Source organism: Sphaerodactylus townsendi, linkage group LG05 (assembly GCF_021028975.2).
Source record: "Sphaerodactylus townsendi isolate TG3544 linkage group LG05, MPM_Stown_v2.3, whole genome shotgun sequence".
Lineage (NCBI taxonomy): Eukaryota > Metazoa > Chordata > Lepidosauria > Squamata > Sphaerodactylidae > Sphaerodactylus > Sphaerodactylus townsendi.
Genome location: NC_059429.1, coordinates 118,309,949 through 118,382,037, shown reverse-complemented (window position 1 = coordinate 118,382,037; position 72,089 = coordinate 118,309,949). Strand labels below are relative to the sequence as shown.

Here is a 72,089-nt window from a genome sequence, read left to right as displayed (position 1 = left end):
GTGGGATGCCATCTACTGTGTTTATGTGCTTTTATAACCAGAACACTGTGTTTTAATGGGGTTAGTTTTAATGTGTACAGAGCCATAATCTATTTATTTCCAGTCGTTTGTTGGTTTAAATTGTGCTCTGCCTATAGTGTTCACCGCCCTGAGCCCTTCGGGGGTAGGGCAGTATACAAATAATAATAATAATAATAATAATAATAATAATAATAATAATAACAACAACAACAACAACAACAACAACAACAACAACAACAACAACAACAACAACAACAACAACAACAACAACCACCACCACCACCACCACCACCACCACCACAACCACCACCACAACCACCACCACAACAACCACAACAACCACAACAACCACAACAACCACAACAACCACAATCACAATCATAATCATAATCATAATTTAAACCTGGGTCTCCTAAACCCTACTTTTATGCTCTGACCACTAGACTACACTGACTCTATGTTTTGTTCCTTTTTGAATATAAGAGAGCATTCCATTTTGAATCTGAAATTTGTACAATCCAGGCCCAGGTTTACCATATCTATGAAAAGTAGCACTGTGGCAATTTAAAGCCTAACAAATCTATTTCAAATCTGTAGTTATGCATTAATAATTTTAAAAAGTCAAACATGGCTCATGTCATGATTATATTTAAGATACTATACAGTTAAATTGCGTGTTGCTATGTTCAACTCAAGCCCACTGAAATAAAAAAAAATATAGAAAGGAGTAAATTTGCACAGGATTACCTAGATAGCCTAGCACATTATATTTTATATGCTGTACAAATCACAGGGAGATTACCATGGAATCTTATCTGTGTTTTAGTCAAAAGTAACTTGCAGTGAGCTCAATGGGACTTACAGATAGATATGCTTAGTCCTGAAGCTTTAAAGCCTGCAGTCATCAGAGCTGGGCAAAAGGTAACAACACAAGCAGACCCCTGTCCACATACTGTCCTCTGAAGGACTCAAAGGTAAAGGTAAATGTGCAAGCACCAAGTCATTACTCACCTATGAGGTGATGTCACATCACCGCGTTTGCTACGCAGACTGTGTTTATGGGGTGGTTGGTTTGCCATTGCCTTCCCTAGTCGTCAAAACTTTACCCCCACCAAACTCTCCAGTCTTTTCTGCCTGTCAGGACCTCTCTTGTTTTACTTTATAGAAGACTCAACCCTGTCACTATTTACTCCCCCACTCAGTAGGAACACCACAGAGAACTGTGGTGGTTGGTCATGAAAGCCTCTCCCATCCCAGCTTTCTTCAGTTGAACCAGTAGGACTTTTCCTTGAACGATTTGCCTGGCTGCTGAGGGGGGTGGGTGGGGGGGATCTGATTATTTTCAAACCATGCTGGCTGTGCTGGAGGACAAGTAGATGGGGGAAAGGGAGGGCCACTTTATCAGGCCACAATGCAAAAAGAGAATGTTATGTGCGGAGCTTGGCCACAGTAGTTGCCAGCTAATTAAATAATTAAATAACTAGAAATATAGATTTTAAATGTCTGATATTTTTTCAGTTAATTTACGGGATGGAAAGGGGAAACACTGGATGGCCCAGTTCAAAACTGGACACCTGGCAGCCCTATCCCAGAGATCGAAATGTGACAAAGATGGACGATGACCGTGGTGGCGAGCCTTGGGCGCTCCAGATGTTATGGACCACAATTCCCATCGGCCCCTGCCAGCATGGCCAATTGTAGTCCATAACATCTGGAGTGCCAAAGGCTCGCCACCACTGGACTATGATCACCGGTAGGAAAAGTAACATGTTTTCCCCAACCAGGCAAGTCGACCACAGAAGTAACTCAGAGCTATATGGAAAGCATGGCCCAGTCATGTTAGAAGGCAATAGACTTTGAGGAGACAGGACTTTATTATGAAGGTAGACACAATCACAAATTGCCCCATGCTTAATATTCTCCACACTAATAATACTGTGTGAGGGAATAAATTATTGCAAACATTAAAATGTCAAAAGAAAGCTAATAATAAAGGTCATGGACAGAAACCATTTACTGTGTCTTCATGGTTACAGTCGAAATCAAGTACATTTTGTACTGACAGGAATGTGTCTTTGGAGAGGGCTCGTTCTTCACTCATCCTTCAAGATTTTTATAAAAATGGAAGGAAAATGCAATTTATTAATGTCACATCCATTGTTGTATATAGTGTGTCTCATTTAAATCAAGTTACTAATGTGTCTGGCTGCCATGGAAACACTAAATGGTGGGTTTTTGTGTTTGCAATACTGGTTTTAGTTTCTGGATGTTTTAGGTCCTGACAACGCAGATAGTCTCGAACTATAAAGGTCACAATGTTCTTTATGGGGAAGGTAGGAAGGGAGGGACATAATATATCATTACAAAATAGGCTTGGGAGATAACCCTTTTTGGTGGTACCTCATTAAGAGGTTTGGGGCGGAGCAAGCCACAAGGCAGGACGCCCGTGCGGGGACTACCGAGGCTTGCGCCCCTCTGCAGTAAAATGGTGCTTTAGCAAGAGGCCTTCAGCCCAGCTGGTTTCCACTATGACTGTGCTGCACAAAACAGATCTCCAGCATGTGGCCTTCAGCCCAGCTCAGTTCCACGATTGCTGAGCAAGGTTAACGGTTTCCTCCAACAGGTAGGTGCCTCATGCTTCTTTCCATCCTTTGTCAATAACAACAGTTTGGCTGTGGCCAAAATTTTTACCCCACAGACATGAGTGTTGTGTTGTCTTTGTGGTTTGGGGACTCGGAGCGGTCCCAGTCCCACCTTTGGGTGGCAAAATGGAAGGAATGGTGGAGGGGAAGATGTTATTTGTCCCAATTCTTATTTGCATGTCATATCCTCTTTCTCCTTTACTTGACTGGCATCAAGTGAAAGCAATAGGCAGAAAATTGCATGAAATTTATTCAATTACTTCATTTATACTTGCCTTTTTTATTCTGAGGGTCAGGGTTGATTACAGCTAAAAACAATGCTGTAAGAACAGAATAATATATACAACCAACAACACCAGAGAACAACACATTCAAAACACAGTTTAGTTCAGACAAAAAGCTGATTTACAAGATTTTTTAAAAAGACAAAACAGAACACACACACACACCCAAAAAAGCAAGCATACAATTCATTATCAAGACTAACTTCAGCTCCACAGATATTAACACAAACATTGATCACTATTTTGTGGATGTTTTCTCTTTTATGGGGAATTAGCAGGGCACCTGTGCTTCGCTATGCATACTTCATCACAGACTCTCTATGAATTTTGGGTGACATTCAACATACTTCTTTACAGCCTATTGTGAACTTTGGGGTGACATAGTTCCTCACAGCCTGTCTGTGGACTGATGGGTTTGTTTTCACATATTTTGCAGCAGCTTCCTGTAGTTGTCTTTTTCTAATGCAATGTGTTATTGCTCTCTTTCACCTGGTGGGCTCCAAAAGACGTCATGTGGAAGCAGCCGTTGTATTTTCGGGATGCAGAAAGGATGTATTCTGCCATTGGATGCTGATGAGTGAGAAGGCTGTGAAGAGGGTCAGGGTAGGGTTGAAGGGCAGGGAGCTGGACTGTACCACCACTGCAGCACATTCCTGGGGACTCATCCCGCCACTTCAGAGCACGACACCAAGCACAGGGTGATCGGAGGCCAAGAGCAGTAAACTTGTCTGCACAGTAACCAATCTGATGTCCATATGCAAAACCCAACAAATGTTTAGTAGTCCAAGGTGATAGTGTGGTTTGTAATTTTTTTTATGATTGTATTTGGCTGTAGCGGTGTTGTTAACGTGAGGATGGGTGGAGGAGTACTGTTTCACAGCCTGTCTGTTAACTTTGGGGTGACATTCAGCATGCTTTTTTGCAGCCTGTTTGTTGAAGCTGGTGGTGTTTAACTGTCACCCTTAGAATGTTTGTGCAGCATGTCTGTGGACTGAGGGGCTGGTTTGCCCTTAGAATGTTCACACAGATAGCCAGAGATGAGCAGTGAAAACAGTAAATGTGTAATAACTCGAGTAAAACTGAATATTTTCAAAAGTCCTTTCTTAGTAAGCACCTAAACCACATAATGAACCGGTGTGCCCAATTTCGACATTGTAGGTTCGGTGGTTTTTGAGTTTTGGGCATGAGTCAGTCAGTGAGTGGTATTTCGCATTTATATATATAGATTTACTTCCAGAGCTTGAGAAGCCATGGGAGGAAAATAGAAGGAGGGGAAAAAGTGCCCAGTCTTATTCAACTCAGCATCTGTTTGTTTGTTGTTGTTTGTTTGCAGTCTTCTCAACATTAGTTAACCAGAGTTTTTCTCAGATGCTCCATTTGCGAAAGAATTGCGGTTCACACCTTTCCACTTATTGCCATTACCCAGCTATTTGTCTTAGCAGTTTCCTACCATGTAGCTGCTGGAGTGAAACACTATTGCTGCCACTGATGAGGTTGTGGTTTTATATTTGCAAAAAAATTGTTTAATCAATATTACAATGTGCAGATGAAATTCAAGTGCCCTGTATTGCAAGAAACCATTTCAACAGTTATACTAAAATAGGTCCAGCCACGTTTGTCTGCAGTAGAACAGCTAGATTTGAGACTAGTAGATTTTTGAGCCAGAAGGTTTTGAGAGTCAAAGAGCTTTTTATCAGATACCACCAAGCAGACCTCTACACTCATACTGTAGTCATAATTTGGGAACAAAGAACCATTTGTACATTTTTCTAAATCACAAATGCTGCCCTCTCCCAAACCATTTTTCTAAATCACAAAAGCTCCCCAAACCATACCTTGTGAAGAAGGAGAGTTTGGATTTATATCCCGCCTTTCACTTCTGCAAGCAGTCTCAAGGCAGTTTACACACTCCTTTTCTCTCCCCCTCCCCACAACAGACACCTTGTGAGGTAGATGGGGCTGAGAGAGTTCTGAGAGAATTGTGACCAGCCTAAGGTCACCCAGCAGGCTTCATGTGCAGGAGCAGGGAAACAAATTTGGTTCACCATTCATGTGGAGGACTGGGGAATCAAACCCAGTTCTTTAGATTACAGTCCACCTGCTCTGAAGCACTATACCATACTGGCCAAGAGCTCTTAGCTCTTGTACCTTTTATAAGCTCAAAACCCATTCAGTGTTCATAGGCCAGTCTAACTTATGCAAGCTGATGAGTGTAGAATCAATGTGGACATGTCAATAATATGACATCAGAAGCAGAACTTTCATATTACCTCCAAGTGAAAAAGAACAGTTAGTTTTTATACCTTGCTTTTTCTCTACCTTTAAGGAATCTCAAAATGGCTTCCCTTTCCTTCCCAACATAGGCACCGAATGAGGCAGGTTGGGCTGAGAGAGTTCTGAACTGTGACTAGCCCAAGGTCACCCAGCAGGCTTCTTGTGGAGGATTGAGGAAAGAAACCTGGCTCTCCAGATTGGAGTCTGTTGCTAAGTTCAGGTGTCAGTCATAATGTACAAGAGCAAATATAAAGAGCTAGAGACGGAGACTGGGGGATCTCTTTGCCAAAAGAATGAGATGTGGTCTGCCCTTCTGTTCCTCTGGGCACAGTCAGGGCACTTTCGGACATGCAGAATAATGCACTTTCAATCCACTTTCAATCCACTTTGCAGCTGGATTTTACGGTGCGAAATAGAAAAATCCACTTGCAAACAATTGTGAAAGTGCATTATTCTGCATTTGTGAAAGTGCCCCCAGAGACATTCACCTTTAGCATGGGTTGAAGAAGTCTTATCCCATGGCCTACGGTCCTGAGTGAGCTAGACCAGCAGATCCCAGCATGTGATGTTTTGTATTATTTTCTGATTGAACTTTTGTATGTTATACGCTTCTTTAGGTCCCCACTGGGGAGAAAAGTGATATGAAAAACACTTTTAAAAGACCCTTTGTGAACCAGACTTGAAAAAAAGGCAAAACCAGTTTTGGTGAGGTTTTCAAACTGAGGCCCTTTTCGCACAGGCCATTTACAACTGCCCAGGGACAGCAAAAACGCCGTCCCTGGGCAGCTGCCATCCTGTGCGGCCCCGAGCAGCATGAAGGTGCCGCTTTCCACCTCCATTCCCGAGGGAGGTTTTTGGAAAGCGCCACCTTCCCATCCCCCCCACTCACCTCGTCCTCCAGCATCCTCCTCTGGAGGGTTGCAGGGACCCGTCCACGCTGCCCTCTGATGCTGGGAGGTCGGAGGGCAGCATGGGCGGGTCCCTGCAGCCCTCCAGACCAATGCTGGAGGATGAGGTGGGGGGGGGATGCCTCTTCTGTGCTGGCCTCTGCGGAGGCCGCTCACACACTCCCGTGTGAACGGCCCCCTTTCCTCCACCGGCATAATTTCTGCCGGTGGAGAGGCGCCCAGAAAGGGCCTGAGTGACATTCAGAGGTGGTTTGCCATTGCCTGCCTCCATGTCATGGCCCTGGTATTCCTTAGAGGTCAACTCTTCTAATATTACCCAGTTGAGAGTGTTTGACTGGCTCAAAATCACCCAGCAAGCTTCCATAGCACGAATGAGAATTTGAACAACGTTTCCCAGGGTTTCCCAGGTCCTAGTCCAACATTTTAATTACTACACCATGCTGGCTCTCACAATTTATGCAGTTTATGCAATTATCAAACGTAATATGCTGATTAGTTTCACAAATCCATTAACATAAACTGTATCACATGAACTACAGTTCTGTGTTCCCACAAAAGGAATTTTCTGTTTCTTTCCTTTGGCTCCGTGAAACCACATGAAATGTTCTCCCTGGATGACACTTTTAAACCACAGCTTTTGGAAAATTAAAGAGATATTTTTAGGCATATTCAGAATTCTAGCATAGGATCTCCTGCACTCACATATTCATACACATCAGAGACCAGAAATATATCGCATTTACGATGATTTATTTGAAACCAATCATATTTCTTTGGAAGAAAACTACGTAACCGGTGCTTATTTATCTTCTTGCAGGAGATTGTGAAACAGAATGGGAAAAATCACACCATGTCAGCAATCTATGCTGTCCCTCAATTTTGCAGATGATCAAATAATTTTGGGACAATTAATTAAACCTGTGACTCAGTGGAATGTGGATTGTCAGTGTTATTTACAGGAAGAGGCTTATAAAAAATAAATCCATAGACAGCAGCATCAAATAATTCAGAACTTACGTGCGCACAACTTTGCTTTGCTTCTGCCTTTAGAATAACAGCCCAATCCATACCGGGGGAGAGGGGGCAAATCAGCTCTAGGAGCCGGTGTGGGTGTGCTTGCCCACACTGCTGGAATTTACACCAGCAGGGAGGGCAAACTGGGAGGCGAGTGGAGCTCTGGGGCACCCAATGTGGAAGTGTCTGTCCCCGCAGAGACATGCTAACCGAAAACTATAGCTGGCATGGCTGGGGGCATTGCTGGGAGTGGAGCCTGGGAGTGGAGTCAACTTCCATTGGGCCTTTGCACCAAGAACGTCCTTAGTGCAGCCTTCAGATTCACACCATAAATGCAGTGGCATAAGTCTGTTTCCTGTATGGGTGGCAGGAGAGATTTTGAATTTCCCTCCTGCCTACGCCACCCAGAGCCCTTTTGGAAGTGGCACTGCGTCACCTTTGCTGCACTGTGTCTGGACACAGAACAGCTCCCCACTCGCCATCTGGATTGCACTATAAGGGTTCCCAACCTTCTTAAGCCTGTTGGTACCTTGGAAATCTGTGAATAAATAATGGGGACCACCAAAAATGGCTGCCATGGGGGGTGGACTATCACAAAATATCAAGAAATTACAAGTCTCCTTTGGTGAAGACAGATATTTCCTGCAGACCCAAAGATAATGCTTTGTAGAGTCTTCTGAAGACCTTCCTCCTACAGTGAGCTAGAGGGAAGTCTAAAGTGTTCCTTTGCTTAAGAGTTTTTGTCCAGGCAGCCAGTCTTTTATCTGCTCCATATGGAAATGGCAACCATCAAGATGGAAATCAGGTGCAAGAGCTCATTCCGCCAAGTGTATTCAGCCAGCATGAACCCACCACAATGGATTCTGAGGTAAAATCTTAGCAGTTTGACCTAACACCAGAATAAGGGCAATCTACCATATGATCATTCCTTCTTCACATGGATTATGATTTTCTCTTCTGTCTGTTACCCAGCTTAACAGTATAAGAATTTATTTTCAAATAGCAATGGGGAATTACTCAGCTTGGCAGTGTGAGAGGTAGGCTGGGTGGGATCTTTTAGACAACAATACCAGAATTGGCTTTTGAAACGTTCTACAGAGAAGGCAAAAAAAAGCCCAAATTGTAGTTTTAAAAAACTTTATATTAGTTTTGATTTCCAGAAACAATCACACAGTGAGACATTAAGGCTCATACACACAGTTCCTAAGTATATAAACAGGGAGGAAGAGATAGGTTTTGGATGATAGAGTAGGAGGGGAAGTGGGGACCATAAATTACCTAAATTCAGAAGATCTAGAAGAAGGCAAGTATTTCTATGCCAGCACAGAAACCCAATGCGAAGGACAATATCGCATCTCAAACCAACGTGACCAAGAGAGATTCAGGCTAGTATTGAGCACTGAGGCTCGGGTGTGCAGTATTTTTATACCCCCTTGTGCAGGTAAGGCGGGAAATTCAAACTTAAGTTTCGTTTCTCTGCAACTGCTTGGGGTTTGCTTGCTGGACTTGCTGGTTTGAGCTAATTTGCAGCTCTATCTATTGTCTCTACTTCCCGGGACTATGGGGCCAATTGGTTTTTGATTATATCAGTGAAACCTTGAATGGTTTATGCAGAGGTACTTCCTAAAGTCTCTGCCTAGAGTATTCAAATTTGGCTGAGGCTTGAGTGAATCAGGAAGGGATTGATTGTTAGGGAGATCATATCTAGAGGTAGAGGAAATGCAGGGAAGGAGCAATTGTTGAGGAAATGGTTTCTCAAAAGCACATTAAATATAACGTCTAGTATCAGGGAGTTCTCAGGGATCCATTGTGTCACAACAGCTTTAGCAGGTTGTGGTAATCAAGATATGTCCATGGTCAATGAGGCTTCCAGATTCTATTGCCTGGAGTAACTCATGCACTGATTTAATCTTGCAAAACAGCCCTTCTGCCTTTGGCCTGTTTTTAGATGGACACTCTGCTACCTACACATGCAAACATGGAAACTGGCATTTTATAGCACACAGTGTAAGAAATAATATGAAAATCCAATGTTTCATAAGACAGGGGATGAAGGCCATGCTAACATGTCCCTCAGAAGAGTCCCAGCCCTGTTTGGGTCCTGACTGAATTAGAAGCCTTACTGTCTCTTCCCTTCAGCATATCTTTCCCAAAGATAACCAGTATCACTGTGTGTGTCTGTGTTGAACTGCTATCAGAGAACACAGATGAAAAGATGAATAGGTTTTGGCTTTTTTTGGATTTTCCAGCTGCCTTCATGGTTAGGATCACCAATCTCCTCCAGACAACCCTTCCTCCCTGCTTGTGATGCCAGTTCCAACTTCACAGGTGGGGAGGGAGAGCCACAAATCTGAATGTAGGGGTCAGCACAGCTGATCCTTGCATTCAACTGTGCAGGGCTTGTATTTTTTTGTGTTCAACTTAAAAAACCCAAAAGTTTTCAGGAAAAGTGGAAAAGCCGATATAAGGTATTGACTTTTTTTTTCTTTTTTGCTTTCCTGAAAATTTTCAGGTCTTTTAAAACCAATCCCGAAAATTTACCCCCACCCCACCCCCAAAACAGTTGTCCTCCCCTACAAATTATGTAAGCTGCTTTAGGTTCCTATTGAGGAGAAAGGTAAGAAAATATAAATGGAGTAAAATAAACTAAAATAAATATCTTCGCATGAATTGCTGCAGGGGTTCATCACTGCTGGCTGGATTGGTGTTTACAGGAATACCGGTGTAGTGGAGGTTAAAACAAGCCCCTACTGTGTATAAATTAATGCATTCTCTATACAAGGTTTTTGTACAAGAAAGTTTTGCTTTCTTTCATCCACAAACGATGGCTATATTGTATTGTCGAAGGCTTTCACAGCTGGATTCAACTGGTTGTTGAGGGTTTTCCGGGCTGTGTGGCCATGGTCTGGTATGAACTTGGTCTATATTGTTCATGGCTATATTGTTGCCATGGGCACAGCATTTCCCCAACGAACCCTCCCCCCACCAAAGTTTCAATTTACACATTAAAATGAAAACAAGCGTATATAAAACTGCCTTGATGAAAATTTAATTGTACAGTGTACAATTATGTTAAATGTAGTCTTGTATGCGTGTGGCCTTGATGTTTTTGCTACTGTTTTACATGCACTTCAACATTTGAACCTTGCCTGGGGAAAAAATTGTTAAAGCACAACCACACACAGTATACATAGTAATATCTTGCTCAGCGTGCTCACATTAATCTTCTCTTAGTAGTGAGAATATGAAACAAAGCACTTTTGATCTCCTCTGTGCTCTAAACTATACAATAAAATAAAAACATTCTCCCTTTCAATATCAAGAGGAATTATTGAGTCAGGAAACAATGTTAAATAACAGTCAGCAGCAATCAATTTAAATATGTTGCTAACTGCTATTAATTGGATTGCCATTTGCCAGAGGCAGATTTAATGAACTTTTACACATCTGATGGCGAATTTTATAGATTGTTCAGTATTGGCATACTGTAGGGCATAGAATATGTTGCAACAACCACTGCTGAACAAGCCAAACATTTACAGGGAGTCTATCAGTGAATTCAAGACGGAATTTGTATTAATGTAACTGTGGATGTGGAAGTATACTGGTAAATGTATTTATACTCCTAGAGAATGCTGAAGGCGGAGTAGGGGAGTCAATTTGGAATTGTGAAATTGGGTGGATGGTAAAGCATTAATATCTGTTTCTCTTCCTTCCATAGTCTACAGGTAAATTGTTGCACATGTCTACAGTTTTGTTGTTTAAGGATGGACCAAAAAGTGTGATCTTTTTCCAAGGAACTGAAAGACCATGAGGACTTATAGCTTCTAATGTGCAGTACATCCCAAGAAAGATTATGCCTGTCCAAATTGTTTTGAGCCCATTTTTAACCTATTCTGGCTGCAACCCCACTAATAGCCATTGTGGTATCACTGTGTAACCACCATGCTCAGAATGGGTTGACCCAGTAAGGGGTGGAGACTCAAAGCAGCAAGAAGGCTGCAGAGCTCATGTAGTTGGAGGAGACAAGGCTACCAGACTCGGACCTTGGTTGTATAAGCCCTTAACACCTTGGCTCATTCCGCACATGCAGAATAATGCACTTTCAAACTGCTTTCAGTGCTCTTTGAAGCTGTGTGGAATGGCAAATTCCATTTGCAAACAGTTGTGAAAGTGGTTTGAAAATGCATTATTTTATGTGTGCGGAAGGGGCCCTTGTTAAGGTAACTGCAATGTTGTTGGGAACTAGTGGGAAGGTAGTTGTTTATTTTTTCTATGTTGTAAATGTTGGAGTTTATTGTTTCAGGGTTTTTTATGTTTGTAATGGGTGAGAGTTCTCCTGGAAACCTTCATCATGTTGAATTCTGTTCACCAAGCCCTTGGAGTCTTCAGGAGCCAATCCACTTGCAGGAAGAATTGGACTTGGCAATATTAGAAGGCTGTAAATATAAGGACTTAAAGATGCAACCTGAACAGGACCTTGAAGTGTGCTGTTAAATGTTGATGTTATATGTTATATGTTAAGAAAATAAACCATTTTGTTTTTAAAATTTGTTGTTGCAAACTCATTCCAAGTTCTGCCCCACAGAACCCACAGATAGAGGTTACAACTGCACTATAATGATCATTTGGAACTAGGCTGTCTTGTCCACTTATGAACTTCCAGTTGTTAATCACAGAATCATAGAGTTGGAAGAGATCATACAGGTCATCTAATCCAACTTCCTGCTCAATTCAGGATCAACCCAAAGCATCCCTGACAAGTGTTTGTCCAGCCACTGCTTAAAGACTGCCACCTCCCAAGGTGGCTGATTCCATTGTTGCACAACTCATACTGTAAAATTTTTTTCCTAATATCCAGCTGGAATCTTTCTGCCTGTAGTTTAAAACCATTATTGTGAGTCCTATCCTTTGCTGCCAACAGGAACAGTTTCATGCCTTTCTCTATGTGACAGCCCTGTAAATACATAATCCAACAACAGCCCAACAATGTAGCCAATGCCTCCATGGACAAATTGAAATAATTTGGATGGCAACTGACCTGCTGCTAAGACAAGGATTCGCCCAAATTTCATATCCACTGAAACTGGGCAAACAATTCCCCACACTGGCACAGGCAAAAGTAAAGCACAATTTCCCCCCAATGAGTTAGATGTTGCCAAAGGGATCGTCACATTAATCTTTTGTAATAAAATAAAACAAAAGTCCAGTGGCACCTTAAAGACTTTGTGAGTCAGAGTTCACTCCTTCAGACACTATGAAGAAGAAATCAGATTCCATATTTTATATTGTTATATTCCAAACAGGTAGATTCTGGACACAGGGAAAAAAGACTTGGTCTGCAGTGGGAAGAATGGGGAGCACTAAAGCTATCTCGTTCTGTTGTCTAAATGCCTGATCAATTATATCACCAGTTTCGTGACAGATCCGATCCTGCACACTTCTGGCAGCTGAATCAGGAAGAAAGTGTGCATCCATTTGCATACAAAGTTCATAATTTACATCGGGATTCCTATCTAGAAATCTGCTTCCATCAGCATATGCCATCTAGCCGAATTGGGACCAAGAACAAAAACACATCCCAGGCAGAAAATGAGCGTCTCTGTGGTGCTTTGCAATTATTCATAGCCTTTCCTACGTTGTGGAAAGAAGGAAATATTTCCAGATATACCATTTTAACCAGGTTAGCAGAATTTAGATTGTATCTTTATTCATCCGTTGAGACACGCACGTAATTGCAGCAAAGAGCACCCCCCATCAGAAAAAAGAGCCTGAAAGGCCAGTTAAAACCAGGAATGATTTCGAGATAATTTTTTAGAAAAGAATGCGAAGAAGGGGAAAGGACAACGCACCTTATCATTTGCCAACAAATGTAGAAACCAGACCTGCCAAGGTTATGGTTCACGAGGAAGGTGACATTAATACAAAAATAAAATAAAATAACAACCCAAGCATGTTTTCTCTGGAAATAGAGATGACAGACCTGAGAGGTCATAAATAAAGCTTCAGGGTTGTACGTTTTGTATTTTGGTGTATCCTAGGTGTGATTAATGTTGTGGTACTGACTTCCCGTGACATATTTATATTTTTTTGCAATTGATGGCGGCTAGATGACTTTGGTTTGAACTGTGAAGGACAGGAGGATGACAAGCTCTTAAAACAGCAGAAAAAACTACAATAAAAGAAGAAATTTGGGAAATGAATGCAGACAGATCAGCTATCAATGAAAGGCGAACTCGGAAGACTGGAACGTTCAGCATTGGTTGTTGCGCCTCTAAAACTTTATGTGGGAAAGGGTGGCTGGATTACTTAGAAATATGGGTATTGCAGTAGCACAGGAACAAAGTAGAACAACTATCTTGGTTATGGCCCATTTTAACATTTTAGATAGAGAAATCAGTGCATGAGTGGGTTGGTCAAGTGCAAACATGTTCTGCAAAATAAATTAAAAATCCACTTCTAACCAATCCTTTGTGTGCTGAGTTATTTTTTTTAAGATAACTTCGGCACGCGAAGGGCCAGAAGGATTTTATCATAGCTGAAGACTACAGTTGTCCTCTTCTGCAGCATTATGTATGATAAACACGAGGAACCCTTTAAAACTAAATGCGCACAAATTTGCTCAGAGGACCCCCTTGAAAAGCATTGGGACCATGGAGGACAGGTCTACCTCTCATTGAGAATCATGCAATTTACTTGTGAAGCATGCAAAGACCTGTCCTCATGCAAAGACCTGTCCTCCATGGTCCCAATGAGAATCCAAAGGAAAACTAAATATTAGAACATAAGAACATAAGAACTAGCCTGCTGGATCAGACCAGAGTCCATCTAGTCCAGCACTCTGCTACTCGCAGTGGCCCACCAGGTCCCTTGGGGAGCTCACATGCAGGATGTGAAAGCAATGGCCTTCTGCTGCTGCTGCTGCTCCTGAGCACCTGGTCTGCTAAGGCATTTGCAATCTGAGATCAAGGAGGATCAAGATTGGTAGCCATAGATTGACTTCTCCTCCATAAATCTGTCCAAGCCCTTTTTAAAGCTATCCAGGTTAGTGGCCATCACCACCTCCTGTGGCAGCATATTCCAAACACCAATCACACGTTGCGTGAAGAAGTGGAATATTGGTGGAATCGACAGGGCCAGCTGAGTACAACGATGTACTTTTGGAGCTGAAAAGGCACCCAGGATCACAGCCTGCAGAGCAAACGTCCTGGGGCAACCTTCAGCAAATTGAAGCAGGGAGAATCCCTTCAGCTGCATACAAAATGTTGGGCATAAGCTGAGGGAGAAACTAACCAGCCAGCAAAACGGTCGGGTGGGAAAAATACGATGCTTCCTGAGCTCTGCGTTCCACACAGTCAGGCAGGAGACATCTTGCAGGCAGCTTAGAGGGAAAAGGTGCACTTTGAAGTGTTCTTCAAAAAGACACCTTGAGCTAAAATAAGATGTCATGAGGACATCTTGGGAAGAAAGCTGTGCTGGGTGCCTTTCTAGGAACTCTTTTTAAACATCCATAGGATGTTTTATTTAGGCTGTGTGGAATGGACCTACATTTCTGAGATAATGAGTGAAGATTTTTTTTCTTATTGCTGAACAATTATTTTGGCTCTCTTTTAGGAATCCCATCCATCACCACTCACTTCAGTTTGAGTACTATGTTTTCAGTGCTTAAAAACAGACTTCAGGGGAAACTGCTTTTATAGTTCAAGCTCAGGACTTACTCCTCGTTTAAAACAAAAATCTGTCAAAAGGCACATCAGATCAAGGTCTCATTCATTCACTTTTTTTTCTGAGAGCTCAGGGAACTCTCAAAAGAGAGATGTGAGATACAGAAAATGGTTCTCAGAGACACCTGCCTGTCTCAAACTGTCTTCAAGAATGATGAGTTTCTAGACTCTGTATCATGAAGTGACTACTGAAATATACCACAGTTACAAAGCAAATGCTGAGACATCAGCAAAGGATGTCATGCCTTTGTTGAATTTATCCACCATAGCCTATGGAGCATCAGTGTCCTAAATAAGCTTCACATACTATAAACTCAGAAGCAGAAGAGTTTCCAGTAGACTTCCCAGTAACCTTCACTGCCTAGTCTTGTGGAGTGAGCCATTCCTTCCCTTGATTGGTCAACCAATCTCAATAACAGCCAAAGTGAAATTTCCACAGTGACCATATTAATCATGTAAGGACTGGGTATTTTTTTTTCACATTAATAATCTGAAAAGTATTTGTTTATACATATTTATACAAACAGAGAGAAGGAGGGAGGGAGGGAGGGAGGGAGGAACATCACACTTTTGTTTGTAAAGGGTGAGGGTGATGCAGAAGCTTCAAATAATTTGCCTAATCTTAATTTTTCTAAATAGCAAATCTGAATTGGTTTAATATGCCTCTCTGGTTATATTACTATACTGGGAAAGTATTTTTACATCATTAGTCACAATCCTATGTTTTTTGGGATGTTTGATCCATGTACATTCAGTGCAATTATTTGATCAATGAAAAATATATCAAGCATAAATAATTATCATTATCATAAATTACATTTTAAAAAATCAAAATGTACGCACGAGACATAATATTTGGACAGAAGTTGAAAGTAGAAACCTCCATGGCCATTACATTCTGATTTCTCAGGGGCATTTCTTTATTCCATAATCAATTGTGATTGATTCCCAAAGAACTGGCAGGTGCTTCTCATACTGTCTATTTTCCAGTGCAGCATAAAAATTCTGTCCAGGAATAAAGATGTATAGAACAGCTTAGCCAATCTATCCTGCAATAATTATTTGATAGCCCACCTGTACAATCACCTGAAATGAAGATATGATACACTATATTGCTTTATTGATGGATAATCTATATTGGTAAAATACAGTCTTAACTGTTGAGTGTGGCCAGATACAGATACCTTTACTGACATACATAAAATAGATTAAGATCACAACTCATTAAAATCAGTATGTTAAAAAGAAAAAAATCCTTAATAGTTCAGACAGTTTCTAATTTTAACAGGCCTTCCTTTTTAGCACCTGTAGCTAAAACCCGCGTGGTCAGCTTAAGAACTTGGAAACGAAGACGAGCGGAGATAACATCTGGTGGAAGTCGCCAGCAGCTGGAGACCGAGGTCCGTGGTTCCTAAGCGAATCTCCCGGTCTGCCGGGTTCCTGGCACCTTTTATTATTACTCTGCTCCGTAGTGGCAGGACCGGGGAGGACGGATTCCGGGAGAGGCGGAAGGTCGGGAGATCACCATGTGATGCATGATCTCATCTCTGGCCTACGTCGAGGAGAAGGGCGTAAAGCGTCACAGCTGCCTGAGCCTAATCCTCACCTGGGGGCAAGACCATTATCCCTGCGCCCGGTGATTAGGCCAGGCAGTCTCATGACCCGTGACTCATGGGGGGGGATGAGGTAGAGGGGAGTCGCGATTAAGAGCAGCAAGATGCGTAGGTCCGTTAAGCGTCCCAGCGCTTCTGCTCACGGCACTGCTGAATTACGGCAGTGCTGCCTACTACATCTCCTCCTTTTTTACATTTTAGAAAAAAGGGGAACCGAAATGCTGAAGCGATTACTAAAGGGGCAGCTTTGTCTCCTCCGGCCATCTGGTCAAGCTGACCGAAAGCTGCTTTTGTGTAACATTAGAGCTTGGCTGCTGGGCAAGGGAAATTCGAGGGCTTTGCTAATAACCGCGTTACAGGCAATGTGGATTACACGCATTAGAATCCAGAGAGCAAGATCCGATAACGAGGCACTGAAGATTAAACCAATGCAGAGCTGTACAATAGCACTCCAACCATCTCTCCGGCAGCCAGCTCCAGAGGGCTGACCACCAATGGAGCAAAACATCATACTTCCAGATTAGATACAACTAGCTTTGCAGCTCACGACTGCTCATATGAATCAACTTTAAAGAGATTATCAGAAAAGATTAAAACAACACATATTATGTACATTCTCAGCCAACCTTGGTGATGCGAATATGCTTTCAAGTAATCAATAGCCGCACGATTGTCTAGGGTGCGGCTTGACGAAGTTCCTGCTGCTTTCGGAGGGCCAGAACTGCATCCAGAGCCCGGTGGAGAGTAGAGTTGATGGACTTCGCCAGGGGCACAGAGCCAGCCCGGTAATAGTCTTAGCATTGTAAGAAGCGAGTCGGGGACTCCCACTTTAAGACCGCGAGAGCGAACTCCACGCTTCGAGAAGGCGACAGCATTAACTCCGACAGGAAGAGTCAGTAAGAGCAGATGGAGCGGGCGGCGGCGTCAGCGTCCGGGCAGAGGTGGAGCCTGGGAGTAGGGGACAATGGTGAAGCTTAACTGAGGCAACAAAGAGTTCCGGCAAAGTAGGCAAGGGAATAATTGGTCGCGTTCTCCCCGCGAGTAACCGGGACCAGCCCCTAGGGGCAGGATGTTTCCGATTACAGGGGAATATCGCGTCGTCGTGCAGTTCCAATTGGCGAACCCACGTGACATCGGGGTCCGGGTGGGTTTGCATTTGGCTGGCGCGCGGTGATGCGAAGCGCCAAAGGTATTGGAGGTCGTGGGTTAGCTTACAGTCTTGGTGACAAGGGGAAAGCCACGAGCCGGAGGGTTTGGGCGACAGGTCCCCAGTCGGCGCTCGCCAGAGTACCTGATGGATGAGGCATTCCATGAGGGAGGCTTTAGCCCAGAACTCCGCTAGGAAGTCTCCGGGCGCTTTTGCAGGCCAGGGGAGCAGTGGCAGGCTTCAGCTTAGACTCCCGACTCCTAGGTACTCGGCCCAGGCAGAGAAGGATGAAGGCGTTGGCAGCGGCAGCAACCGAGCCTCCCAGATGTTGGTCTGGTGAAAGCTGATCAGGGTGGCCGATGTCCTTGCCATCTGGCAGGAGGCAACAGAGCAGGCAAAGGATGAGTAGCGCCCGAGTTGGCAGTGATGATATAAGCGAGAGCGGCACAGAGGTTCTGGGTGTCTGGGGTGGTGCTTGCATGGCGCAGCGACTCTAGAGCTTAGCTGGTGTTAATTACGCCTTGGACGTCTCCCCAGGTCATTGAGTCTTTGAAGCGTTGGCGAAGCCAGCGTTCCTATTGAGAACCGCTAAGGGATCATGCTAGAGAGATGTGTCTCCATCTCCGGGATGGGGTTGGTTTTCTCTGTTACATTTGTTTCCATGGGTTAGCCCTGTCACCCAGACGAATCAAAGTCCCCACAGGGACCTGTAGGAAGAAGAGGGACTGAAGCACACCCCCCCTTTCCCAGATTCTGCGGAGGCCCGAGGTCCACGCCAGGCTCAGTTCTAGAAGCGGATGATGCGGGAGAATCGGGATCCCGGAGTTCAAAGTGTTTAGATTTCAATATAGGAAGGGAAGAAAGGCTTTGTTTTGCAGCCTGTGAAGGGATTTGCTTTTAATACAACCTCTCCCTGGGGCAGCCTACTCCTCTTTCTTTAGAAAGTTGTGCGACAGGGAGGGCAGGAGGTAAAGACCCTGGGTGGGAGTTCGGGCTACGTGAGCCGCCATCAGGAGTGCGTCAGGCGAGGGTCCGAGCCTCTGGAGAGGAGGGAACAGAAGAAGGCGGGTCCTAGAAGGGGATTGTGGGTATGCATGCCCATCAGCAACACAAAGGGGCTGCGGAAACTGCTTTGCAGGACCGATTTTTTTGCATCGAGGGAATGAAGCAATCAGGCAAGTGGAGGCAAATTCCCTCAAGACGCTTTTACGAAAAAAGGAAGGGGGGGGGGTTTCCTTTGCAAGGGAGTTGCACTTACACGTGACCTTAGTGGCTAATGCAGAGGAAGCTGGATAGTGCTAAATTGCTGTGATGGGGTATTAGAGAATTGCATAAAGGACCGCCCTTAAAGGGGGCGGCCCGACCCGAGCGCGTGTAAACACCTCACTCCACCCAAATCATGAGAGGATCTGTGTTTGCAGCAACCCTTGGCGTTATTAGGGGCATAATGGCGGCAGCCCCTTTTTAAACTGGGGCCTGTCACAACCCAGTGCTCTTGATATCAGGGCCGGAGCTAGATTTTTACAATCCCAGGGAGGGCAGTCAGCCAATTGGCCCTCCCGCCTTTACTGGTAGAAAAACAGAAGGAGAAGAGGAGGAGAGAGGAAACAGTTTTCCTCTTGGAAGTGAAAATAATTTTGAGGAGGGCAAGATTAGGATCAACGATCTGTGGCCATCGCTCTACCCGGTCCCAGACCAGGAGTCGCTTTTGACCTGACTCATGAGGTCCCTTCCCAGGGATTGGCATGGAGTGTACAAAAGCGATGGGCGGGCTGGCAGGAAGAGCTGCCGCTCGGGTCCTGGGCTGTTGAGCCGTGAGTAGGCGGATGCTCCGTCTCCTCGTGGTTTGTCTCCCCCACCCCCCCAGATGTCGCGGGCAAGCCTCGGTGCGGCCACTGAGTCGGGCCACTTTCGCTGCTCTTGATAGCCCAGTAACATCAAGCGCCGGTGGCCACCAGGCTCCAGCAGACTTACATCCTTCTATGGCGAGAGCTCAGGCCATGGGCAGGAGAGCTCCCGATAGAAGCGTCTCCACCGGCTCACGGCATTTCCGTGAGTGAAGGCTGCCATGCTTGGCTGCTGGGGCTGTGAGCTCTTGCTTGTGGAGTGCAGCAAGCGGGCAGCGCATGGGGGGCAAGAGGAATCCAACTGGCGCCAGCTGGCTCCGGGCAACTCCACACACCTGTAGGATGGCTATCCCGAACCTGGGGGAGATGGATAGGTCCTTGAGTGCGTGGAGTCGCATCACTGCTCCGGGGCGATAGACAGTCCCTGTTCAGCCCGGTGAGGAGGCACTTGGCAGCACCTCAGCCCAATAGTCCCGGTAGGGATGGGCCTCGTCTATGCTGGGTTGGAAAAAGGCGACGAACCTGCGTGGGGCAACTTGAAGGAGATGGGCTGGAGTGCATGCTGGTACGGTGATGCCACGCAGAGGGGTGGTTTTGGCAGGGGGCCTTGGCGTTTAGGTCTGCTCTCCCAGTACTCTCCTCCCCTTGGTCCTGGGCTGGGGGAGATGCCCGGGCGGGGAGTTTCCCCGACAGGCAGTCGTTTCTCCAATGGAAGCACCTTGCTTGTTGGGCACCGGGTTTTGCGTGGCAGTCGTTTCTCCAATGGGAAACCTTTCACTGGTAGCGTGGGCACCGGTTTTGTGGTGGCCTTCTCCTCCTGGGAGAGACCCTCCCCTCCACTCGGGGTGTGCCAGGCCCCCACCCGGGCTGCCTACACACTCCCGCCAGTGTCCCGAGTCCTGCACCTTGAGGAGTTAAAAGCAGGTCATCCTGAGACTGTCTCCCGCCCGAGAGTGAGAGTGCTGCTGGCCGGGGAGAGAGGAGGCTAGCTTGGTGGCCGGAGGACCCGATGTCCTAACAAGCCTTAAGCATGTCGCGGCCAGTTCAGGATTTTTACCCAGGCCCGTGATTGCCCTGGCGGCACTCCATTGAAGCCACGTTCTCTTTTGCAGGAGCATGAGGGAGCTTTCGTTTAGGAGCCCTCCTGCTATCTACCTGCCTCTTGGCGCCTTCCTGGAGCCCTGTTCACAGGAGTCAGCATAGGGCTCTTGGGTTTTTTGCAGGATGGGAGGAGAAACTCTAGGTTGGCTGGCCCGGCATTGGGGACTTGGCTCACGTGCCGCGAGGCGCACTCTTCAGAAGCTGCACCGTAAAGTGAGCCTCAAACAGGGCATAATCAATCGTTAGGATTAGCCGAAAACATCGAAGCGTGAAATGTCATGATGGCCCGGTGTAGAGCGCCGCCAGAGGCTGGCATAACTCTGTTGAAGCGCTGCTGGCGGAACTCACTCTTCCCAGACCACAAATGGGGTGTGCAGGGCTCCGGGGCATCACGAAGGTGGTCTTCAGTCATCATCTCGGGAGACCATTAGGTGGTTCCTTGCGTGATGGCCTCCAGCGTGCCTCTCCGCGTAGGGGCTAGTGGCTCCCTCGTCCCGCATTCAACTTCTTGGCAGAGCTCAGTAAGGATGTTGTAGGCAGAGTGATTTTCGACAAGCCCACCCGGATGACGCCACCCTCCCCTCAGTATCTGTGAAGTGGGCGGGGCGCAATGCAGAATCTTGGCATCGTCTTCCGTCAGGGAACCTTTCTTCTTCTGCAGGTCGTGGCTAATACACACGGTTCTCGCAGAGGTTTGAAACCAGCGCCATTAAATGGCCAGCTGACGAGGTGCAGTGATGGCCGAAAAATGAAGAGCGGAGCAAAGGGGAGGAGCGGCTGAGCCGCTGGAGTTGGAAATGTCGTTGAAGGCCCGAGGGGCAGAAGGAGGACAGGCGGTCCAATTTAGTGGTGGATAGGAGAAATTCAGGAACGGTGAAATTGGAAGGTGAAAGATCCGAAGGAGGGCGACCTGCAACCAAGGGAGCCATAGGTCTGCCAGGCTGATGAAACGGCCAACATTATCTCTCCACGTGCATTAGCAGCGACATCGTGCGCTGAGGCTCTGTCGAAAATTAAGAGGCGCCCGATGTTTTCCCCAGTCAGCAAAGTTCAATGTCCCCCCTCTGGGTACTCATGGACACTGAGCTTCCAATGCTTATCGCTAACCAATTTAAGCTCCGCTTCTCTTCTGGAGACTCCTGCCGCATTAGATTCGCTAACGCTTTCAGTTCGCCAAGGTCAGCATTAGCATCATAAGCCCTACTTTTTGCAAGTGCTCCATACTCACCGGTGTTCTGTCCGGTTGAGAGTGTCCTAGGACGCCGTGTCTCTGGATCGCTGATCCAGAGGACAGGCGTCCTACGAAGCAGTGGTCCCTGGATGCATGATCCAGCTGGACTCTCGTATCGCTGCGCTTCCCCAGGCGACAGTGAGCAGGGGTGGAGGTCTAGAGGATCTCCGGGTTTGGCACCAGCATGTAGTATTCGACCCACGTGGTCAGCCGCAAGAGCGTAGGCGAGACGTGCGGAGATGTAACATCTGAGTGAGATCGCCAGCAGCAGCAGGAGACCGGAGAGTCCGTGTTGCCTAAGCGAATCCTCTCCCGTCACCGCAGTTCCTGGCACAGCACATTATTACTCTATAGGCGCTGTAGGAGGGAGGACGAGGGGAGTTCGGGGAGGCGGGAAGTCGGGAGATCGGGCTCATGTGATGCATGATCTCATCTGGCTCGTCGCGGAGAGAGAGGCGTAAAGCGTCCTGAGCCTAATCCTCACCTGCAAGAGCCAGACCATTTGTCCCTGCGCATACGTGATTAATTAAGGTAAAACGTTCATGACCCTCGTGACTCATGGGGGGATGAGGAGTAGAAGTGCGCGTGAAACCAACAAGACCGTGAGTCCGTTAAGGCGTCCCAACGTTCTACTACGGCACTGCTGGGTCGGCAGTGCACTACTACAAGCACCAGCAAAAGAAATTTGGCAACAGAGCTGGTAAGCATTGAGTCTTTATCTGACTAAAGAAAGGAGAGTTGTTTCTTTTTGCTCAAAGTTGTGCTGGCCTGTATTGCTGGAATGATCAACTTCTCTTGAAGATCACTGTAAAGCTGATAGTTGAGAAGTAGATAGGAAATTGAGTCAGGATTTTCCCATCCACAGGGACACAGTTGTTCAGAGCATAGAACACTCACACTCACTCACTAACTCACACACACACACAAATGCCTTCCAGAGAGAACAGATGATGGGAAAGTGTCTAGTTTGTCATCATCTGTTCTTTCTGGAATTTTTTTTTAAGCACATCTATGAGAAGGATAGTTGAGGGCAGATAAATAAGATAGATTAGAGTTATGATTAACCTGAATACCTAGAAACTGAAGAGTACATATTTTTGGATCAAATTAAAATAGAGTTGCTGTTTTATGACCTTGAGTTCTTTGTATTATGGTTCTCAAGTTGCTAGACTGGTCAGACTGCATTAGAAGTTCAAGGTCGATACCAAAGGATCAAATCATACAAGGAATTTTTCTATACCAATTAGATTGATGAGTAGAGCAGTGGTAGGATCCAAAAATTTTAGTAACAGGTTCCGCCATACGGTCGGAGTTCCAGAGAACTTCTTGAAATGCTGTGAAGGCCAATGGGGCTGGTGCGTAAGAGACACGACGGGGGCATGGCCGGGCATTCTGGGGGCGGGGCATTCCTGGGCAGGGCTGTGGCAAGGACGCAACCACTGCGCCAGTCCTTGGGCAGGAAACGAATGCACGCAGGCACAGGCTGCCAAACACGCCGGTGCACCTCCTGCTAGACTGCTTCAAGTTCTGCACGCTACTGCTGAGAGGAGGGACATAACTTTAAGGCAAAAATCACGTGGCAAAATCACCAATTAATAACCCCCTCTCGGCACACACAAATAATTAGTAACCTACTCTCGGGAACCTGTGAGAACCTGCTGGATCCCACCTCTGGAGTAGACACACCAAATTTGCCACTCAGCTGCTGGTGACTCTTTCCACAGGAACCAACCAATTTTGTTGAAATTTGGGAGGGGGAGATCCAAATTCTATGGGCACCAAGTCTGCCTTCACTTTGGGGGCCCATACGACTGGACTCCTCCCCAACCAGGCTTCAACAAACTTGAGTCACCAGCAGCTATGCAGCAAACTTGGTGCCTCTACTTCGATATGCAGCAAATTTGGTGCCTCTACCTGGAACAACACCCCCACCACCAGAGCCCCCAAATAAAATCTCCAGCACAGTGCAATTGAAGCAGAAGAGCCCTGAAATCAGCCTCCATCCCTGAAGACTGGAAGATGGCCAATGTGACACCAGTCTTTAAGAAAGGATCTAGGTGGGGGACGACCCATGAGAACATCTCAATTGGCACCAGGAGGAGTACTGGTATTGCACCTGTTTCAGCACCCAAGGGTCAATAGCTGTGCAATTCCCTGGTGCTGGCATATGTGACCATGCACCGATGTAGATGCCACGTTTGCCAGCATGAAGTGGCATCCATACCAGCACAGGGTCATGCCAATTCCAGAGCTTTTTTGCCTCCCATCTTAATTGCACTGTAAGTCATATAACTGAATTTTTGTAGAGCACATCTCCAACAAATGAAACCTATCTGAAACCTGATAGAAGAATAAAACTCAAATTTAGTATATACCTCCTAGTTACTTTTTAACTGAAAACATTCCCCTTCCCTTTATCCAAAACAAATCTGAGATCAGAGGAGTTAATTTGACAGGAGAGGATAATCACAGCAATTAAGACGTATTACTGAGACCCTTGTGCAGTTTGGTGTTAATTATTCTTGAAATTAAAAAAAACCCCACCTTTTTCTAAGCAACTTGCTTGGGGAGCTTTGATCAAAGACTCACAGACTGTCCATAAAATGAAACTCTCAGGGTTTATTTCATTATAGCAATTTAATTAGTATAATAGATTTGCTGAACAAAAAACAATAAAGTTTACTGACCCTTAAATACTCTATGGACCTATGCAAGTACAGACTACAAGACAGGAATTAGAAATCAGTAGGCAAATATAGATGCGTCTTAAAATTTCTGTTGCATATCCAGTTTGGGGACTTGGGTGTTCCTTCACTTTCTCAAAATAACTGTGCCCTATTTATTTTATTTATTTATATTTATTCTTTAGATTTTTATACCACCCTATCCCCGAGGGGCTCCGGGCGGTGCACAACATACAGTCACAATACAGTCATAAAATAACTAAAACCTTTAAAAACAGCGGTAGGTGCCCGGAAACAGCTACAACCCACTGTTCCCTTTGTAGGAGTTTTAATAGCGGGACGCCATCTTTATTTTAAATGATACAGAAACTGGATGCTGCTTTTAAATTGTTTTAATATTTATTGTTTTATCACTGTTGTAAACCGGCCTGAGCCCCTCGGGGGAGGGCGGTATAAAAGTAGATTAATTAATTGATTGATTGATTGATTGATTGATTGATTGATTGATTGATTGATTGATTGATTGATTGATTGATTGATTGATTGATTGATTGATTGATTGATTGATTGAGTGATTGATTGATTGATTGATTGAGTGATTGATTGATTGATTGATTAATTGATTGATTGATTGATTGATTGCTTAATTAATAAAAGACTAAGTGTAATAAGTATGATAAATATAATAAGTGGCGTCCGATAACCCCATTTTAAAAAATCCTCTCCCTAGAGGGAGGAACAGCAAGTGCCATTAGATGACAGAAGGCCCAGATGTAAGGAGCCAAAAAAAGGGTGGCACCATCAGCGGCCAGACCCTCCAAAGGCCCGGCGGAACAACTCCGTCCTACAGGCCCTTCGGAACTCACCAAGATCCCGCAGGGCCCGGGACAGCTGGAGGGAGAGCGTTCCACCAGTCCAGGGCCAGAGCCGTAAAGGCCCTGGCCCACATGGAGGCCAGCGCATCATTGAGGGGCCAGGGACCACCAGTAAATTGGCCTCAACTGAGCGAAGAGGCCGTACAGGGACATATGGGGTGATGCGGTCTCGAAGATACGAGGGTCCCAGGCCGCGTAAGGTCAACACCAACACCTTGAAGATGATATTAAAAGAATGATATTAAATTAAAACACCTATGATATTAAAAGAATGCTAGAATAATTATTGTAAAGAAATTAAGCAACTATCTGACGTTTCCAGATGTTATCACTGTGATCATCATCAAATTTTACTGTCCATCCACTGAAATCTGTTGTCCAACCTTTCTGCTTCTTTGTGATCATTTGTGTGTGTAGAATCCATACTACATAGTGTCTCCTGGCACTCTTCCTCTTGCCTGGGAGATGGCTTGAAGAATGCGAAGGTTAATAAACATTTTACGTGTCTAAACAGAAGATGGAAGTATGTCAGTGTTGGTCTGTGGTAACTTTTGCTCATTGCAGGAAAGAGAGGAAGAATGACGGGTGTGTGAAGATGATTTCTTCCTCTGTATGGAAAGCATCAAGCTACCCAGTGCAATAAGGCCACATTGCTTGTCATGACATGAACAGTGGTTTGGCTAAAGGACTGAAGTAGCATACTGATTTTGGAGAACTGGAAAGAGACAGGCAACTTTGCTACATGAGATGAGGAGCATGGTTGCATCAGTGATTCTATATCAAGACCTGTACTTCAGGAGTTTAAGTCCAGACTCCCTATCTATTCTATGCCTGGGGACAGGGAGAGAGCTTTTACTTAACCTTAGTCTAATAGTCAATGAACACTTTTCAACCCCGTTCACCACAACTGGTGACTCCTTCATAGTCAGTCTGTATCGTGCAAAAATGAAGCAAGCTTTGAACAGGGCAGGATTCCTAGAGAAAGGAACATGGTGCTAATCTGAAGAAAGAACTGACTTCATCTTTCAAAACTTCAGGGAAATGCTTGAAGGGTATTTGGACTATTTGATGTCCAAATGGTTTTACTCTTCCTTTCTTAATTCTGTTAGTCACCCAGCTGTGATTGCGCAGAGGATGATATGGACTAGACTGACGTGGAGGTCAATTGAACTGAACTACCTTTTTTGTCCTGCTGAGAGAGTCCTGTGCAGTAGTCCAATTGTCTGCTGTTATGAAAATACCCCATGTCAAAATGAAAAATGCCTGCTTAATTAGTTTTCCTCATAGCTATTTTCCAGCCAAGCTTCTCATGAGTTCAGGCTTGTTTGGCAAGCATCTGCTATTTGTAAGTTTGATACAAGTTTTGTAATCTTCTGGATACCATGATCAGACTGGCAGTGGGAGTGGGCACTCTGGGCATGGTTGAGGCAGCTGCTTCAGAGTTGGAAGAGGTCAGGACACCTGCCCCCCCCCCCCCCAGGAGGGCAGGAGACAAATAAGCTGCTCCACAGGAAGGCAGCCTTGCATGGCTCAGTGTTAGGTCTCGGAACCTAAAGCCAATAAATGGACTCTGGAGTAGTAATCAGCAGCATTTATTGATGAGGTATTCAAGCATAATACTTGGCAAAGCCAGTTCTAATGAAGCTGGCATCTACAGTTCCATATATCCCTCCAAGAATCCCCCCTCCCAACTTCCCAGAGGCAGCCACTGGAACCAAGATTGCCCAAGGTCAGCAACAGATAACAAAGGAGCAACCTGGTGTCTTGCTGACAGCAGGATAACAGTTGTAACACTTTCCTCATGAGACAGGTGGTACAGGGGAGACCTAGTTTACTACAAAGCATGCAAAGTCATAAAGCATAGGTCAAGGAAAGAATGCACAGATGGCAGTGGTAACATAGCAGGCTGGTTACATATATCAAAAGAGGCATTGACTAGTTATACATGGCAGATTACAAGAATTCAAGAATGTACTCTATTCACTTATATAAGTGAATCCTGACACTCCGTTGGATGTCCTCCTTCTCACCACTGGTCTGGCCCAAGGCCAGGATGGTGATTGGGTGGGGAGGCCATCAGCTCACTGTGTCCATAATGGCCAAATGTTCCCTGATCTGACAAACTCTAAGGACCAGTGGCATATCTGCCCAGGAGCCACTCTTCTGGTCACGTGGGGGGGGTGCAAAATCGCCCCCCACGTGACCAGGAAGTCCTGCTGTCTCATCCTTTTCACGTGCCTCGACCCGTCCAAGGCACGCAAAAACGATGAGGCAGCAGGACTTCCTGCTGCTTCCAAGCACCCTCAACCCCACCCTGGACTTCCCCCTCCCTTCCTTCCCCTCTGCCAGCTGGGCTCCCAGCTGGCATCCTGCAGTCTCTTCTGACCTCCCCTCTGGGCAGGCCAGAAGAGACTGCAGTCCCAGCCTCGGAGTCCTTCTTTTATGAGCACTGAGGCCATGGGTGGGGCTTAGGGAGCAGGAAGTCCCACCCCCTGGCCTCAGTGCTTATAAAAGAAGGTCTCCAAGGCCGGGACTGGAGTCTTTTCTGGCCTGCCTGGAGGGCAGGTCAGAAGAGACTGCAGGGTGCCAGCTGGGAGCCTAGCAGGCAGGGGGAGTCGGGGGGGAGGTGAGCACCCTAGACCTTGCCCATGTCCATGGTGACATGGGTGGGGTCAAGGGCAGTGTGGGGGTGGAGCTGGGGGGCAGAGCCTGGGGGTGTCTGGGAGACAATTTGTCTCCGGGTGCCATTTACCCCTGGTACACCTCTGCTAAGAACTGTATGCCAATGGGGCGAAAAGTTAAATCCATTCAAATCAATGCAACTAGCTACTGGATGGATTTTCCAATATGATCAGCTTTAACTCTGATATGAATGAATCTAAGTCAAGTTTTTAAAACAGGGCCCCCACCAACCTTTTTGTTTGCTTATACTGACAATATGAGGATAATAATATCAATCTTCCTTACAGAGTTCTAGAGACAAATAACATCATATAAGTGCTATATCTTCTTGTTCCTTTGCCATATGGCAGACAGCCATCCTTCCTTCCAATATTGTTCACTTTGTTTGGCGCATCTTACATCCTTGTGTGGTTAGGAATACCAGAAGATAGAAGGAGAATTTCCTGGAGCCTTACAGCATTATTGTTATTCTAGCACTAAAGTCCATCTTACTGTACAATAAAACTCTAGTAAGGATGGGGAGGGCCAGTACAGGGGCACCCTATCCCCCCCTCCACCCCAGCCAGGTGCACACCCTCACACCGGCCTCCACTGCAGACCAAGCTGGACTCATCTTAGGGTGTCATTGTTGCAAGTGGGTGTGGGAGCTTGTAGATGAGGGGATTCAGGGCTGTGGGAAGGGCAGCTTGGCACATTGGTGTGTTGGGGGGAATGGAGTTGTTTGGGAGGGGAGGGGAGGGGAGGGGAGGGGAGGGGCTGTGTTTTTTGTTTGTGTCCATTGTTGTGGAGGGTGGGAAGAAGGGGTTGCATGGAGTAAGAGGAAATGTGAGAGGGCTGTTGTCCAAGCAGTGGGAAGGATGCTTTGGTGGGAGGACTCTGAGGCAGTGGTGGCTTTCTGCTCATGGGCCTGGAGCCTGGGGTGCTGTTTGAGGCTGGTGAGAGATTGGGGCATCTTGGGCCAGGCTCCAGAGCATCTGCGGCAGTTTCATGCTTCCTGCCCCAGAGCCTGGCATGCTATTTGTGGAGGGGGAGTCAAAGCAGCTTGTGCCAGATTCTGTGGCAGTGGTGGTTTCATTTGGAATAGTCAGGCCCAGCACAGGATAATGGGCATGCAGGATGTACAGAGCTTGCCTGGGTATGCTTCGGGACCGCGTTACCCCATATGTCCCCACTAGACCTCTGCGTTCGGCAGAGGCCAATTCACTGGTAGTCCCTGGCCCCTCAATGATGCAGCTGGCCTCCACTCAGGCCAGGACCTTTACAGCCCTGGCCCCCTGCCTGGTGGAACACTCTTCCTCTAGCTGTCCAGGCCCTGAGGGATCTTGGTGATTTCAGCAGGGCCTGTAAGACGGAGTTGTTCCGCCGGGCCTTTGGAGTGTCCAGCCGCTGAAAGTGCCCCCTCCCCACCTTTTTCATCCCCACAGAACTTTGGGTCCATTATCATCTACAGGACCCACTCTCTCTTCTCTCCGCTCGGGAGGGTTTAAGAAGGATTTTAGCAGGCATTGTTATGTATTAATTGCTGCATTTTAACTTATATTATTGAAAGATTCTTGTATTTGATTTTATGTCAATTTGTATTTGAACTTTATGTTGTTCACTGCCCAGAGCCCTTCGGGGGTTGGGCGGTATATAAGTTTGAAAAATAAATAAATAAATAAATAAATAAATAAATAAATAAATAAATAAATAAATAAATAAATAAATAAATAAATAAATAAATAATATGCTTCCTGCACGGTTATTGGCAAAAGGTTCATTTTTGGATGATTCAAATCCTTAGCTAATTATAGGTTAAGATTTATGTATAAATATCTGCACTGAACATGAAGCTGCAAAAAAAATGCTCATGTTTGAAGCACTGAGTGACACATCTCCTTTAGATCACTTTAAGAACTTGAACCAGACTTTTCATATTGATAGGCAGAAACTGAAAACCCTGAAGCTGTAGATACTTGAGGTTGGGCACATGCAACAATATGGTCTAGGAACCTCATAGCCAACAGCAAAACTCAGACTTTTGATCTCCTTGCTGGCTATATTCCAGTGGTTTTTCTCTAGTCGCGCTCAGGCAATATCAACGCTCACTTGATCCCCCAAAAGGTAAGTATATCAACACCGGTAGCCACCAGCTACAGAAAGTCAGTGATCCTTGTGTGAGAACTCAGCAGGGATGAAGAAGATGGGTCTCTCTTTACTTGACAGAACAAAGTTTATTGTCTGAAAAGAGCTATCTGAATGTTGGCTCCGCAGACAACTGGCAGAACAAGCCTAAAGTGAAGATGGTTTCTTTCTCTGGCTCATTCCGCACATGCAGAATTATGCACTTTCAAACTGCTTTCAATGCTCTTTGAAGCTGTGTGGAATGGCAAAATCCACTTGCAAACAGTTGTGAAAGTTGTTTGAAAATGCATTATTTTGCGTATGTGGAAGGGGCCTCTGTTAAATGTATTTGTAACTTACATGGTCCTCCCCCCACCCAAAACAAATACTTAAAGAAAGCCATAGTTTCTCAGAAACCATGTGCCTTTTTCTGTTAAAGAAAGTACAGGAAGTAAAATGGATTGCAGTGTTCAGTATAAAACTTTCATTAACAGTTCTGTGGGGGGAAAAGCTTGCAAAATTCATGCATTTATAACTTTATGTTCTCCTTTGAGGCCTTTAGTGCAGGTGAAGGAATTCTCTCCCCAGTGCTTGTAAAAGACTGGGCAATCTGCTTCTTTTGTCAGTTAAGGACAAGGTCATCCAAACCTACCTTGTTTAAAAGCACATAAATCTAGATTTCCTTCCCAGATGCCTATCAGCTGACAAGTAGAAGTGACAGACTTTGTCATTCTCCACTCAATTCATATTTCATGAATGCATTTCATCTAAATATTAACAATCGGTGCAACGGAGGAAAACTCTTTATTTTGTAGTGAACAGTTTACTGTGGTTTGGTAAATCTGGGCAGATGAGTGAGCATGTACAACAATTCTGGGATACTCTTGAGGCTGTTTCATAGTTTTAATTGTCAGGCAGTTGCCACATTACTGTTACCTTTAAAAAAACCCATTTTAAACTAATGCTGAAATGCTTTTTTCAGATATTCCCACAGTGTATAAAGAATTACGTGGGCGAGGGAGGAGCAGGATTAGTTATGCTCAGATTAATTCAAATAGTTCACTTCTCGCTACTTAGTCGTAACAAGGCTATCACTTACCAAAGTGTTTGGATGTCCCAAAAAGTACATTTTTGAATATTTATATTTTTAGATTACATCCTTACATTAGACTGTTTACTTGCATCTCCCCCTTCTTGTCTACCATTACCTTTAATTGTTGATTTTTTTTTAATTTCAGGCTTACCACTTTGATGTCTCTAAGTACCTACAGTATCTGTCCACTGATGACCTAGTTAAACTGGTATTTTAGTTAAATTTTACTATTTTTAGGTAAAGAATGTTTCCAACTGTGGAGGTGTAAAGAGGGGACAAATTTGTATTCCTGAATATATAGCATATATAGCCAGGGTTTACCTTGCTTAGCTTCCAAGATCTGACAAGATCGGGCTAGCCTACGTTATCCAGGTCAGATCCAATTGGCTATTACTCAAGCACAAAGATCCTCAGTACAACATTTGTGTCAAACTTCAAACAACAACATCGAGGTGGTCCATCAAAGGTTTTCACCTCATGCATAAATAAGTTTGTTCATGTTACTGGAGACTACCCTGGAATCAAAGTTCTCATCATTCCTATTTCTCACACAATTAGATAAAGATGATTCTACACATGTACACACATAGGCTCTCTGTGTTCCAATGAGCGTGTGGTGGTCTGCCCACCATTATTTTGTTTGTTTGTTTGGGTTTTTACATGCCCCTCCTCCTTCGGGGTTGGGACAGTTTCCAACCATGGACTTTAACAAGTGAAACCAACACAATAAATACCATAAAATTAACAATTAAAACTATAGAAATTCTAAACAAATCATTACAGACTTTCTAGTTCCACCTTGCATTCACTGTATGCCCTTGAAAAGGACTATAGACCCGAGCTTATTGCCAACTGTAGGAGGTCCAGAAAGTCAAGGTCATTCAGTATGTTGTATTTCTACTAGGGAAAAATATGATCTATTTATTTTCTGTTAAATCTCTCTTAAAATGCTATTATAGGACAATTAAAACAGATGGATTTTAACTACTTTTATAACTACTTTAATGATCACCCTGTAGCATTCTTTAGCTTTTTTTCAGTGTAACCTAATACATATATTCTAGGTTTGCAGTTATTTCCACTGCTTTCACAGTGTAATGATTATTTGTACTTGACTTAGACAGTATGATTGAATAAAGTAAACTGTGGAAGAGGGACTTCTAATGATGAATTAGATTTTAAGTATCAAAGAAATCGAGCTGCAATTCTTATCCATTTCATATGCCTGGTTTATTATAGTCAGAGAGACAAATGCATTTAACAAACCGACAGATTTGATCGTCTTGCAGCTTTATTACACAAATTCCTTCTTTCAAAGGAAAACGTCAAGTGTTCTAGCTGCTTCATGATGAACATGGCTTTTGAGCGACCTTTGAGATGTTGGTGAGCAAACTTACGGGCTCCTGACCTGTTATCATTCTTTTTGCTCCATCAACAGATGAGCAACTGGGGATACACGAGAAAGGAAACAACATCCTTCATCCTGTATGACAAAAGCTTCATTTTGACACATCAGTAGTTCTAAAGCCTCTCTCAACATAGCATCACCTTACCATATGTAGATGGCTACTTGAAACCTTGGTGTAGAGTTGCCATGTCTCAAGATCTCCCAAATTTACAACTGATTTCCAGCTGCAGGAAACAGTTCCCCCAGAGAAAATGGCTGCCGTGGAAGTTGGGAATTATACCCTACTAAAATCTCTCCCATCCCTAAGCCCCGCCCTCCCTAGACTCCACCCCCAAATCTCTAGGAATTTCCCAACCCACAGCAGTTGACCCCACATATTTCCCATCACACAGATAAATATTAGAAGATAATATTGTATTTAGATATACATCTCCACATGTGCCACTGAAGCCACGCTGAAGATCCGAGCCCGTATTTTTGAGAGCGAAGGCCAACTCAAGACATTGGAAATTATCCACATCAAGTCCTTTGTTGCATTCTCTCTCTGTTATATTAATAGAAGTTGATCTGTTAGGCAGTTGGAAAAAATGATATTAATAGTGCTACTAATAACTGGAGTCAAAGCAGTTGTGAAAGCGATGAGGAACAGGTGAGCGTTTCAGAAGGAAATTGCACTAAAAAAAAACCCAGGTTGCACTTACATATCAGTCTTCATAAAAATCACACAAATTGCTCATAAAAAATGGCTTTTAGAGAAAGAAAGAATGATTGAAAGGATCCCCACAAAAATGTAACTAAAAATACAGTCATTTTTTCAAGTGCCGCTTGTTACTTTTAACAGATTAATGCTAGCTGTTATGCCAAACAAATCATAGCCCTTAATGGATCTTGGCAAAAGGTTGAGTGGCTTCAAAGGCTATATATAAATTGTCATTCCTTTTTGGACAGGAGAACATAATAATGTACTTTGTGGAATGAGCATTGATGCTCCATCAAAAGCTAACGCTCCATCAAAATTAAAGTTAATTTTTTATTTCCAATTGGGTTTTTTTGGGGGGGGGGAGACGACAAAAAAGTACCAGTACTCATACATAAGGTTGCACTAATTTCCAACAGAACCTCTTTCAGGACTTGGGAAAGCCCTGAAAAAGCACTCTGTTAGTACTGATAAGTAGCATCACGCAAAGTCCTGTTCATTTGCAAGGACACATGGTCAAAATCAGGATCTTCACTGTCACTTCATTGCTTTATTTCATGAATCTACCATGATAGTTTGGAGTGACATTTCTACCAATGTAGAGCCATTTATAATGCTAGTTCCTCTCTTTTTACATCTGCTCTCCATTGTTGTTGTCATTGTACTGAACCGTGAAACATAGACTGTCTAAAACGGGGTATACTAATAGAAAGAGATAAAGCCTGCAGAAAAGATTGACAGCCACAGGTATAATCAGTATAGCAAGGTGGAGTTAATGTATGTCTTCAATTATGTAACTGCCCTGACCCGGATAGCCCAGACAAGGCTGCTCTTATCAAAACTCAGAAGCTAAGCAGGATTGGCCTTGTTTAGCATTTGGATGGGAGACCACCAAGAAAGCCCAGGGTTGCTACACAGAGGCAGGCAATGATAAACCACCTCTGGGGTGCTTTGTGGTTTCCGGGCTGAATGGCCATGTTCTAGCAGCATTCTCTCCTGACGTTTCGCCTGCATCTGTGGCTGGCATCTTCAGAGGATCATCTGAATGCCAGCCACAGATGCAGGCGAAACATCAGGAGAGAATGCTGCTAGAACACGGCCATACAGCCCGGAAATTACACAGCACCCCAGTGATTCCGGCTGTGAAAGCCTTCGACAATACAAACCACCTCTGTTCATCCCTTGCCTTGAAAGTCTTACCAGGTTGCCATAAGTTTGCCATAAGTGACTTGACCCCGGTTGCTATAGTGACTTGACAGCCCTTTCCATTACCAATTACATAACTGGCAAATTCATCAGCTAAGGTAATTCAGAGCATAGGTATTTTGAAATCTTTGGGCTGTAGCTCTGCTCCTTGGAAAACTGACATCTGTTTTGGGCTTAGGTGGCTTGTATGGGAATTCTCCCTTGCTCAACCTTTCTTCACAGAAACTGGTTCTGGTATTTCCTTCCCCTTACATTCACTGAAATGAGGCAGGAGTGAGACTTCTTCCCCATGATATTACAGAGAAGGGACTAGACTAGTTTCAGGATTTTGCCGTAGACGTTTGGTTATATAGATTTATGAAATCTTAGCATCGAAACGTCATGTCTGCTTCTCCTCTGAAACTGCCTAATTGCATACATAATCCAAATGTGAATTCCCCAGCTAAGGTGGGGCAAGATCAGTCTGAGAAAATACATCTTTAGCATGCATTGACAGTTGCTGAATGCAGGCACCAGTTCACGCATCTGCCCCCACCTTTCCTCTTCTGAAACAGTACAGGCAGATTTGGTGCTGTGCACTGAATTGAAAAACAGATTCTCAAGTTAGCACAAAGTTACAGAAGATCTCAATTAGTGGTGGGTAGAATTTTTTTTACAGACTACTATGTCTAAGCCCCCATACTTTATTAATTCTTCGCAACATATAGTATTCTCTTGACATCCAATTTTGCCTTAAGCCTTTTTTCCCTGTAAAGGTGCTTGCTTTGGTTTAATAATAAAAACCTTCAGAGTGCCACATAGCCCAAGTACATGCATCTTTAAGCATGTTAATAGACCTACTAATTTCTGGGTGGCATGTCACAGGACAGAAGTCCAAAAGCTTCATTGGTGCTGGCACAAACACCTCATCTGCCATGCAGACAGGTTGAATAACCACCTGGATATCCCCAGCTAAATGAGAAACAGGTGTATAAGCAAGATTGCACGTATGTAGGGACAAACTGGATATTAAGGCCACTGGGAAAAGTTCTGGTATGCCAATCCGTGAAAGGCTGCCCCCTGCTGGGTTCATCCCTTTGCCAGATCCACTCCAGGGTGCCCCAGCATGAAGTGCAGCCACCACCAACAACAACTGGTGGTACCTGCCTCATGTCCATTTGCAGGCAGCCCTCGCCTCCCTTGGAGCCAGTGGTCACAGCCACTAGGGATGGTGCAGTGATAATGGAAGATCTTCCAGATATCCCATGCTGCCCAGTGGCACCTCAAAGACCAGAGAGAGAAAAAATAAGGGGGAAGAGGGGGATGCACCATTGTTGAACTGACATATGACCTCACTTTCAGTGAAAACAGGAAGTGGCATTGTGAAATTTGGAACAATGCTGTAGGATTTACCAGGACATAGTGAATCCTAGAGTATTACCCCTGCTGTTGTATTATATTCAGTTTTCCCCCAGAAGTGACATCACAGGCCCATGTGACATCAGCATGCCTCTCCCTGCCTCCAAATGCTCCTGCGTATCTCTAACCCCCCTCCCTCCCCTTCCTTGCATGCCACCCCTCCTTCCCTCCCCTCCCCTCCCTCCCTTCCCTTCCCTTGCATGGCCCCTCTCCCTCCCCTCTCTCCGTGGGTGGGCCCCTCATTCCCTCCCCTCCCTCCCTCCCCTTCCCTTGCATGCCTCCCTTCCCCCTCCCTTCTACTCCCCAGATAGGGGAGTAGAATTTGACACCCAGTAGCTAAAGGCTCAACTGGGGGCCAAGCCATTGCCTCCCTGGTTGGGGTCTTCCTGGGTGCATTCGCCCACTAGTTTCACTGCTGCCTAAGGCACAAGTGCACAGGTGCTATTGCAAGTCACCAGCCCATGTGAGATGTACAGGAGCTGCCCTTGTGAACCCCACCCCCAAATGAGCTGTCTGGATACAAGCCAGATGGGAGCTGTAGTGAGTCTGTTCCTTCTTTTCCTTCTTCCCCTGACGGGGTTCCTGATCTTTGCAGGCAGCCCTGCTGGCCTTGATTGTGAAGTCAGAACCCTGAATGATCAGCCCTTTCCAGAACTACAGTGCTTTCTTTCCCATTTAATTGGATTTAACTACTCCTTTTACCAAGCCACTGTCTAGATCAGGGGTAGGGAACCTGCAGCTCTCCAGATGTTCAGGAACTACAATTCCCATCAGCCTCTGTCAGCATGGCCAATTGGCCATGCTGGTAGGGAACTGATGGGAAACTCTTGGAGTCCCTAATTTTATCGAGAGCCGCAAATTCCCTACCCCTGGTCTAGATCAGTCAGCTCACAGACACTGCAATGGGGTTGGTCAGAATACCAGCCAGATTAAGTTCCAATTAGGATTATTTAAATTTGGATCAATGGGTTCAGATTGGCCGAATTCCGAACCATACAGATCCGGACTGGAGCCGAATCTGTCAAGAAAATCTGGGAATTTTAGGTGTTTTATTTTGGGAGGTGTTTTTCCACGTTCCGGCCCTGCAGGGGGCACATTGTTTGACATATTGGCACCTAAATTTCAGGGTATTATCAGAAGACTGTCCTTATGCTAACCACCAAGTTTGGTGAATTTTGGATCAGGGGGCCCAAAGTTATGGACCTTCAAAGGGGGGTGCCCCTATCCCCATTGTTTCCAATGGGAACTAAAGGAGATTGGGAGCTACCTCCTTTCTGAAGGTCCATGCAACTTTGGCCCCACCTGATCCAAACTTCACCAAACTTGGGGGGGTAGCTATAAGGACAGTCTCCTTGATGATACCCCTGGAAATGTTGTGCCAATAATGTCAATAACAATACGCCTTTCGAAGGCACACCCCCTGAAATTTGTCCAAAATTCTTTGTTCTACATTTACACACAATCCATTGCTGTCAGTATGGGAAATTTCTGGGGGGGTGCCTGCAGGGGTGCATTCTTAAGCAGGCTAGCAGCACCAAACCTTCAGGAGGTATCATCCACTCTGAGAGACACTTGCTCTGATGGCACCCCAAGAAGTTTGGTGAAGTTTGGATCAGGGGGGACCTCAAAGTTATGGACCCACTCAAAGGGGTGCCCCATCCCCCATTGTTTCCAATGGAGAGCTAATGGGAGATGTGGTGACACATTTTGAAGGTCCATAACTTTGTCCCCCCCCCCCGATCCAAACTTGCCCAAACCTGGGTAGTATCATCAGGAGAGTCTCCAAGATGATACCCCTCAAAGTTTGGTGATGCTAGCTTTAGAAATTCTTAGTTTGGTGTTTTTTCATCACTCCTCCAGCTTGGCAGGCTTCATTGTGGAGTGAGGGGTAGAAAAACACAAACTAAATTTTAAACTTAACAACATAACCTTCAGGGAACACCATTTGGAGACTGTCCTGATGATATCCCCCAAGTTTGGTGCCAGTTTACGTTTAGTTCAGGAGGGGCCAAAGAGTTATGGACCCTCAAAGGGGTATCCCCCCTTCATCTCTTTAGCTCCAATTAGGAAAGAATGGGGGGATAGGGGCACTCTGCACGAGGGTCCCATAACCTTGGCCCCCCTGAACCAAACTGCACCAAACTTGGGGGGGGTAACATCAGAACAGTCTCCAGATGATTACCCTGAAAAGGGGTTTACAGTGCTACTTAGCCTTAAGAATAATGCCTTCCCCTGCAGGCTGCCCCCAGAAATTTCCGATTGACAGCAATGGATTGTGTAGATAGAACAAAGAATCTTGGACAAGGGCCCTATGAGGGAGTGCCTACGAGGGGGTGTATTTTTTTGACATATTGTTGGTACTCACAATTTCAGGGTATCGAGTCGGGAGACTGTCCTGATGAGTAGTCCCCCCTCAGTTTGGTGCAGTTTGGTTCTCAGGGAATAGCCAAAGTTATGGACTTTCAAAGTGTAGGCCCCCATCCCCTATCAACAGCTCCCATTGGAAGCAATGGGGATAGGGGCACCTGCCTTTGAGGTCCATACCTGAACCAAACTGCACAAAGCTTTGGTGGAGTATCATCAGGACAGTCACCTGATGATACCCTGATAATTTCTAGTGCCTATACATCTAAAATACATCCCATGCAGGCACCCAAGAAATTTGTCCAAGATTCTTTGTACTACCAGTGACTTAGCTTCTTATTGCTGTCAATAGGGAATTTCTGAGTAGAGGGCTGTGAGGGTGCACATTTCTGAGTAGACAGTATGGTCACAAAACTTTCAGGGTATGCTTTTCAGGAGAGTCTCTGGATGACATCATCCAGGCTTTGGGAACTTTGCTTCAGGGGGTTTCAATTCTATGCTGGGACCTCCAAAAGGGTAGAGACTCATCTCCCACTGCCCCCTGAAGCAAGGAGTTCCCCAAAACCTGCAGGGTGTCATCCAGAGACTTTCCTGAAGATACCCTGAACGTTTTTGTGGAGTTTACCTTGAAAATGTGCACTCCACAGCCCTCTATCAGAAAATTCCTCCATTGACAGCAATGCAGCTAAGTCACTGCAGAACAAAGAATCTTGTGTACCAAATTTCTGGGGGGTGCCTGCAGGGAAGCGATTTGTAGATGTATCCCGGTACACCATAATTTCAGGGTATCATCAGGAGACTGTCTGATGATATCCCCAAAGTTTGGGTGCAGTTTGGTTCAGGGGAGACAATAGTTATGGGACCACACACCTCAAAAGGGTAGCCCTCATCTCTTTAGCTCCAATTGGAAAGAATGGGGGATAGGGGCACCCCTTTTGAGGGTCCATAACTTTGGCCCCCCTGAACCAAACTGCACCAAACTTGGGGGGTAGCATCAGAACAGTCCCCGGATGATACCCTGAAATTGTGGTGCTGATATGTTTAAAAATGTGCTCCCTGCAGGCCAAAACGCAAAAAAACACCAACAAAATAAGAACGCAATTCGGCTGGTGATCCGAATCTCATGGATTCGGATCTGATGGGATTCGGACAGCTCAGATTCGGCCCCTGCTCATCCGAATCTGTCCGAATCAGTGCAGATTCGGTCACAATCCAGATTTGGACTGTCCGAATCTCCAACCCTACACTGCAAAGATGAATTATTTCCAGGGACTGCGGAAGTTTCCAGACATAGATCCCATTGGCTACCTGCAGCTCTGTAAAGGTCCAAATGGCCACATCTGGCATATGTGTGGAAAAGTTCCACCCGGCTTTTGGAGTGACTGGCCACTGATTGGTGCACCCCCTTTCTGTTCTCCTTACATCCTGGGTCTCGTAACATCAATGACCCACCATTTCCCCCCTCTCTGGGAGGGTTGTTATTGAGGATTTTAATGTCGCACGCCGGAATTTTTTGTATTCTGTATGAAACAATGTATTTTAATGGGTTTTAGTATTGTAAGGTTTATGGAGCCTATATTATTTATTTTTAATTTGTAATTTATTATGTGCTTCATCTGTTTGTTGTCATATCATGTTGTCCACCACCCAGAGCCCTTTGGGGGAGGGGTGGTATATAAAATCAATAATAAATACATAAATAAAGATATTCCTTCCTGCTCCTGCTGGACCTCTGACCTTCACCAACATTGGGCTTCTGGATTACAATTCAGCATTAGACCTTTTTTCAGTTCTTCTTAAGAACAGTTGATGGTCAAGGAGCACAGGAGTAACCCAAGTAACTGAGAAATATAAGCCCTCACCAGATGTTCCATCCTGTTCTGTTGATACAAATAGTGGAAGATCCAAAAGCCCTGCATTTCAAGCCCCTCCAATATCATAGTTGATCCTGCTTCCAGATCTTCTTCTGCTGAAATTACTGGATTCCCCTCCCCTTCCTTCCTGTTCTTCCATCTATAGATCTACCACTCATTGTATCTGCTTTGACTCCCAACCCTTATTTATTATTTATTGCATTTAAGAATGTACACCTTGTCTTTCTGCCCTCATCAGGGCCACCAAGACAGCCAAAAGATTAAAACACATTAATAATAAAAACAAGTCTTGAAGCAGTTAAAAACAAACATTAAAAACCAAAGCTAAAATACAAAACAGCCATTAAAACATTGGGCAAGAAGGAAAGATCTCATTGAGGGAGCTCCAGATTTGACAGAGATAGAAGCCATCTTTGCTTTAGGCTTGTTCTGCAGACATCTGGCAGAATAAGCCTAAAGCGAAGATGGTTTCTATCTCTGTCAAATGTATTTGTAACTCACATGCTCCAAAATAAAATTCACTTAAAAGAAAGCAATAGTTTCTTGGAAACCATATGCCTTTTTCTGTTAAAGATAGTATAGGGAGTAAAATGGATTGCAGTGTTCAGTATAAAACTTTTGTTTAACTCCAGATTAAACTGATTAAACTGAAACAGATTCAATAAGAAGTCTATCTGTTGGCAGTGGAAGCAAAAGGGGATAGATGAGTCTCCCTGGAGAGACCTCCTTTTGATGACATCACAGGATCCTCCCCAAAAGGGGAGGGGGCTCTTGAACTTCCTTTCCCAGGTTTACAGTTTACAGCTGATCATTCAGGGTTCTGACTTCACAATCAAGGCCAGCAGGCCTGCCGGCAAAGATCAGGAACCCCAATCTTGTTTGCAGTGGTAGGTGCAAAGATTGGGGGAGGAGGTCAGATTTTTGGCTTTCCCCCAAAATTCTGGTTTTTTTAAAATCAAACCCGAAAATTACCAGGGAAAAAACATTGTTCAGGCCTAGATCTGTATGTTCCTTCTCTGGCCCCAGATCACAGCGAACTGCTCTCTTCTCTTCAGGATAGACAGTATATGATTTCACTTTCTTCATTTATTTTCCCCTTAGCCTAGTCAGAAACCAAGCTCAGCTCTACCAGGATTGCATTACTATATTGCAGCCACATTTGGCTTTCATTTGCACTTCATTTTTCTAGCTGTGCGTCTTGTTAGGGGAATAAAGATTTTCTAATTTGAAATGCTCTCTCTGTCTTGTCTTCTGAAGGGTACAGTTTTAGAAAGGCATCCATGTAGACAACAGAGTGAAGCAGCCCCAATTAATTATTCCCAGAACACAAGTATGGTTATAAATGTGTAAAGGATACTCTAAGCATGGTGAACCTGCCATGATGACTGATTTGGGTAACAAGAATTGGAAGTGAGAAGATCCCTGAGTGAGGCATGCCTTCTGTCTTGTTCAGGAACTCTGTCAAGAAGACTTCCTTTACTTGTACAGATTTCTTTATTATTATTATTTCACTGTTCATTTCCATTGTGTGAATCTTGCTTTTATGTAACATCCTACTATACAATCTCCTTAGCCCAGTCTCCCAATAAATAATAAAAAAGCAGACATTTGTGGCCAGTGGCAATGGAGAAATTAAATTAATGTGTTATCAAATAGACTCCTCTCCTTAATCTCCAGCTGTTCGGGGAGAGATCCAACTTATTTATAACTAAGCCAGAAAAATCCCACTAGAACAGTTGAAAAACCATTTATTTTAGGCTGAACTGTGATCCTAAAAATTCAGCTTCATCACGTTGCCATATAATACTAAAGGGCTTCCCAGAAAGCCTTTAATGAAAGGAGGGAAATCTGCCATCTACAAGTCTTGGAATGTCTGCTTAAAAGACACAGTCTTTCCAGAATTTTCTGAATTTTGATAAGGACATGCACTGCTATACTTCAGCTACAAGTTTGTTCCTATGCTGGGGTGGGGGTGGGCATTACAGAGAATGCTTTGAGCTCTCTTTTCCCACCCACCCCACATCAGCTTAATCTTTAGAAATAATCAGTGTCCCCCAGATCTTAAAGGTTAGACTGGGGTCAAATCCCCACTACCGTCTTAGCCAGGTTTCAGAACACAAACTAACCAGGTTTGAGGGATGACCTCCCCAGTCGAATCCCCACTACCGTCTTAACCAGGTTTCAGAATACAAACGACCTCAAACCTGGTTAGTTTGTGTTCTGAAACCTGGCTAAGAAGAAGAAGAAGAGTTTGGATTTATAGCCCGCCTTTCTCTCCTGCAGGAGACTCAAAGGGGCTTACAATCTCCTTGCCCTTCCCCCCTCACAACAAACACCCTGTGAGGTAGGTGGGGCTGAGAGAGCTCCGAGAAGCTGTGACTAGCCCAAGGTCACCCAGCTGGCATGTGTGGGAGTGTACAGGCTAATTTGAATTCCCCAGATAAGCCTCCACAGCTCAGGCGGCAGAGTTGGGAATCAAACCCGGTTCTTCCAGATTAGATACACGAGCTCTTAACCTTCTACGCCACTGCTGCTCCATTCCCACATTGACGATAGTGGGGATTCAACCGGGGAGGTCGTCCCTCAAACCTGGTTAGTTTGTGTTCTGAAACCTGGCTAAGACGGTAGTGGGGATTCGACTGGGGAGGTCGTCCCTCAAACGTGGTTAGTTTATGTTCTGAAACCTGGCTAAGACGGTAGTGGGGATTCGACCTGGGAGAGCACATCTCTGAGGGTTCAACTCAGGGAAAGTTGACCAGTCTGGGACCGAATCTTCCCAATAGTAGCTTCAATGGTAACTTTAAAACATTGCCCGCTTTTGAACTGAGGCCACAAGTGAAAGAGAGCAAAGATCTAATCCTATCTTCACAGTTTTGTGTATTGAAATAGTCCTTTTCACTCTAAAGGCAAAAACAAAAAAAGTGGGTGAAAATTCAATGCCCTGTATTTTTTGTTATCCAGGGCTCACGGCAGACCATTATGCAGGTCACGATCTTCTCCTCTTTATACATTCAGTCTGATATTCTGCTTCCTTGTGTGTTTTTTTCTTTTTTTTAAAAAAACCTTCAAGACATTCAGTGCGTGGGATGCAAATATATCTCATCTGTCAGCATTGGCAAAACGGTAAAATTCCACCTGAGAAAAAAATTGCATGTAATCTCAAATAGTTACTGAGAACAAAGTCAGCCGAGATTTGTAATGGATTAGAATACCCACAGACATGATTGTGATTGCATTTAAAGCGTCAATGGACCCGTGTTTTGCCTGTTGTGAATTTATGATTCCTTATCAGCATTGCCTCCCTAAAGCTTCTCTGACATGCAGACTTTTCACATTACTGACATTGATTCTGCCCTGCAGCAAGCAGGTGTTGAGTTAGTAAAATGGATCGCTTCTAAGTTAGGTTTGCCTGTTCCCCCTTTTTTTTCTGGCATCTGTTAGTTTGGGAATCATAAACTTGTGGAGTGGACGGTATTGATATTGTGCAAGTCAACCCCCCCCCCCAAAAAAGCCCCCCATTTAGGATCAGGAATCTCAGTGAAAGCAAATAGGGTTGTGTTCAAGTCTTCCCATGAAAATAGTTTGCAAGTTGGTGGGCAGGGGTTGGGTTGGAAAGGGAAACCAAGGGGAAGAAAATCTGTGCCATTCTGTCAGACGTTTGATCTCTACACTGAAAGTGCACTCCTCTTTCATTCTAATTTGACTAAGAATCTTTTAACATTCGTTCTGAATTGGGAGCCTGAGAAATTTGCTCAAGCATTCATTTCCTTCCATGCTTTTTCACCTGCCCCCCCCCCTCCATATTGCAGATGAGTTAATGAAAACGGCTAAAACAGTAGGAAAAAAACAGCGATGTGCTTGTACATGGGGGTGCATGGGTGCATTGATAAGACGGGGCACCCAAAGTATCGGGATGCAATCATATGTGCAATCCAATCAAGGTTCCTCCTTTCTTTTGTGGGTGAGGAAAGCTGACTGTCTTATTTAGGAAACAATGGTATCCTTATATAATTATCCAGAATATAAAGAATATGTCTGGCAGGGGAGCAGAGATGATTAAATCCTGCTCCATAGACTTCCCACATGGCAATCTCTACAATCCGCAGAAATGATCCATTGGACTGAACCTAATATTTGGACATGGAGAAGGTAATTGTTATGCTCCCAGAGAAGCTCTTATTATTTTCTCATTAAGCATCAGTTTCCTTATAGTTACAATGGGTTTAGTTCTTTGTGTAGTATTCTAAGGGAGGGAATTTTAGTGGACCCCGTTGGCAATGATTTCAGATTTTGGGCCACTGGAGAGAGTCCTATCGATTTTTCTGAGATACTTGATTAATACACCGAAATGTGCAGCCAATCTGGTATTAAGGCAAGAAGCAGGGATGGCCAAAGTTGAGACCATCTTTTGGAAATTAACCATCAAATACTGGCTTAAAGTGCTTCCCTGTCCCCAGGGATTAATGCCTTCCTTATTGGCAGCAACACCCTACCCTGGATGGCTAGAAAAGATTATATCAAAACTGAGACAGTGCAGTCTTGATCCAATGCAACTTTTGGAGATTGGAAGCAGCAGAGCAATGGGTATGGTCCACCAACGTCTTACTGACATTGAGATGCAAACAGATTTCCCCCGGCTACCTGTCCTATATAAACCACTAAAATCATGGATATGTATTTCAGCTGCACCTTATCTATCTGTAATAACATCAGCAAGAAGCCGATGGGCTTTTTCTAGGGCTTGCTTCGATGCCTTCCCGTCAGCTAAACCCTAATATTCCAAAATATTCCAAGGCACAGGAGAACCTGTGCGTGCGGCTCAGGGGAAGTAGACTCAATGTCACATATCTTACTGCATTGCAAGTTACATGAAGGTGAAAGGAAGCTGTTGATCCAACCATTGTTAACACGTCATGTATATCCATTCATAGATAACTCAGATACGAATTCTGTAAGAATATTATTAGAAGATCGTGTTTCTGCCATTTCACAGAAGGTAGCTACATTTTGTATACTGGTGCACAACAAGCGTAGTTCCTTATTAAAACAAAGAGCTGCACTGTGTGATGAGGACTGTAATAATGCCTGAAGCTAATGTTATTTATTAATAGATTTTATTATGGATTTTAATTTATATTATATTTTTTGTATAAGTGGAGTGCTATGTATTCACATGTACTCTGATTTTAAACTATTGGCTGGCCAAAAGGCTGTAATAATAAATATATATCTATCTAGTGGACCCTGTCCCTTTAAGAAATTTCACTAGAGGCAATCTTCATGTTATTACCCAGTAATCCCCCTGGCCAGTCAGTCAGTCTAAGGTGCCTGGGGTAGTTGGAAGCAGAGGTGGGATTCAGGGGGTTCCGAAGGTTCTGTAGAACCTGTTGTTAAAATTTAAAATATCACTTTTTAATACTTAAAATATTTTTATTAAGTATTAATATTTTTAATACTTAAAATTAAAAAGTGATGTTAAAATATTTTTAAAATACTTTTTAACAGTCATTATTTGAATCCCATCACCATTGGAACCTGTTGTTAAAATGTTTGAATCCCACCACTTGGAAGACTGCAATATATGTTACATCCAAGGTGTATAGAGATAGCATAAAGTTAAGGTGTTCAGAAAGTAGAATCCAGATAAAGGACACTCAAGGGATCCTGAAGAAACACAGACAAAGTGGACTTTCTTGAAAGCAGTCAAAGAAAGAACAAAAGTCTCAAACTTCGGACTGTTCCAGTCAAGCAAGTACTTTATTTTAGTCAGACCCTGGGAGGAGTTAGGGTCTCAATTCTTCTAAGCAATAAACTTTTTTTGAACTGTTACACCTTGCTTGTGTGTCTCCCACTCTGTTCCATGAAAGAACAGGGCACCTTTTGATTGTTTTACTTGGGGAACAGAACAGTAATAGAAGCATGTGTGGAGCCTTCCGCCCTCTCAACCAGTTAGAGTGTCAGACTAGAATCTAGGAGATTCAGGTTCAAATCCCTAGTCTGCCATGGACGCTTGCTGGGTAACCTCAGGCCAATCATACACTCTCAGCCTGATCTACTTCACACGATTGTGGAGGAGGAGAGTTGAAATCTAAAGTGGAGGAGGAGAGTTGCCTCCTGAGATTAGAAACCAGAGGGAGACTTATTGGCCCCCAGCACAACCCAGTTCTCCAGCACAACCCAAAAGTTATATCACTGGGTAGGAGTGATCGTCTAGCATGCGGCCCAAACTCTATAGTCCAACCAAAGAGTTTGGGGGTGCCTACTAGAGTGTCATCCTATGCAGAGATGTCTCTCCTAGGCCATGCAAGACTTGTTATCAAGGCATCTCTGGTAATTACCCCTCCCCCCAATTTTCCCTCCATTGACCCACTGAGCAACAGAAGGAGGAGGAGGAGGAGGAGGAGGAGGAGGAGGAGGAGGAGGAGGAGGAGGAGGAGGAGGAGGCGGCGGTGGCTGGGGAATTGTGCAAGAATTCCCGGGCTGGGGAATTGTGCAAGCAACAGATATGCCATGGATGATGATGATGATGATGATGATGATGATGATGATGATGATGATGATGATGATTGTAGATTTCACAGCTGCCAGATCTTTAGCTGGTTGTTGGCCTTCATTACAATTCGAGCCTCACCCAGAGGCCTAGGAAGTTGTAATGTTTCAGCATAGTATTCATGCAGATCCCAGCAGGGCTGCCTTCTGAACTGACAGATGTTAATTTTGTCAATTCGAAGATGTTTCAAGTGCTGCCCTAGTGTTTTCAGGATGGCGCCCAGCGTGCCGATTACCACTGGGATGACCTCAGCTGGTTTGTGCCATAGACGCTGAAGCTCGATTTTCAAATTGTGGTATCTAGTGACCTTCTCATGTTCTTTTTCAATGACCCTGCTGTCACCGGGGACTGCTAAGTCAATGATGGTCACTTTCTTGTTCTTGATCACAGTGATGTCAAATATATTTGCATGTGCACCGGGCTGGGGAATTGTGCAAGCAACAGATATGCCATGGATGATGATGATGATGATGATGATGATGATGATGATGATGATGATGATGATGATGATGATGATGATGATGATGATGATGATGATGATGATGAATTCGATTTCTGTATACCGCCCCATCCCCAGAGGGCTCTGGGCGGTGTACAACATAGTCATTTTAAAATACAAGTAACAAGAGGGGCAAGAAAAACCCCATAGACTTTAAAATACAAATTTAAAACAGCAGTTAACACATAAAAACAGCGTCCCGCAAAAATCTTACTTAAAAATCGCCCTAACAAGGAGTACCTGGTGAGTACCTTTCATTTCCTTGATTTTTGTTAACTACACCTAGATCTGTCTTGCAGTTCCCCAAGTTTGTGCCTTGTAGAAATAAATCTGTTAATTAGAGAGAGGCTGCACATCTCTTTACCTGTCTGCCTTGGCTCCTTGACATGCTAAAGGCGTACTCCCTATGGCCTCAACTCCAAGTGGTTCCATGAGAGAGAGGGGCTGAATTTTACCCGAGCTGGGGACAATGAGCAGAGAAAGGAAGGGCAAGAAAGCAACTGATTTTCCTTACGTCATGATGATGTTGTTTTTTTACAAGTGCAGTATATATAAAGCAAATAATTAATTAATATAATGAACTTGGAAATGTATTGTTGGAGGCTGTGCCACAGAGAGAAACACATCTTACTGTGACGTGCCATAGATGTGGGCAAAACCTTAGGGGAAAATGACAGACCACAACCATGTCTGAAAAACCCACAACAGCTAACTAACTTGGAAACTTTTGAATGTCTAGTTTCACCCTGAGCATGCTTTTCAGCCTGTTTAAAGAAAATATACACTCAAAATCCCCTCCCCTCCCCTCCCCTCCCTTGCATGCCACCCCTCACTCCTTCCCCTTCCTCTCCTTCCCTTGCATGCCACCCCTCCCCCTCCCTCCACTAGGGTGGGTGGGCCATGCCCAGATTTTCTAGCAAAAAAGCATTTTCTAGCAAAAAAAAGCATTTTCAAGCATTTTCTAGCAAAAAAGGACAACAAAACAAAAAGAATTTCATTACTCTATAGAAGTTTTTTTTAATTTTCCCTGATTGTTAAAATCCATTATACTATGTCATATGTAAATGGAGAATAGAAAATAGACAGATTGGGAAGGTTCCCTTGCCAATATATCTGTAGTACAAAGAGCAGAGACATTCAAGGTGTAAAACAGGAGGCCAAAAAGAACTTGGCAGTTGCGTGTCAGCTTTCATACAGGAACCAAAGAAAAACATTGTCTTGTCAAACAATGCGCTGTGAACAAGGAACATATCTGAAACGCACAAAAACACTCACAATTCATGCCATTTCCTTTGACAGTTCCTCTCTACCTTCTTGGCCCATTCTTCTCATATTTTTAGTACTCTCTTTTTAAAAGTCACTCTGGTGACTGTGTTTGAAGCTGTTGAGAACAGGATTTTTCCCCCCAGCTGCCATACACAGAAGACAGCTTGGAATCTGCCTTAAAAAGGAGAGAACCAGTAGATAAGCTTTGTCTTCAGCTGATACCAAGTATTGTGTGTTTGTCACTTCTAAAATCTTCCCCAGCCCCCTGTGGCACCTCTAACATTTGTGCCTTTAAAGTTACTGGCTAGCCTTGAAATGTGTATTATTGCCCATTTTCTGATGGCATCTGTCACTTCCTATTTGCATCTCCAAGGATTTATTTATTGAAGATTTGTGACAAGCCACACCATTTCGTGCCCCCATTGGAATACTGCAGGATCATTGTCGCTAATATGTTTGGGAATAACACCCAATGAACTCGATAAGGCTCTATCTGGAAAGCATCCTTGGAACATCAGTAGATTTAAAAACTGCTGATGTTCACAGTGCTATCATTATTTAATTTAGAGCCCAACTAAACATGTCAGTAAATTCACAGCTGCCATGATTTTTTCACTGCTATTTTACAGTGATTTTAAAATGCCACAAGGGCCTGATCCGGCACAGGTTCCCCCCCCCACCTTATTTGCCTTGCCATTTTCATACAGCTGTGATTAAGTCATCTTCCTCTCCACCTTCAGGCAACCTTGAGCTTAGCCTATTAAGCCAAGTGCTGAAACTATTAGATTAACTGCCCCAATACTCAAGCTTATGCTCCTCTCTTGTATTTCCCTGAACAGCAAGGCTTCTTTTTTCTTGGGAGTGTAAGGGTCTCTTTGCAAGTCCTGAGGGCCCAGTCCTCCGTATAACTAGCCCCTTCTCAAAACATCCAGTATTCAATATCTCCTGGACTCCTCTCTGTCTGTTGATATTGTCCCCAGTGCATTGCTTCTTCTACCAGAATTTAGTGCAGGTCACTAGGCTCTGTTCATTGAGACATTCCCCTTCAGGAACAGATAATATCACCCTTTCAATTCCCCATTCCCTCCACTTTTCCAAACGTATACCGTCAACTCTATATAAATCCTAGGAATGTGTGTGTGAGTATTCTGTCGCTTTGATTTTTCTGTGCTGATACGTTTCTTATTTTTATATTTTAATAAAATTATTAAACTTTACTTTGTCTCCTGCAGATTTCTTGGAAAAGAAACTCTCCGTAAAAGTTTGCATATAAGATTCCAAGCTTGCCCAGCCTCTCATTAAGCAAGGTCTACCCTTTGCTAATTCCCTACTCTAAAAGGGGCAGACCCCACCATTTCGGGTAACCAAGCAGGGAGGGAGACCACCATGGAAGGATCTGTAGTGGAAGGCAATGGAAAAACCCCTTTGCATTTGCATTGAAAGCCCCTTGCAAGAATAGTCATAAATTAGTTGTGACTTGATGTCACTTTACACTTTACACACACAAACACACACACATAGAGACTAACATGGCTACCCACCTGAACCAATCTTTGATTGGGCTCTAAGCTTTGCTCTAGAACAAACTCAGATAATATAATTGTATGACAAGTCTGTATCACCATTAAACCAGCAAGTCTGTATCACTATTAAATAGAATGAAATATCTCTAAATTGAAAAATCCTGTCACTACAGAGACCATTTGATTGTGAATGACAGCAATATGCAAGAGATTTAGGAAAATTTAGTACCTCTTCCTTTTTTGGCTATGGGATCAAAAAAAAACCCTTTTTTCATTCTAAAATTCATTTTGAAAAAAAAATGGACACAGTCCCAATTTGGTTATCAACCAATGAAAATAGTAATAGACTAATTCTTCACCAAAGTTATGCTGCTTCTCTTTCAGATTTTTTTAGGGGTGTACAAAGAATGGGGTGTTATTGTTGTGTGAAAAATAGAGAACGATGTTATGTGGCAATTTTTAAAAGAACTGCTTCAAATGAGTGGATATCCTTAGTGTTGAGGACCTAGTTTTAGAGAACATTGCCATTTCGCTAAGCCAGTGTAATGTGTTGTAGTGGTTAAGAGTGGCGGACCCTGATCTGGAGAACCAGGTTTGATTTCCCACTCCTCCCCTTGAAGCCTGCTGGGTGACGTTGAGTCAGTCATAGTTCTCTCAGAACTCTTAGCCCACATAGAGACAGGCAGTAGTCAACTACCTCCAAATGCCTCTTGCCCTGAAAACCCTACAAGGTCACCATAAGTCAGCTGTAACTTGATAGTGCATACATTCACAGAGAGAGAGAGCTAAACTGAAGTTGGAATATGGGAGCTCCTATCTCCTTGTTACTATTCCATACCAGCTCTCCTTAATGACTAAAAAAATTCCACATGTATTCCAGTAATGTACAGCTGAGATCCCTATCTCAGTTACAGATGTGCAAACCTTCCCTATCCATCCCCATGCCATCAGTTAAGATCACTATCTAAGTGCTCGTGTTTCCAAATGATTTGGATGCTTCGTGGATTATTTGAATAAACACATCTGCTCAAATGCATGCTAGTTTTATCTGCCAGGGTCTTTTGCAAAAGTTAAGGTGAATTTTCGGCAACATCAAAAAGGTGTTGCTTCCATGGCTGGTATTATTCAGTGCCAATTTTTCTGAACTGGTGACAATTTCTCCTAAGGCATGCATTTTGAGAGGCTTATCTTTGAAACTAAGTGCAGGATTGGGATGGAATGGAAGGAAATCACCACCACATGCATGATCTGGTTGTGTATGAACCCCATATACAGGATAAACCTAAAGGCCGAGCATACAAATCAAGCTTCTAGCCTATCTGAAGAACGACAAGAACAGCAGGGGACTCATCTCAAAAGAAATAGGCCTAGAATTGCTATAGAGGCAACGGCAGATGTACAATCCATGCCATGAATGAAAATGGGTTGATTTTACATTGAATGCTGAGAAGGAAGAGAGGAAAACCAAGGAGGATTTAACGTATTGTCGAAGGCTTTCAACAAGGTGAATTTGTTGAAAATTGGGAACCAAGAGGCTTCAATTCAAGAACTGAATGTCAAGACTTGTTCCCGTTAAAGTCCCCATGACTTCTATTTCAGCAAATTCAAGATTCTGTACTAATTTCAGACTGATGTACAGTGACTGCTGTAATCATATTTCCCAGTAAAAAGCTGGAAATGAATTTTCATCCCCTACTGAACTCTGGTGTAGTGCATCAGATAGGAGGAAACAAATCCTTTCATCGGTGTTACTGGGATCACTTCTGATGACTTCTTTATTTCAGTTTATGCCATGAAACCAGGTTCGTATTACTATAGTTTCCTCATTTTTGAGGCTCAGTGGATTGCTAATGTTGCCTGTTAACTAACTTCCCACCATCAGTTTCAAGTGGATTGGACTGATGTGACTAACTGTATGGCCATCTTACTTGCAGAGCTGAGAACTGGGAGAAAAAAATAGCCCCACCTCCAAAAGGGAGGGAGGGAGGGAGGGAAGAAGACTGAGCCAGCCAGACTCACACATCTGCCAACCTTGGACCAGGCTCGTACCAGCTGGGACCTGCCTTCTCCTGGCCAGAAGATATTTACCTGACAGGATCCCATTAGAAGGGAGAAATGCCATTGCCTGGAAAATCAGGAGAATCAAACAAAAACAAACCACCTGCTGCTGCTGATGGTAAGCACTCAAACATGAAAAAGCCTAGCTACGTGATCATCAAAGCAGGCCCTTGATGCCTGAACAGCATCAGGAAACTTCAGACAGCCTGAGTGGAAGGCAAGTTGGCCAGGCTGTCAAGAGTGAGGAGATGCTGGGGGTGGGCAGAACCTTGTGACCCAGCCACACATTTAAATGGAGGCAATGTACAAATGAGAGGGTGCAGAGGCAATAGCAGCAAACTCTCTGGAGCCTGCGCATTGCTGGGAAAGCAGAGAAACAGCTGGGATTAGTGAAGCAGCTCTCAGCTGTTGGCTGTTGAATTGGAGGTAGCGACAGCTGGAGAAGCCTTGGAAAGGCAAGGGAAGATGGCGCCGCTCAGGAAAAGTGACAAAGTTCACCCAGAGAAGACAAGGCAGGCACAGGCAGCTCTGGGGTCTGAGGTCTAAGAGATGGCATGGGGGAAAACACCTGGCAGGGGAACACATTGGAAAGGCTGTTGAGGAGACTGTGGGGAGCAGAACCCAGATTTAACGATTCAGCTGCTGGTCTGAGGCGACAGCATCTTTGTCACCGCTATTTCAGGATAAAGAACGTTTTGTAATACCTAAGCTTCCCAGATTTGTGTAAGTACTCTGGAAAATCATGGTAATGAACCCAAAATAGCAATTTTCATCTCTATTTTCAACTTGAAAATTCCAGAACGCCCACCATGAGTGAAAAGACATAGCATGTCAAGTGACATAGAGAATGGAATTTCAAAAGCAGAAAATTATGAAGTAAGATTAAGATGATACATAAGTTGTAGTGGTAATACATTTTTACTGTACTTGGCCAAAGACCGTGACAATGCAAAACAGAAAGAAAACATTTTCAACCACTCAGAGTAGATGTTTTCTTTATAGACTTTGGCCCTAATCTTCCTTGCTGCTGGTGCAAAGAGAGTTTCTCTGTAGGATATACGAGTATCATAAAACAAGTATATCAATTTATCAACATCTGAAGTAAGGTTGCCTGGGAGTATTTTAACAATAGATTTGTTCCTGGGCTCTGCATAAAGTGGACAGTTTAGAGCATAGCAAGGGAGATTCCTGCATATACAAAGATGTTGAGATAACAGAATTTGAAAATATCACCCAGCAAGGACAGCCAATGACATTGTTTAGAACTTCATAGAGGTTACATGCAGATACAATGCTCTAAAATGGTCTTTTGTATTGGCCTTAAATCAAATTATTGGTCTTAAATCAAATTATGGAACTGTCAATCATTACATCCTCATGGTGGACCCAGTCTTGTAAGTCAATACCATCTCCTGTACCTTCCATCAAGTCATCTGGGATAGTGCAGTGTGAGAAACTAAAACCCCCCAAAAAATCAAATCAAAATCTCTATCTACATTAAAAATTTAAAGCTCTGGTGGCTGAAAGAATCTGTGTTTCAAGTTTTATTTTTGTTCCAAAATTTTAATATTGTGAGATACTCTAAATGAAGGGAAACCAAGTTCCACACTCAAATGGGCCACAGGAGTGCTAAAATTTGTCTCGTGAAAGAGTTTTGGAGAGGTTATAAGCCAATGAGTGTGTATTATTTCCAACTCCAAATTTCTATGCCATATGGAGGGCTGGATCCACAAGAACCCCTCCCTTCATGTAGTAGAACTTCATAATGGCTCCAGAGGTCTTTGGGGCTGTAGCTTTTATAGTTGCCAAATGAAGAAGAAGAGTTGAATTTATATCCCCCTTTCTCTCCTGTAGGAGACTCAAAGGGGCTTACAAACTCCTCCCCTCACAACAAACACCCTGTGAGGTAGGTGAAGCTGAGAGAGCTTAGAAGAACTGTGACAAGCCCAAGGTCACCCAGCTGGCATGTGTGGGAGTGCACAGGCTAATCTGAATTCCCCAGATAAGCTTCCACAGCTCAGATGGCAGAGCAGGGAATCAAACCCCGTTCCTCCAGATTAGAGTACACCTGCTCTTAACCACTACACCACTGCTGCTCCTGGATGCTCCAGGTTAAGGTTGCACTTGAGGTAATTCCTAGGTATATAAATGAGTTGCACTGTTCAATGTGGATACCATGTATGCTCCAGGAGAATCTCCAGCAGTGGCGTAGGAGGTTAAGAGCTCGTGTATCTAATCTGGAGAAACCGGATTTGATTCCCAGCTCTGCTGCCTGAGCTGTGGAGGCTTATCTGGGGAATTCAGATTAGCCTGTGCACTCCCTCACACGCCAGCTGGGTGACCTTGGGCTAGTCACAGCTTCTGGGAGCTCTCTCAGCCCCACCTACCTCACAGGGTGTTTGTTGTGAGGGGGGAAGGGCAAGGAGATTGTAAGCCCCTTTGAGTCTCCTGCAGGAGAGAAAGGGGGGATATAAATCCAAACTCCTCTTCTTCTTCTTTTCTCCTAAAAACCATAACTTTTGTGTTGGTGTGATTTATGGTTAGCGCTTCTTCCATACTGTATGTACCCAGGTTGTGAAGCAGCCTTTTAAAGCCAATTTCTTTCTGGGATATTAAGACCATGTCATCTGCATAGATCAGAATAGAGATTTTTCACTGACCAATAGAGGGGGACACAAATTCTGGACCATACAACCTGTACACTATGTCATTTACGTTCAGGTTGAGCAGCACAGGAGCTAGAACACACCCCTGCTTAACTCCCTTTCCAACTGGGATTTCTTTTGTAAGAGAACCTGAAGTGTCCACTTCAGTTGTGACTGAGGAGATGTAAGAGATATTTGTCCAAATTTGTTTGGATTAACTTCTGCCAGAGCTATTCCTATCAATTAAACAGAAGGCTACGGCTAAGTCAACAAATGCCACTTATAACTCTCTTGTAGGTCCATTTATGCCAGAAGATGCCAAATAATAGAGCAGTGGTGGCGAACCTATGGCATGCGTGCCAGAGATGGCACTCGGAGCCCTCTCTGTGGGCGCGCGTGCACAGAGTTCGTCATATGGGGGGCATAAAATCACCCTTCCCCCACCCATGTATAGGCTGGCTTGGGCCACTGGGCACAACCAGTTCAAAGTGCTGCATGCCAAGCTTACTCCCGAGTAACGTGTGCCTCAGAGCCAACTGTTTTTTCTAAACTAAAACCTCAGTATTCAGGTTAAATTGCCATGTTGGCACTTTGTGATAAATAAGTGGTTTTTGGGTTACAATTTGGGCACTCGGTCTCAAAAAGGTTCGCCATCACTGTAATAGAGGGTTTGACAGTGGTCCACCATAGAGTGCCCTCATTTGAATCCAGCTCGATGTGGGTGAATGATACCGGCATCTGCTGTCCAGTCTTCAAGCTTGTTAAGTAAGAATTTGCCATGAAGTTTCAAAGCTAAGTTTAATAACTTACTGGGTGATGGTTGAGCAAGTTGATCTTATTACTCTTCTTATGTAAAGGGACCACCATGCTTGTCTTCCAGCCCTCAGGGAGCTTACCTGTTTCATTTATTTGGGTAAATACCATGGCAAAAATTGGGGACCACCAGTCTGGGTGGCCTTTAAAAAATCAGATGAAAGCAAATCTTCCCTTGGGGTCTTGCCTGTGGATGAGGAGGTAATACAGACTCTGTAACTGGGAGCCAAGCGGAAAGGCTTGACAGTTCAATGTGGCAGATCTGATTTTCTGTTGTGGTGGGCTGGAGTAAACGGGAAGAGGTTCTGGAAATTTCAGAAGAATGATGGAACCAAACGCTTCCGGAACTTTGGAATTCCAGTTGTTGAGTAAATTTTCTGGACCCAAAGAGTCCAAGCCCCCAAAATGAGCTCCTTTTTACCCCTTTACCACCAATTCTTGTTCATTCCAAGTATGTTTGACATAGTCCAGCTTATCCCTTTTAAGCAAATCTTTATATTGTGATTTTAATCTGACTAGTTTTAATAAAGTGGATAAATGGTCATAGTAAACTGATATAAATAGATGCACAGGGGCATAGACTACACTCCTCTTGCCGTTACAAAAGTACCTCCCTGAACCATTCCATTATACTATAGCCCTATTTCTTTTATAAAAATGCCCTCTTGAACAATTCTGCTTTACATAGTCTGCGATGGAGGAGTCAGTGTATGCCAAAGGACCATCAAATCCTGTACTTGGTGGCTCTGTACCAGAAGCAAGAGGTAGAAGCAATATGGCTTTTTTATTACTTAAAAGTGAGTGGAGAGGGTAGTTCATTCCTTTTAATTTCTGCTTAGAGACCCTGTCTATATTACCTTTTAGCTGCAGATTTATAGGTGAAGGTGACACAAAACAGGCATAAATGCAAAGTTCTGGTGGAATCTTCCTTTATCTGTGTTCCCTGTTTATAAAACATATCCTTTAAGTGAACTCTTGTACCAGGTGTTACTAGAGCAAGGAACTGCATGATTTCTTTGTCCCCAAGGAAGACACTATGTCACAATTAATTGGACATACCACACATTATACAATAACAAATCTCCATTATTTGAGTTCTAGTTTGAAACTTTGCAAGTTTATTTGGGGGTGGGAAAAGGTCAGCCTTTTCCTGCATTTTTGCAGGTAACATTTAAGTAGTACAACCACATCACCCCTATTGAGAAAAGGATTTTGCACAGTAAATAATTGGCAAGCACCTATGTGCTCTAACTGAAATTTCATTGCAATATTTGTTTGAGGGCTTTAATATAGATTTTATTTACACCATTTGTACCCAGCCTTTCCCCCTATTGAAGATCCAAAGGGGGATTACCTTATTTTCTTAGGCTGATTCCGCATGGCCAAAGACAGCGGTGTGAAAACGGTGTGAAAACAATATAAACTCTTTTACACCATTTTAAACCCTTTTACACCATTTTCACACTGTTTTCACACTGCTGTTTTTGGCCCATGTGGAATCAGCCTTATCCTTTGCTTTATCCTCCATGTGAGGTAGGATAAGTTGAGAGTGTCTGCTAGGGTTGCTAGGTCCCCTCTAACTACTGGCAGGGGTTGGTGGGGTAGGGTAACCAGTTCCAGGTTAGGAAACCCATGGAGATTTGGTGGTGGAACCTAGGGAGGACAGGGACCTCAGTGAAGTACAATACCATAGAGTCCATCCACCAAAGCATCTGTTTTCTCCAGGTGAAGTGAACACTGAAGTCTGGAAATGATCTGTCATTCCAGGAGATCCCCAGGTCTCACCTGGAGGCTGGCATCCCCAGTCCAGACCAAGGTTACCCAGCAAGCACCCATGGCCACACAGGAATTCGAAGCTGTCTCCCAGATCCTAATTTGACACTCTAACAACTACATCTTTGTTGAAACCAACCTAAATTGTATTACAAGTGGACTGTATGTACACATTCTCACAGTGCTTTACCATAATTGTCCCTGCTCCCCTCCCTCTCTGCCCAACCCATCTAAAGGGGGGGGGAGCCCTAACAATCATCATGGGTAGTTTCCTCAATTGTCTTGATCTTTTTTGGGAGGAGACTGGGAAGCTGCATATCTTCTCTCTCTAAGGCCCCTTCCGCACACACAAAATAATGCACTTTCAAACCACTTTCACAACTGTTTGCAAGTGGATTTTGCCATTCCGCACAGCTTCAAAGAGCACTGAAAGCAGTTTGAAAGTGCATTATTCTGCCTGTGCAGAATGAGCCTAATATACCGGCCTGTCCTACATTGCCTACCCAACTCCCAAAGCCAAATGGATTCATAAAATGTTCTCAAATTGAATTGCAGATATTTTCCATGTTATGACATTGTGATTGAGAGCTACAGTTTAATCTAATCACACAGCTAACATGATGAACACCACCAATTTATGTTGGTCATCAAGTGCATGTGTGCAAAGACAACAATAGGGGAGAAAAAAACATGTGGAGCTCCATGGAGGAAATGTTTTACTTCCATAGTGATTACAATATCTTTTGGTCAAAGATAAAGACTTAATGAAACAAGGGATGAGTTCGAATAATTGTAACATGAAGAACAACAACAGCAGCCCCTTTTATCCATGAACCATCCAAGGTGATGTGAAATTAGGGCAAGTCCACAAATTACCATTTTCTTAAGCTTGTAAAATATAAGGCAAGTTCTCTAATGATAGGTTTTCCTGCTACAGTGATGGTGATTCTTCTTTTTTTTGGAGGAGTAGACTCTTGGAGATAAAAGCACAACATCTTAATAGCACAGCCACTAAGACCTGCTCTCCATTGAGCTTGGGGACCCTATTTAAAATAAGACAAATCTTTGTCACCTCCAGAATCTGAATCAATGTGGAGCCTTTTCTCTGCACTTCTTTATGGAAAATTCCAAAGCACAGCTTATTCCGAAAGGCATTGCCCCTGTAAGATGGACTGCACTGAAAGTATTCAGCATGCTCTACTTTATCGTCCTTTTCATTTTGAGATTCGAGAGAAGTACATAAGCCCTATTCTCGCATATAGGACTGGGCTTTCTAATTCTGCTAAAGTGATATTTCATTTGAATAAGTCTGATCTTGAACTGAGCGAGCGGGTAGCCAAATTTCTCCAAGGAGCCATAAAGTTGCACCATGCTTAGAATGGGAGATAAGTTGTCGAAATTTTAATTTTGCCCTTGTAAAAATGGACCTTTAATATTTTGTTTGATTGTTTTTAATTCTAATTTAATTTTGTAATTATGTATTTACTATGTATTATGCTATGTTTTTCCTGTGCTAATAAAGGCGTATGGTATGGTATGGTATGGTATGGTATGGTATGGTATGGTATGGTATGGTATGGTATGGTATGGTATGGTATGGTATGGTATGGTATGGTATGGTATGGTTCTAATTTTTGTCTTCTCTAATCCCCATTCCCACCAGCTTTGGAGAGAAGGGGCTTTTGGATCAGTAGTAGCACAAGCTTTGCATGCAAAAAATGAAATAAAATCCCTGATGTAATCGTCGTAATTTTCCAGATGTCATTCCATTTCCACCTCTCTGCCCCTCTGATCCCCTCTGCATCCTGGTAAGGCTCCCAACCTGATGTGCAGACAAAATCGAACTTCTTGAAGGAAGGACAGGATAAAAAATTAATAAGTAGTAGTTGTTGGGGAAGGAATCCCCCCCCTACTTTTTCTGGAGAGTTTCTGCCAGTTAAAGTAGACAGTACTTGCTTCATGGGTCAGTCTCATCACTAGGTAACTTCCAATACGCTTTAAAAATGTAAGTTTTGGATATTCAGGTGGTGGCATCATCTTCTGGCATCTTCTGGCATTTAGCAAAAGGAAACAGGGTTATGGTTATACATAGCAGTTTCTTTGTCACCAGTGTTCATTCCCAAGAAATCAAACTGACCTTTGGGGTTTATTTGGTTTGTGTTTTTGTTTTTTGCAATGCCCATTGCTGTCTAATTCAGCATATCATAGAATTGCCTTAACAGCTTGTTTGCAATTCAAAACAAACAGCTTTCTGAGTAGTCTTGTGTCATCGTGGCCAGTGCATTAGGAATAGCAGCTGGCTGAGAAACAGCCATTGATGTATGCTAACAAGTCACATTGGTGTACGCTAACAATTCACTGCCTTGCTTGGATTGCATGTGCCCCTGTGCCAATGGTGGGCAGGTCATACATTGTTTACAATCTGGCGAATGTGCTGCTTTTGTGTCCGCAGTCAGCAGCATTAATCATGTTGGCATATGCTCGGAATGTGCAGCCTCAAATGACTGTGGCCAGAACATGCGATTCAGTTAGCCCAAGCTCAGCTTGGGAGACCAAATAGGGGAAACAGCAGAAAGACGACCCCTGTATTTACTTCCATCAGCCCCACAGATCCCATCCACCACAGCATAACTTTCGCTGCATTCCTCCTTCCTTGAGCAGCCTGCTGCATGTCCTGAAAACCTTTCTGAAGACCCAAGGCAAAATGAATTAATTATAGGGGCTATGGTGAAGAGGAAGGCAAAATTAAGGAGGGAGATGGATTCAATAGATCCATTTTTTCTGGATTCCTTTCCTCTGCAGTTTCTCCCACCCCATGCCCCATTGCATTTTGGTCATTAAGGTAAGGTGACCAGATGGTCACCTTTGCAAACCAGGACGGGTGGGCGGCCGCGCACGCACGCATGCGCACGAAGCTGCAGGAGCTCACTGCCTTCTGGGGCGCTCCCGTTTCCTGCCCTGTGACAGGGCAGGAAACGGGAGTGCCCCAGAAAGCTGTGCACTCCTGCAGCCACACGGGAGGCTGCCCCACTGCCTTGCGCCCCAGAAGGCAGTGGGGCAGCCTTCCAAAACCCGAGACACTTGGAAAAACCCACGGGACGTGGGACAAGTTGTTTTAAGGCGGGACTGTCCCACCAAAAGTGGGACGTCTGGTCAGCCTACATTAAGGTCCTCTGACCTTCAGAGAGAGTTTCAGGGACAAGGAGGCTGCCTAAAGGGAAGGTGAAACCAGGAAATGTAAAATAGGTTCAAAGGAAAGTCCTAACTGAGACGACTCCCAGGAGAGATGAGGGCAAAGCCTAGGATTGCAAAGTCCCCATCAGTGGCAGGGAATCCCTCACCAGCAGCCACTACCCTCCATTGCCAAACAACTGGACTTACCAGCAGCAAGGGAGGCCTAGAACAGCACATCAGTGATACCGCTGACAACATAGCAGTGTCACTTCTGTTACCCAAAATGGTGGAGTCTGTCTCTTTCAGAGATGGGAAATTAACAAGAACAGACTTTGGCTTAACCAGGGGCTGGGCAAACTCAGACTCTTTGCTGTCAATTTCTACAGAAAGTTGTTTTTGCAAGAAATCTACAGGAGAACTTGTGGTAAAGTTTACCAATTTTATTAAAGGAGAACTAATAAACATAAAATCACACAATAATCAAAACACACACAGTCCTAGGATACATAAAGTGTTGAGCGCACAGATCTGGAATAGCTGGAGGGAATTGGGGGAATTTTTAGGGTAATAGTGTCCCAGATCTTGGAGTGGAATGGTCCGATGAACAGAGCTGAGCAACCCATGCTAGATCCGGTTGAGGAAACACTGTGTTGGGGACAAAGAGCAAAGCAAAGCCTTTATTGGCATAAATAGAACAACAACAACAAAACACAGCAAACAATAAGGTTTTTTAAAGCAAAAAGATAACTTCAGATAAATACATATTGTTACTGACTCTGAATTACTTCCATAACAAAGCTTGCAACCTCTTCACAAAAAAACAGAAACAGAGTTATTCAGCAGGAGAAATAATCTAATCAAATCTGTTAACTCAGATTGGAAGAGAAGATGTAAATTGACATATTTAGATCTAATTTTGGCAAATCTAGTGCAATGTAATAGCTGGTGAGCCTGCAATATAATAGCAGGAATTCTGCCGGTGGAGGGGTGGGGGCCGTTCGCACGGGAGCGTGCGAGCGGCCCCCGCAGAGGCCGGCGCAGGAGAGTTCCCCGTCCCCCCCCACTCACCTCGTCGTCCTGTGTCACTCTGCTGGACTCCTAAGACCTGCCCACGCTGCCCTTCAATCTCCAGGGGTCAGAGGACAGTGAGGGAGGGTCTCAGCAGTCCAGTAGAGCGATGCAGGACAACGAGGTGAGTGGGGGGGGGGGGAATGGGGAAAACAGCGTGTTCCCGGCGGTGCTGTTCGCACCACACCGGCGGGAACATGCTGTTTTCCAAAAACCTCCCTCCAGGAGGGAGGTTTTTGGAGGCGGCCTGACGCTGCTCTGGGGGAGGTGGAGGGGAGCCAGGTCGGCGCTGCTGCATTTCAGCAGCGCCGCCTGTGCAAATGGCTCCCTGTAGGGTTGGTCAATACCAGCCAGATTCGTTCCAATTTGGATTCGGCCCAAATTCGGATCAATGGGTTCAGATTGGCCGAATTCCGAACCTTGCAGATTCGGACTGGGCCGAATCTGTGGGAAAATCTGGGAATTTTGGGTGTTTTTTTTATTTTTGGGGTGTTTTTCCACGTTACGGCCTGCAGGGGGTGCATTGTTTGACATATTTGTACCATAATTTCAGGGTATCATCAGGAGACTGTCCTTATGCTACCCCCCAAGTTTGGTGAAGTTTGAATCAGGGGGGCCAAAGTTATGGACCTTCAAAGGGGTGCCCCTATCCCCCATTGTTTCCAATGGGAACTAAGGAGATTAAGGCTACCCCTTTGAAGGTCCATAACTTTGCCCCCCCTGATCCAAACTTCACCAAACTTGGGGGGTAGCATAAGGACAGTCTCCTGATGATACCCTGAAACGTTGGTGCCAATATGTCAAACAATGCGCCCCCTGAAGGCACCCCCTGAAATTTGTCCAAGATTCTTTGTTCTACATTTACACAATCCATTACTATCAATGGGGAATTTCTGGGGGTGCCTGCAGGGGGTCATTCTTAAGGCTAGCAGCACCAAACCTTCAGGGTTAGTCACTCTGGGAGACACTCCTCTGATGGATACCTCAGGTTTGGGTGGGGGATTCTGGATCAGGGGGGACCAAAGGATTTGTATGGATCATCAAAGGGGGTGCCCCATCCCCCATTGTTTGGGGCCAATGGGAGCTAATAGGAGACAGGGTGGTGACACCTTTGAGGGGTCCAACTTGGCACAGCCCCCTGATCCAAACTTCCTGGGCTGTCCTAGGCCAATTATCAATGCATGAGGAGTCTCCAGATGACATCCCTGAAAGTTTGGTGCTGCTAGCTTTAAAAAATTTCTAATTTGTGTTTTTCTCACCGCTCACTCACCTCAGTAGGCTTCATGTGGAGGAGGGGTGAAAAAACAGCAAACTAGGAATTTTTTAAGCTAGCAGCACCAAACCTTCAGGGTATCATTTGGAGACTGTCCTGATGAGTGCCCCCCCAAGCTTTGATGAAGTTTGGATCACTGGGGGCCAAAGTTATGGACTCCCAAAGGGGTAGCCACTATTTTTCCTATTGGCTCCCCATTTGGAAACAATGATGGGGATGGGGCAACTTTGGGGAGTCCTAATAACTTTGGCACAGCCTCCCAAGGCCTGGCCAAACTTCAGCCCAACATGTAAACATCATCAGGACAGTCTCCAGATGATACCCTGAAGGTTTGGTGCTGCTAGCCTTAAGAATGTGCCCTCTGCAGGCACCCCCAGAAATTTCCCATTGACAGCAATGGATTGTGTAGTGTAGATGTAGAACAAAGAATCTTGGACAAATTTCTGGGGGTGCCATCCCCTATCAGCTCCCATTGGAAAGGGGGGATAGGGGCACCCCTTTTGAGGGTCCATACCTGAACCAAACTGCACAAAGCTTGGTGGGTAACATCAGGCAGTCACCTGATGATACCCTGATAATTTGGTGCCTATACATCTAAAAATGCGTCCCATGCAGGCACCCCCAGAAATTTGTCCAAGATTCTTTGTACTGCAGTGACTTAGCTGTATTGATGTCAATAGGGAATTTCTGGTAGAGGGCTGTGAGGTGCACATTTCTGAAGGTATGGTCACAAAACTTTCAGGGTATCTTCAGGAGGAGTCTCTGGATGACACCATCATCAGGTACTTGGGGAAACTTTGCATCAGGGGGTTCAATTCTATGGGACCCAAAAAGGGTAGGGCTCATCTCCCCACTGCCCCCCCTGGAAGCAAAAGTTTTCCCAGGAAACCTGGATGGTGTCATCCAAGACTTTACTGAAGATACCCTGAAAAGTTTTGTGGAGTTTATCATGAGAAATGTGCACTCCACAGCCCACTATCAGAAAGTCTCCATTGACTCAACAATGCCAGCTTAAGTCACTGCAGAACAAAGAATCTTGGACAAATTTCTGGGGGTGCCTGCAGGCTTATTTGTAGATAGTCAATATTGAGTACACCATAATTTCAGAGGTATCATCAGGAGACTGTCCTTGATGATACCCCAAGTTTGGTACAGTTTGGTTCAGGGGGGCCAAAGTTATGGACCCTCAAAAGGGTAGCCCTCATCTCTTTAGCTCCAATTGGAAAGAGTGGAGGATAGGGGCACCCCTTTTGAGGGTCCATAACTTTGGCCCCCCTGAACCAAACTGCACCAAACTTGGGGGGTAGCATCAGAACAGTCCCCTTATGATCCCCTGAAGTTTTGGTGCCAATATGTTTAAAAATGCGCCCCCTGCAGGCCGAAACGTGAAAAAACCCCAAAAAATAAAAACGCAATTCGGCTGGTGATCCGAATCTCATGGATTCGGATCTGATGGGATTCAGACAGCTCAGATTCGGCCCCTGCTCGTCCGAATCTGTCCGAATCAGTGCAGATTCGGTCAAAATCCAGATTTGGACTGTCCAAATCTCCAACCCTAGCTCCCTGTATTTGGCCCGTGCGGAAGCCGACCTTTGAGTAGTTCATATGCTTCTGAACAGGAAAGAGATTCAAGAGACAATCCAATAGATACAATTTTATTTTCAATCAGAGAAAACCAGGGGTTAACCTGTGTGTCTGGAAGTATTAAGGAAACAAGGGAATGTTCAGATGGAAGATAATGAAGACACAGCCAAACACTTTGAGTTCCAAGGAATTTTGTTGGGAACAAAGAGATGTCCAGAGATACTGAACATTGGCTACTGAGAGAGGGATTTTCTTATAAAGAAAAAGATACCCTCAGGGTTATGCAGAGCAACCTTTAATGACAAAGGGGTGTCCTGCCTTTCCAAAGAAAGACAAGAGGAAAGGTGATCAACTTGAGTGGCAATATTTGAGTTGATTGGTGAAATACTTGAAATTAATGTTTGGTGCTTAGTGTTGATGGGCTAAATCCAGGAGTGACTCAGTTATGGCTGCAATACAATAGGGATATAATTAAGGGTGGTTTTAAGAGAGAAATTAGTCAGAGGAAGAAGTTTAAGATTATCGAAGTACTGGCAGGAACACTGGGGGTATTCATATTAGCAAGTTCTTTGTCTTTACTAAGGCATATAATCCAGGGCTGGAAGTGGACAACAAGACTCCCAAGGCAGGTATTATCTTGGCTTTAATCCCTTTAGGAAGGGAGCAGCAGACTATTACACATTTCAAATATGGGCAAGGGCAAGTCAGACAAAAGTTTCAATCTTTGTGGGCACACTGGGCCAGTACAAAGAATGAGCTCTCCATTTTAGCAAGGCACTGCTAGGCACCCCAAGGATTGTTGGGAGAGGTAAAGACTGGGCTCTTCCAACCCACCATGGGTCAGCCTGGTAACACTTCTGGCACTCACCAGAAGTTATAGAACTGCATCTGTGGCAACAGGGATTATCTGGTATATGGGCAAAACTCTATGGTGAAAACAGCTTCTACCATGAAGTTTTTGCTCAAATATCAGAGTGTCTTGCATTACCAGTAACATAATGGCTGCATTTTCAGTGTGTGCTAGAAATTACATCACTGTGTCACTGACAATGTTGCTGCCTTGCCTGGCTAGGCTTCTCTCCACTGCCAGTAAGTCCACAGCTTTGTAGGGTCCTGGCAACCCTAGCAAACCCACAAGAGAAAGTTAGTTAGATAAACTAATATGTTTAATAAAGTTATTTTCTGCTTTCTGTTTTTAGCAAGTGTTGGACTCTCTTCGTCCAGGGTGCCCAATAGCTCAACTAACACAGGAAGATTCCACTACCTACTTTTGACCTGCTTCCTTACTTTCTGACAAAATAAATTGGAAATTACTAGGCTGCTTTTCCCTTAGTGGAAAATTTAAAACCTTACAGTCTCTCTCTCTCTCCCCCCCCCCCCCAGTTTGTGAAATATATCTGTACAGCATAATGACAATTCTTGAGCAAAAGACTTGAGTCTGTCTTGGTTCTTTAAAATTATACTGGTAATTTGAGACCCTTTTTGTAATTTTATCATACAATATTTCTGGCTTTGAAATTTTGATTAAAATCATTTAATAGCTGCACACATTAAATATGTGAATCATCATTTTTAAGCTCAATTGAGTGAAAATTCCAATTTCAATCAAGAACCAAAGCCTATTGCGTTTTCCAATTTCTTGGCCCACAGTGGATTTGAAAAACAGATTTCATTAACGATAGCACAAAGTGTTTTGTGGTGTTTTAAACTTCCATAGACAGTTATTTTATTGAAGCATCTTGCCACCAACAATTAATTAACCTGAACCATCACTTAGAACCAAACCAGATGTTGGGACGAGTCCTATTTAAGCTATTACAATAGAAATGTTGAACTAAACTGATTTATCAAAGGTTTGGGTCATATGACAGTATTCCCTTTATGCTTCTTGCTGGGCACTGTGGAGGCCTTCCTTCCTGGCGGCTACTGCCACTAGCACTTCTGTGTGTGCATAAGGAAGGGTTCCTTGAAAATGGTTGATTCTGTGCATGTGGAAGGCGTAGTGGCAAAGGAAAGGAGCACTGCCAAGGAAAGTCTCTTCAGAGGATCATCTTCAGAGGATCCTCTGAAGATGCCAGCCACAGATGCAGGCGAAACATCAGGAGAGAATGCTGCTAGAACACGGCCATACAGCCCGGAAACCACACAGCACCCAAGTGATTCCGGCCATGAAAGCCTTTGATAATACGCTGCCTTAAATTGTTTTAACTAATGTTTTAATTGTATTTTATGTTGTACACCGCCCAGAGCCCTTCGGAAAATTGGGCGGTATAAAAATCTAAATAAATAAATAAATAAATAAATAAATAAATAAATAAATAAATAAATAAATAAATAAATAAATCCATCCATCCATCCATCCATCCATCCATCCATCCATCCATCCATCCATCCATCCATCCATCCATCCATCCATCCATCCATCCATCCATCCATACATACATACATACATACATACATACATACATACATACATACATACATACATACATACAATCCAAGGCAAAATGGTATAGCGGTTAAGAACTGGGTTTGATTCCTCACTCTTCCACATAAGCAGCAGACTCAGTGAACCAGAGTCTGCTCTGAACAGCACAAGAAAGACATCTGTGGGGGATGTCTTAAAAAAAGGGAACTACGTCTTTTCATGCTCACCCAAAATAAGTCGTCTTGGGGAAGTCTGAAAAAGAGGTGGCTTCTGGTGTGCTATCCAGACAGCAAAGGCATCAGAGGTGCAAAGAGGCTGTTTCCCACCCGATGTTTTCACTCCCTGGTCAGTTTCACCCTCAGCTGTGCCCAATGTTTTTTGTACTACCGAGGGGATTCTCCTTGCCACCATTTGCCCCAGGACATTTGCTCTGCAGGCTCCAATCCAGGGTGGCTTTTCTGCTCGACAAGTACATAGTTCTACACAGCTTGTCCGCCAATTCCGGCAATATATAGTTTTCCTTTTTTAAAAAAATCGATGAGCTGTCTGCAAAGATACACAGACACTAATCCAAGAATCTTAGCCACTAGGAAGATCAGTGTATCTCCCACTGAGAAGTGGACCACAGAGGGCAAGGTACACCTGTCTTCCAAGAGGCTATGATTCTTGGATTCATGTCTGAGTATGTTTTCAGATAGCTGATTGAAAATAACAAAAAATATGAAAACTATATATCAGGACAAGCTGAGTATAACTGTGTACTCTTTAGGCTGAAAAGCCACCCAGGATCAAAGCCTGCAGAGCAAATGTTCTAGGGCAACCTTCAGCAAATGGCAGCCAGGAAAATCCCCGTAGCAGCACACAAACTATCGGAGGCAAGCTAAGGGTAAAACTGACCAGAGAACAAAATGGTCAGGTGGAAAAAATGAGACACCTCCTGAGCTCTGCTTTTCACAGAAGACATCTTGCAGGTGACTTAAGGACAAAAGGTGCACTTGAAAGCATGCTCCAAAAAAGACACCATGAGCAGAAATAAGGCACCCTGAGGACAGCTTGGGGAAAAAGCTGTGTGGAGCTCCTCCCCAAAATGCCTTTTTTGGTGTGCTGTGCAGAACAGGCCCAGCTTTGTTGCCCCACTCCTCTGCATGAAGCCTGCTGAGTGACCTTGGGCTAGTCACAGTTCTATCAGAACTCCCTCAGCCACCTCTCCCACCTTACAAGGTATCTGTTGTGGGGAGAGGAAGGGAAGGAGTTCATAAGCCACTTTGAGACTTCTTATGGTTGATAAAAGCAGGATATAAAACCAGACTCTTCTTCTTTGTTGTCAAAGGCCCTTTCCGCACGGGCCAAAAACGGCGGCCTGGGGACGGCAAAAACGCCGCCCCCCAGGCTGCCGTTTGCACAGGCGGCGCTGCTGAAATGCAGCAGCGCCGACCTGGCTCCCCTTCCCCTCCCTCAGGGCGGCGTCAGGCCGTCCTCAAAAACACCCCTTTAAAGGGGTGTTTTTGAGAAAACAGCATGTTCCCTGCTGCGCGGTGCGAACGGCACCGCCAGGAACACGCTGTTTCCCCCTTCCCTCTCTTACTTGCCTCGTTGCCGTTGTCGCCCTGCTGTCTTCCTAAGCCCCGCCCATGCTGTCCTCCGACCCCTGGAGGTTGGAGGACAGCGTGGGTGGGGCTTAGGAAGACAGCAGGGCGACGATGGCGACAAGGCAAGTAAGAGAGGGACAGGGAAGAGGCGGCTCCATGCGGAGCCGCCTCTCCTGCGCCGGCCTCTGCTGGGGCCGCTCGCACCCTTGCGTGTGAACGGCCTCCACCCCCACGCCTGCAGAATTCTTGCAGCCGTGAGGGCGCCCGGAGGCCTGTGCGTAAAGGGCCAAAGTCTTTCCAGGAAAGGTGGATTTTGCTTATCTGCTGGGTTGCCAACTTCCAGCCAAAGAAATTGTTACTCCTGGAGAAAATGGTTGCTTTGGAGAGTGGGCTTTATGTCACCATACCATGCTAAGGCTCCTCCTCTCCTCAAACCTCAGCCTTCAAAGGCTCCACCCTGAAATCTCCTGGAATTTACTAACTTGAAGCTGGCAACCCTAAAATTCATTTGTCATTTTGCCTCACTGTTAATGTTTTGTCAGCGATTTAGTACAACTCTGAATCACTTCCCTTTCACAACAGTCACATTTGGAGAAACACCGTCTGTTTGCATAATACCTGAAGCAGCTAAATGAGGCTCTCTCTGTTGTTAAAGATGACAGAATTGTCCCTAGAGTATTATAAGCTGAAAACCAGCATTCTGTTTGCCTCAAGGCAATACATTAGGGGGAGGGGGGGATGAGAGACACAACAATCCAAAAATCTTGCACATGAAGTTTTGAAACAAGCCAAAGCATCCATTTTTGTGTGAAGACAAATCTCAACCCAGCTCTGGATACATACCAATTATATTTTGAGTAAAAAATCAATTTCCTTGTTCCTTTTTTTTGGTTGGCAATTCAGGTAAAGCAGCGAACAATATCATCTTTGTTTTATGAATTGTTTCCACTGTTCCTTTGAAAACTAATCCTTTGACATTCAAATACATTAGAAAAGCCATTCCCAACTTACTCTTGGGCAGTATCACTGATAGTTATGAGATTAGCAGATCACTCTGTGAAGATGCTGATGAGGAGGTCAGGGACAGATGCTTAGTGGGGATTTTTTTTTCTGTTCTCATTCAGCAAACTTAAAGCTTTCTGTGATCCCAATTCTACAGAAACTGTCTCACCTAGGCTCCTTTCGCACATGCAGAATAATGCACTTTCAGACTGCTTTCAGTGCTCTTTGAAGCTGTGCGGAATAGCAAAATCCACTTGCAAACAGTTGTGAAAGTGGTTTGAAAACGCATTATTCTGCGTGTGCAGAAGGGGCCCTAGAAATGTGGCTAGACTGACAGGTTGATGTGGAATTCTTTTTCTCTTCACCTCAACCCATATTGAGAGACTGAAAGATCTCCAATGACCAGTGCATTCTCAATCATGAGGGAAGGCTCACTTCCTGACCTCAAACGGTGCCTCAGACCACCTTTATTTAGAAGATGAAGTGGTCAAACAGTGAGAAGAATATTAAAAATATAACAAACAATCAAGTTTGAAGCACTTGGACACATACTTTCTAGTACCTCTTTCTTCTGCCCTGGGTCTTGAACCCATAGTGTTGTGTAAAGTTAAAATGGAGAGAGGGGGATGATGTACACTAACCTGAACTCCCCGAGGGAAGAACAGGATAAAAATATGCCATAAATAGCATATCAATGGTAGTAGGAGAAGAAGAGTATGGATTTATACCTCGGAGACTCAAGGTGGCTACAAAGTGCTTTCTCTTCCTCTCCCCACAACAGACACCTTGTGAGGTAAGTGGGGCTGAGAGAGTTTTGAGAGAACTGCAACTAGCCCAAGGTCATCCAGCAGGCATCCTGTGTAGGAGTGGGAAAACATACCAGATAAGACTCCACAGCTTATTTGAAGGAGTGTGGAATCAAACCCAGTTCTCCAGATTAGAGTCCATCACTCTTCACCACCATACCATGCTGGCTCTGCTGGGTATTCAACGTGCTGCTGCGCTGAATGTTGCCTATTCCACAGTCACAGAACTGCTGGGTGTACTGAATGCTGTTCATTAGGATAATACTTTCAATATGTCAGTTCTCATTTTCAGTTGCCAGGTCTAGATGCTTTCACTTTAGAAGACATTTGAATGTGAATCCACTCTATTGTTCCTATTTGTTTCTTTCATTATATCAATTTGGCACAACATTCCTTTAACTTTTATTTCATGTTTCTGTTTTTCATATTTTAATTTATATGTTGAATTTATATGCTTAATTTATATAACCACCCAAACCTCACCTTGACATTCTCTCCCACCCCAATACTAACCTGCCAACCCTCCCTACCCTTATACTCACATACTAACCCCCGCACCTGGAGCCACACTTTACGACCCTCCCACCACCTCAAGCCTTACCTTTCAACCCTCCCACCACCCCAATCCACTCTGTTCTATCCTCCTCCATCCCAACCCTCACCTTGTCACCCTCCTCCCACCCCAAGCCATTCATCTCCCCCATTCATCTATCCTCACCTTCCAAACACCCCAAGCCACAATCTCCAACCTCTCCCACCCCATCCCTAGTCACACCCACATAAGTGTCACACCATGAGCAAGGGTGAGATGGGGACTTCTACAGCCCCACTAAAGCCCATTGCTGGGGAGATGCTTCCTCTTTCACCCTTTGCTTGGACCCATTGCACCTCCCCCACAATGGGCTTTGCTGCGAGTACTTAAGAGTGCTCTAAAACTCTATGGGAACCTTGAAGTGGGTTAGCGGATTGTACTAGTCTATTCACTTAATGTAGAAAACTAGCATAGCAGTCTTGCCTTCTGTCTCATGTTTTCCATATGTTTAGAATATTTTTAAAGGTGCCAGTGACTTCAGTGTTGGGTAGAAACAAGTACACAGATAAACAAAACAAAAATAGTAGCCTGAAATGCTAAGAACCTGCATGGTGTAGTGGTATAGAGCAGCAGAGTCTACTCTGGAGAACCAGGTTTGATTCCCCACTCCTCCACTTGAAGCTTGATGGCAACTTAGGGCTAGTCACAATTCTTTCAAAACTCTCTCAATCCCACCTACTTTACAAGGTGCCTGTGGTGGTGGAGGAGGCAATTGTAAGCTGGTTTGAGAATCTTTATGGGAGAGAAAAGTGGGGTCAGAGGTGGGATCCAGCAGGTACTCACAGGTTCCCGAGAGTAGGTTACTAATTATTTGTGTGTGCTGAGAGGGGGTTACTAATTGGTGATTTTGCCACGTGATTTTTGCCTTAGTTATGCCCCTCCTCTCAGCAGTAGCGCACAGAACTTGAAGCAGTCTAGTAGGAGGTGCACCGGCATGCGAGGCAGCCTGCGCCTGCGTGCATTCATTTCCCGCCCAAGGACCGGCACAGTGGTTGCGTCCTTGCCACAGCCTCGCCCAGGAATGCCCCACCCACGGAATGCCCACCCATGCCCCCGTCATGCCACGCCCAGCCCCATTGGTGCTATGCCACAGTTTGAATCCCACCACCATGGGAACCTGTTACTAAATTTTTTGGATCCCACCACTGAGTGGGGTGTCAAAGTTCTGTCTTCTTCTAAATGTCAGAAAAGATGTGCAGCATGTATCATAAAGCTGTGAATCCTCAGTCAGGATATGAACCAAGGTAACCACTATA

General features: G+C 44.4%; 1 long non-coding RNA gene across 1 annotated transcript; it reads left to right on the top strand.

Annotated features, from left to right (window-relative positions):
* Window positions 1-39,867: 39,867 nt before the first annotated feature.
* LOC125434026 lies at window positions 39,868-60,402 on the top strand. The gene is made up of 3 exons (XR_007244694.1): window positions 39,868-39,878; window positions 57,135-57,140; window positions 60,233-60,402. It is a non-coding gene; the product is annotated as an uncharacterized LOC125434026 (long non-coding RNA).
* Window positions 60,403-72,089: the final 11,687 nt, after the last annotated feature.